The sequence below is a fragment of the Hemiscyllium ocellatum genome, chromosome 4 (assembly GCF_020745735.1).
Source record: "Hemiscyllium ocellatum isolate sHemOce1 chromosome 4, sHemOce1.pat.X.cur, whole genome shotgun sequence".
In the NCBI taxonomy this organism is placed as follows: Eukaryota; Metazoa; Chordata; class Chondrichthyes; order Orectolobiformes; family Hemiscylliidae; genus Hemiscyllium; species Hemiscyllium ocellatum.
In genome coordinates, this window is record NC_083404.1 from 22,079,264 (window position 1) to 22,151,352 (window position 72,089).

The following is a 72,089-nucleotide window of genomic DNA, read 5'->3' on the forward strand; positions in this document are numbered from 1 at the left end:
AAATACCTCAGCCTTGAAAACACCTCATGAACCAGCCTTCAAAGTTCTCCACAGTAAAGAATTCCACATTAAGCACACTTTAAGAAGAAATTCATCTTCTCTCTGATCCTGGACTTTCCCAGATGCGGAAGAAATCTTTCTGTCAAACTACAAAAAACATAGTGTTCGAATAAGATCAATCTACCAAATAAGCTCATTCTACTAAACTTCAGTGAGTACAAACACAACCTAGTCAACCCATTCTTATAAGAAAATCCATCCATACCGAGGATCAATCTAGTGAAACTATTATGTATTGCTTCCATTGCTTTTGTATCTTTCCTTAGTCAAGGGGCCCAAAATTGGTGACAGTTTTCCAGCTGTGGTCTGACTAGTACCTTGTATAGTTTTACTAAAACCTCCCCACTCTTCTCCATTCCCTTTGAAATAAAGGTCAACAGTCTTCCTATTAGCTGTTAAAGATGAATGCTTGCATTTTTTTATTCATGCACCAGGAACCCTAAATCTCTCTGTGCTGAAGGTTTTGCAATCTTTCCCCATTTTAATAATCATCATTCTTATATTATTCTTGTCAAAGTGAATAACCACTCATTTTCCTACTTTATATTCTGAGTGCTAAGTTTTTGTCCACTCACTTAACAGGTCTATATTTCTGTGTGAACTTGCTTGATCCCGATGGTTTTCTCCTAATTATAGGTTGCCATCCTGAAAACACTTGCCTTAGCCCAACTTTCAGTGTTCTATCAATGAGAATATATTACAACTCTATGACTTTATGACCTCCAACACCATGCAGTCTTATATTATTAAGAAGTCTTATCTTTAATACCTTGTCAAAAGCCTTTTGGAGATATATGTTACATTTATTGATGCTCCTTTATCAATCTAGCTGGTACCTCCTCAAAAAGTCATTGTGTACTTAATGCACAACTACCTCTTCATGTTTGTTTGAGGAACGCTGACTCAGAGTTGAGTTGAAGTCTGAGCTTTGAACATTGTAACACATCAGAGAGGGGAGAGTTACCTGGATGTTGGGTTTCAGGAGACAGTCTCACCTCTTAGGTTGACTACGTCCAATGTAGTCAGTGGTCAGAGACAAGAGGATGTAACTACCAGCAAGGAAGGTTGCGGGATCCATTTTAACAGGGTGAATAATACCAGAGCAGGAAGTTACTGCTGAAGCTGCATAAGGCTCCGTCTAGACCACGTTTGGGATATTGTGAGCAGTTTTGGCCCTGTATCTAAAGAAGATATGTTGGTGTTGGACGGGTTTCAGAGGAGGTTTACATGAATGATCCAGGGGTGAAGGACTTGTTATCTGAGGAATCTGGGTTTGTACTTGATGGAGTTTAGAAAGATGAGTAAGTTCTGATTGGAATCTACAGAATACTAAGAGGTTTGAATAGAGTGGACATAGAAAAGATGTTTCCTTTCATAGGAAAGATTAGGACCAGACAGCACAGCCCCAAAATGAAGGGATGACCTCTTAAAACTAAGACGAGGAGGAATTTCTTCAGCCATAGAGTCTTTAATCCGTGGAAATTACTAGCACAGAGTGCTGTGGAGGCCAACTCATTATGTTTACTTAAGACAGAAGGTTTTGCCTGGTAAAGGGATCAAGGGTTATGGGGAGAAGGCAGACAAAAGGGGCTGAGAGACATATCAGCCATGGTCAAGTGCAGAGTCGATGGGCCGAATGTTCTAATTCTGCTCCTTTGTCTTGTGGTCAAAGCCATTTGATTATATAATGAATTTCTAAATACTCTGCTATTTCTTTCATAAAATAAATTCTAATGGCTGCCAAACAACAGGTTTCAAGCTAACTGGCCTCTAACCTGTATGTCACTTCTGTCCCTTTTGAATAGTCTGTAAGACTGACCTTTTTCCAAGCCTCTCAGACTTTTCGAAAACCTAAGGAACCTTGGAAGATTAGTACCCATGCCTTCAGTTGGTCTGCAGCTACCACCTTTAAATTCCTGGACTGCCGCCGAGCAAGCCTATGGGGCCTGTCACACTTTTAACTGGATTAGCTTTCCTAGCCATTTCCCTCCGGTGATAGTCATTCTATTTATTTAATTACCCACCTTTAGCCCCTTAGTTTAGTATATTTGGATTGTGATTAGTGCCTTCTGCATTGAGATTGATGCAAAGTATTTATTCAACTCTGCCAATTACTGGCTTCCCATGAGGCTCATTCTCAAAGGGCCTATCTTCACTGTTACCTCACTTTCATAAACTCCAACTATCCATCTTTATGTGACTTGCTAATTTTCCCTCACTGTTTATTTTCTCTGTTTTTATTTTGTTTTGGTTATCTTTTGTGGGATTTTAGAAGTTTCCAACATCTCTGTTTTGCAACCAAACTTTGCCACATTACATGTTCCTGACACAAACTGGTTTGAAATTGTTATATTGAAAATACTGGCACGGTTAATTTCTAAACCCCTTCACTTAATTGACCAATACTCCTGTGTCAGTAGTTTAAAAGCCAAATTCTGAAAAAAAATGGCTGTTATATATATATAAGTCTTTCCATCATGTTCTGGGTTAAGTATGTAACATTTGGCATGCGCAGTTCTTCTGGAACAATTGCATTCAGTAGCAGAAGACCATGAAAGTAAACTGATTATCTTATTAAGTCATTTTGTCATAAAGCAAATGTAATCTGCCAGCCTATTGAAAAGTACTGATATTGTTAGCTTCACAACTACAGTGAGCAAAAGGTCAGAATGGTTCAGAGATAATTTTGTTTTCAAAGCAAGACAATTTAGGAAGGCATAACAGCATTTACATGTTTATTATGGTCATTATATCTAATAGTAGAATACAGTTAACAGCACCTCAAAGGATCCATGGCATTAATGTATTGTGTACTGCACCTTGTCTGGTTGCTGGAAGACATTCTCAATTAACTACACTTATTTCCTTTCCATCATGAAACAAGCTCATTTTTTTTTTCTGAGGATAAATTATGCCTACAATTTCTAATCCCCCTACACGTATTCAGCATAGGCACAGAGTTCATTGTGCTCTTTAAAGGAATCAAACAGTGTAATATTTCAAAGAAAGGTCTTAGGGCTTATCAGAATCACTGACAGGTCAATCATTTAGCTTGCACGCCACTATCTATAATGGCCTCTATGTATTTCTGTACGCATTCACGTTGTTATCCAATTCAGGTTTGCCACAGTCACTTATTAAGAATCAGTGTGGTCAGCCATTCTGTTAAGCAATGCAATTGCCTACAGTTTCCTGAGGTTGACTTCTGTGGTCAGCACAATGCCAGTGCTGTGGCAGGAAAGGAGATTGTAACAATACAATTTCCCTGTGAATTCAACTATCATCCTGTTTCTTAAGACCATGCATTAATTTCTTAAACCAACCAACAGCCAGACATTTTGTTAAAATTTGAATCATTATCTATTTAATTGTGAATTAGGTCAACAAGTAAAAGCATTACAATCTCTCAAATTTGTGTCTGTTGTAGGGCTGGGGTGCTCTGTTAGTGCAGGAGAATGAGTTTGATTGGTGATTTGTTCTGCTGAACTTGCAGTGCCCATTAGTAAACTGAAATTTCCCTATTAAGTCTTCCCAGATCTCTGCCACTGGTGCCAAAGCCACTGAAAAATTTTCTTGCAGGATATAAGAAGGCATGTGAAAATTGCAACTTGAATAAGAAAGGTTGCTCTATTCACTGGGCTCTTCTCTGTAAATGGAGTTATCTGACATGAGAGAGGGCTATTGCCTCAGCAGTGTCAGGATTTCTGTTGGAATTGTCCATAACAATACAGAAGAACAGTCGACCTCACAGAAAAAAAAGCAGGCTGCCCTTTATGCCAATTCTCTGGGCCAAAACTCACTAAAGATAGAATGGAAATTTAAAACTGTCAACAGAAATTTAGGGGTAGAGATTACAACTGAAATATGTAGACTTATCTGAATATACGTCTAGGCAGCTAATTAAATTATATACCACTACTAGAGAAAGACGGTCACCAATAATCCAAACTTATACTCTATTGTGATCCTTAAGTCTGCAGTACTACAATGAAGGTAAGAAAGCTTGTATAACTTCTTGAAGGTATAACCATAGTAAATGTGATCTCTGTACGAATTCTAGACGATAAGTGAAAAAATGCAAAATGCTAACAAGCATCATTGAAAAAAAAATCAGGGTGCTTATGCAACACCTGAGATATCAGAACTGATGGTCTGGAAGAAGAAGAGCTGAAAACTACGGTGCTGGAAATTCACAGCAGATCTGGCAGCATCCAAAGAGCAGGAGAGTCGATGTTTCAGGCATAAGCTCTTCATGACCATTCCTAATGACAGTCTTATGCCCGAAACATCAACTGTCCTGCTCCTCGGATGATGCCTGACTTTCTGTGCTTTTTCAGCACCACACTTTTCAACTCTGACTCTCCAGCATCTGCAGTCCTCACTTTCTTCTGGAAGAAGAGTACAGTATTTGCCAAGTATGAAACACGATCAAAACAGTAGTTACTGCAAGTTTCAATGACTTACATTCTTTTTTGCTTCTGTTAACTTGGATTAATATTCTCTCTCCTATCATCTTGTTCTTCCTTAAATCATAAGATACCTATTCTTGACTTTATGAAATGTCATTTTAATGGGTGCATATTAATCGAAGAAAAGTCAGCAATAATGGTGTTTCTTTTTCAGTGATTGCCTTGTCTTTAAACTATTAAGCCAGTAGATCCTTCAGTACCTGTAGATGGCCCTCTGGAATGAGTTAACTAGCAGCAGGGAGTTTTCCACTGCAAAAAAGCTGAATACCTTGTTCTGTCCCAATGGTGTTCAGCCATGATTTCCAGTAAATACACATTTCACTGTTCCTTTACTGAAGTTGAAGTTGACAGGGTTTCCATTGGCTTTTGTAACATCCTGCTGCTTGTGAGGTGTGAAAGAATAATTTCTACAGGTGCACCATGAGTGGCTGTACATGCTCATTTTCATAACAGGTCCATCTTTTTTCTGGAATTGTAAGCATAGAGTGTGTTGCTGTGCAGTATTTTCATAGAATTATAAAGAAACTAACAGCAGGTAGCAGGGCACTTTGGCCAATCAGTCAGCATGGGTGGGGTTTAACTTCCACTCAAATAGTAGTCTTAGTCATTTATGTTAGTCCTATCCCTTATCCATTAGTTCCTGTTTGATTAAGTCATTTATTTCACATTAAAATATGTTTGGCCTGTATCGCAAATTATGGTAATGCATTCTACAGCTCCGTAATCTTCAGTGAAAAAATGTTTGTTACTTTTTGTTTTGTGTCTCTAACATGTAATATTATTTCTCTGCCTTCTCATTGTAAACACCTGAACAATCAGTTTTAATCAACTTCACTTATCCCATCCTTTTATAATGTTAAATATCTCCAGCAAATAACCCCCATGTTTCATCTTGTTTTCAAAAATGTTCACAAATTTTCACGTCAATTCTTCTCATTTGCATTGCTGTAGTCCTGGAAGCATTCCAATATACTTACACTGTACACCCTATCAAACAGCATGCAGACCAGAATTGTACCTTTTTGTTGAGTCCACCTCTTCCTTCACCCATCATTGGCAAGCACACTCTCAGCTAACTAGGCTGCACATTCTGAAATTTCCCGACTTGGCACCTTTTCCGTTAATTTGTTTCTCTTCTTAAATTCACATTTTTGATCATGTAAAAAGTACTAAATGACTGTAGCTTTTTTTAAAAAAATCTTTGTTTTTGCATACTTGCTTTCCAGACACCCCAGTATACAGAGATCTCCCTTCAGTCAGCTGTCCCATATGCATGAATAATATAACCCAAGGACTGCAGATGCTAGACGTCAAAGTCAATGGACGTAAAGCTGGAAAAGCACATCAGGTCAGACAGTATCTGAGGAGCAGGAATGTCAATGTTTTTTGGTGTGAAATGTTGACTTTCCTGCTCCTTGCATGCTGTCTGACCTGCTGTGTTGTTCCAGTTTCACATTGAGGGCTACTGCAGGCTGCAGCTCGACATAGACAGGATGCAGAGCTGGGCTGAGAAATAGCAGATGGAGTTCAACCTGGATAAATGCGAAGTGATACATTTTAGAAGTTCAAATTCAAATGCTGAATATAGGATTAAAAACAGGATTCTTGGCAGTGTGGAGGAACAGAGGGATCTGGGTGTGTAAGTACATAGATCCCTCAAAGTTGCCACCCAAATGGATAGGGTTGTTAAGAAAGCATATGGTGTTTTGGCTTTCATTAACAGGGCGATCAAGTTTAAGAGCCGCAAGGCTTTCCTACAGCTCTACAAGTCCCTGGTGATACCACACTTGGAATATTGTATCCAGTTCTAATCGCCCTCCTATAGGAAAAATACAGACGCTTTGGAGAAGGTTTAGCAGGATGCTGCCTGGACTAGAGGGCTTGCCTTATGAAGAAAGATTGAATAAGCTCGGACTTTTCTCTCTGGAGAGAAGGAGGAAGAGAGGAGACCTGACCAAGGTATACAGGATAATGAGTCATGATTTGGAGATGCCGGTGTTGGACTGGGGTCTACAAAGTTAAAAATCACACAACACAAGGTTTAATTGGAAACACACTAGCTTTCGGAGCAACGTTCCTTCATCAGGTGATTGTCACTCAAGATAATGAGTGGAATAGATAGAGCCAATAGCCAGAGACTTTTCCCCAGGCCAGCATAGACTGGCGCGAGGAGTCATAGTTTGAAGATATTAGGAGGAAGGTATAACAGAGATGTCAGAGATAGGTTCTTTACACAGAGAGTTGTGAATGCATGGAATTCATTGCCTGCTGGGGTAGTAGAAGCAGAGTCATTAGGGACATTTAAGCAACTGCTGGATATGCACATGGATAGCAGTGAGTTGAGGGGTGCATAGGTTAATTTATTATATTTTACATTAGAATTAAAACTTGGCACAACATCGTGGGCCAAAGGGCCTGTTTTGTGCTGTACTTTTCTATGTTCTATTGTCTATGTTGCTATGTCTTTAAAATATCTTTTGCGATTCCCATCTCAATCTCTCTTTATTTTCCTGTCCCTTGTTTTAGCTCACTTCCTACTTTCTCTTCATTTAAAAACAATGTTTTGTCAAAACTATTTCATTATCCTTTTGTAATTAGAGAAAAAATAAAACCTCTCTCAAAATGATCAGTACAAATGAATTTTGGGTATCATTTGCACAAATCTACTTACATCATGTGGAAGAAAAATGGTCAGTTTATTCCTCCCACTAGATGGCAGAAGAATACCAATAATGTGATTAAACAGCTATTATTTCCCTTCTGACTTATTGGTGCTAAGGAAATTAATATTGTTTCTGATATAATTGGTGCAGACATCAGGTACTTACTTTATATTTCTCATAGAATCAAACAATTCAATGAATCCAAAATATCTGAGGTTTAGAGCGACTGAACATTCATATGTTGTTAATAAAGCATTTCTATGTATTTAATGTTGATAATTATTAGATAAACAATGCATCAGAATGCAATATAAAACTGGCAATGCATTGGTCTGGTGTTGGTTCACATGTTGCTCTGGAATTGGTGATTTAAGTATCCACTTCCATTGCTGTATAACACTCGATACAAGGTGGCTCTTCACGGTGCTTTGGTTTCTTCACACAGTCTAAAGATTTGCAGGTTAGGTGAATTGCCCATGCCGAAATTGCCCAGGGATGTGTTGGTTAAGGTGCACTAGTTCAGAGTAAATGTAGAGTAATGGGGTGGGGGAATGGGGTCTGGATTGGGTACTCTTCAGAGGGATGGTGTGGACTTTGTTGGGCCAACTGGCCTGTTTCCTTCCTGTAGAGATTCTAAAGCTACACAAACCTAAATATAATGAATTCAACATAGCATGATTGATTTAGACAAATAAAGAGACAAGAAAATCAGTGTTAGATTTGCCAATTTTTTGATGATATTTCATTATCAAAGTCATTTGCCAAATGTTTGAGAATACACAACGTGAATAACTTTCCTACTCCATGTTCACTCCACAACTTATCATATTACTGAAGTGTTCTGCTAATATTATTAAAGAAAATTTCAATGGTATTTCAAGGAAATATTTCAGGGAAAGAGCCTGAGATATGGTAATGGATTTATACCTAACATTGTTGTTCAATGATGCTTTTCAAAGCAAATTACATAAAAAAAATGTTTCTTGAATACTGCAAGACAGAATTGGGAAGTTGCATCTGAAAGCAAAATTTAAAGTAAGATTAAGAACAAATGAATTGCTGGATAATATTTAATGTTTAAACAAATAATCTAGTCTTGCTTAATTTTATTCATACTAGTTTTATAATGAACCACTTAAAATGACAACACTTCTGAAGTTCAGAACAGAACAGCCTTTCACTATCCATAATGTTAATGTCATTATTTGGAGATGCTGGTGTTGGACTGGGGTGTACAAAGTTAAAAATCACACACCAGGTTATAGTTCAACAGGTTTAATTGGAAGCACTAGCCTTCAGAGCGCCGCTCCTTCATCAACCACCTGATGAAGGATCAACGCTCCGTATGCTAGTGCTTCCAATTAAACCTGTTGGACTATAACTTAGTGTTGTGTGAATGTTATCATTGACAATGTAATTCTTTCTCAACTTTGCCAAATATAGTTGGTATATGTGAATACCTCCAGTGCTACTGACATAGAGATTAATCAAAGCATATAAAAGGAATGAGACAAAGGAAACAAGATATATCCCATAGTGTGAATGATCAACGAAGGCTGAATCAATTTGTTCATTCTTTTAGTGAATTTGTTTTACATTCAGTGAGCTTCATAAATCTTAATGGATGCTCAATTTTCAAATTAGATGGTTTTCTGCTTGTAAGGTAGACTCCTGAATGCAAGACCCAAATTCAGTTGGCCTTACAAGATAACATCAAAACGCAAAGGGGGTGAAATTCCTCAAAGATTCCAGTGTTTCTTGCCATAATTCCAGGCTGACCTTAGCACAAGCTGCAAATATGTGTTTGTGGCACTGCTCAAAATTGCACCCATACGGTTTTGCCTTTATTGTGAACCCACATCAGATTGTAGTGAACCAAGGGTGATACTGAGGACAGGGAGTCTGAAGTGAAGCATCACCATTTGCGTAGCTAGTAAAAGTCCTCGTTTAATTTTGAAGGCAATCAGTGAAAAGGCATAATTTGGCTGTAATCTTAATGTATATTTGACACACTCAGGGGTGGGCTAGGTCCAGTACTCCCAAAGATTTTCTTTTCTTTAGTAAGAGAATTGCAAGAACTAGGATGACATGGTGGCTCAGTGGTTAGCACTGCTGCCTCACATTACCAGGTCCCAGGTTTGATTCTAGCCTCTGGTGACTGTCTGTGTAGAGTTTGCGCATTCTCCCCGTGTCTGAGTGGGTTTCCTCCAGATGCACCAGTTTCCTCCCACAGTCCAAAGATGTGCAGATCAGGTGAATTGGCCATGCTAAGTTGCCCATAGTGTTAGGTGCATTAGTCAGAGGAAAATGGGTCTGGGTGGGTTATTCTTCGGAGGGTCAGTGTGGACTTTTGGGGCCAAAGGGCCTGTTTCCACACTGTAGAGAATTTAATCTAAAATGTAAATAGTGCAGATTTTATTGCAAGAGTAAAAGACATGCATAAGTAGCCCCCACTTTTGGAATTTCCAGTTGATTTCCCAAGGCTGTCAGCTTGGTGATGAGGAGAAAGTGAGGACTGCAGATGCTGGCGAGTCAGAGTCGAAACGTGTGGTCCTGGAAAAAGCACAGCAGGTCAGGCAGCATCCGAGGGGCACAAGAGGCAGATGTTCCTGATGAAGGGCTTATGTCTGAAACGTCAACTCTGCTGCCCCTCGGATGCTGCCTGACCTGCTGTGCATTTTCCAGGGCCACACGTTTTGACTCTGTCACTTTGTTGAGGAGATCATCTTTAACAGTTTCTGTTCCTCAACTGTGTGCCCAGAAAAAAAACAAAGCAGAGGAAAATAGTTTTAATTATTTTCTTCCACAGCTATTCAAGGGAAGCGGTCCCAACTTCCAATAACTATGGAAAAGTAATTATTCAAATTCCTGCTTTTATTCTTTTAATCTTTGTGTCTGAATCTCAGCTGAAAAAAACCAGGCTAAACCTCCAAATTGATCTATGGGTTGGAAGCATCTTCGTATTCTCCTCAGCCTGTTCTAACTTTATAGCATACTTCATTTAAACTCTATTCTGTTAAGCTTAACAGACAATCAATTTTTCAATGTATAATTTCAGTTACAACACACTGCAAATTTTTGCTATAAATTCTGTGTTACGCTCGAGCCCTCTACAATCACCTGATGAAGGAGCGTCGCTCCGAAAGCTAGTGTGCTTCCAATTAAACCTGTTGGACTATAACCTGGTATTGTGGGATTTTTAACTTTGTGCACCCCAGTCCAACACCAGCATCTCCAAATCATTCAGAATAGTCTTCTCATGTGATCAGTGGTCACGGACAGAAAGGTGTGACAACGAATGAAGCAGATGGACTGAGCCAGAGGAGAGTCAACCTCTGGAATTTCGAACAAGTCATACCAGATTTGGGTGAGAGTAAAGGTTGTTAGATAGGTGAGCAACCTGACTATGGCACTGGGAGACATTCAAGTATGATGAGGCTACAAGAAACATTGTTCATAGTGGTAAGATCAGTGCTAGTAGTAGATAGCATATTGAGAGGGATTGACATCAATTTCTGTGACAATGAATGAGTATACAGACAGCTGTGGGCTGCACGGTGGTTAGCACTGCTGCCTCACAGCGCCACAGACCCGTGTTCAATTCCTGCCTCAGGCAACTCTCTGTGTGGAGTTTGCACATTCTCCCCGTGTCTGCGGGGGTTTCCTCCGGGTGCTCTGGTTTCCTCCCACAATACAAAAACGTGTAGGTTAGGTGAATTGGCCATGCTAAATTGCCTGTAGTGTTAGGTGAAGGGGTAAATGTAGGGGTATGGGTCTGGGTGGGTTGCGCTTTGGCGGGTTGGTGTGGACTTGTTGGGCCGAAGGGCCTGTTTCCACACTGTGAGTAATGTAATCAAGCTGTGTTGTCTGCCTAGCACCAGGGTTCAAGTCATTTGTTCAGGTCTAAGAAAGGAACCTGTAGTGGGATGTAGAAGATCCAGTGATCATAATCCATGTAAGTATGAACAATATATGTTGAACTAGGAAAGAAGTCATGCACAGTGACTGAGGATCTATGCTCTAATTAAAAAGGCAGAACCTCAGAAGGTTACAGTTCCTGGATTAATCCCTAAAACATGTGTTATTTGGAATAGTGTCTATAAAATCAGAGAGATGAATATGTGGCTCAAGACCATAATAAGGCAGGTTGTACTATTGGGTCTTACTGCACCTCAATTGTGTTTATGTTCTCATGAGCTGCCTGACTAGAGAAATAGAGAAGCTCTTAAAACAAATTATCAGAGCAAGGGATCAAATGTGGAAAGATGTGGTGTCTGAAAGGGTAGAGAGCAGGTAGAAAGTGAAAGATAATATGGGAAATGAAGGTCAGTGAATGGCAGAAAGAGATAGAACAAAATACATATAGGAATACATCAGGGAGAAAGTGAGGACTGCAGATGCTGGAGATCAGAGTCAAGAGTGTGATGCTGGAAAAGCACAGCAGGTCAGGCAGCATCCTCATTCTTCTGCTCCTCAGGTACTGCCTGACCTGCTGTGCTTTTCCAGCATCACAGTCTTGATAGGACTGCATCAATCAAGACTAGATGTAACAAGGACAAATGTCATGGCTCTGTATATGAATGATGTACATTGTATCCATAAAGTAAACAAAATGATAGCAAGCACTGAAGTAGGTAAATATGATCTAATAGTCATTCCAGCGACATTGTTGCAGGATTGAGAGTGCAGTGCTGGAAAAGCATAGCAGGTCAGGCAGCATCCAAGGAGCAGGAGAATTGGCGTTTCGGGCATAAGCCCTTCATCAGGAACACAAGAATTGGATTCTGAATTATCAGATCACAATGACATTCAAAAAGAATGGAATGCACAGGAGAGGCAGAGACGTAGCACTCTTAATCAAAGATTACATTTGTGTAATAGAGATGATTTTGTTTCATGAGATCAGGATATGAATCGTTTTGGAAGGAGCTAAAGAACAGGAGGGGAAAGGAGTCACTATTGGCAATGGTCTAAAGTTCCCTCAAAAGTAAGCACAACATAGCACAAAATGTGTAAGAATATTGGTGCTGGTGATAAAAGAACAGCAATAATCACAGTGGTGAGTGGTGACTTTAATTATACATAGACTGGAAAGGTTAGTTGGACAGCTTGGATGGAGTGTTCATAGAATATATCTTGCAAGCATTCCTAAAGGAGTACATTTTTCAGCAGACCAGACAGTGGATTATGACTAGTTGTACATTGAGTAAGGTGACAGAGTTGATTAATGACCCGAGAATAAAGGCACTTTTAAAAAGCAGCAGCCACAATGGTGGAATTTGAAATCCCATTTGAAAGATAGAAGATTGGGTCAAAGATGAGTATTTTAGAGTTTATAAAGGACAAGCATGTGGGTATGACAGCAGTTAGCTGGAGTGAACTGGTACAAAGCTAAAGGATAGATCAATAGAGTACAGTTGTAGATATTAAAGGAGATATTACTGATTGCTATGATAAGTATGTTCCAGCTAGAGAAAAATATCAAATGGAGAATATAATGTGTGATTAAATAGGAAAATTATGAAAATCATTAAACTTAACCATTTACCAAACGTAAATAACTGTGCAAACAAGAGTAAATGGTTAAAGGATAGGTCAGAATATAAAGAATAAGATTGAACCAATGAAATATTAAATCAGTTTTAATAAATTAAAAGATAAGAAGATATTAGCTATCAATGTAAAACAGATAAGAAGCTTTCCTACAGGCATTTTAAAAGGAAAACAAAAAGTGAATATGGGTCCTTAAGGGAATGAGAATGGGGCGTTAATAATGGTGGGTATCAGTGGAGGTATTGGATGCATTTGCGGTAATTTTTCAAAATTCTAGATTCAGAAAAGTTACCAATCAGATTGCAAAACATCAAATGCAACCTTTCCATTCAAGAAGGGAGGGAGTCTGAAAGTAAAAAACCGAAGGTCAGTTAGCTTGAATCTGTTATTAGGGACAGGATAGTTGTTATCGCTCTGTAGTTACAAAAACCACTGTCCAAGCAGTGTATTTCAAATTCGAACAACTCTCTGAGTAAAGAATTTTCTTTTCATCTCACTACTAGCTCTCTTGCTGTTAATCTTGAAACTGTGATCCCTAGTTAGTGCCAGACCCAACTAATGGAAACAGAATATCTTTCTGTATCCAATCAAAATTGTTCATAATTTTGAGCTACTTATAAATGTCTCTCTGAAGTTACTCCACATTATCCTCACAATTCACTATTTTCCCTAGCTGAGTTTCATCTGCTAAATTCGGGATTTTTGTCCTCAACACCAATCTGCAAAACATTTATATAAATCAGAAAAAGTAAGGGTCCCAACACTGATCTTTCGAGAGTACCAATTTCTGCTCATCTCCTATCAGAGAAATGTTCTATAGATACCCTCTGTTCCTATCTTTTCGCCAACTTCTAACCCCAGCCTGCCAAAGATCCATCAATCCCCATTTCTAATTTGCTAACCAACCTGCCATGTAGTACTGTATCAAATGTCTAGATTAGAGTGGTGTTGGAAAAGCACAGCAGGTCAGGCAGCATCCGAGGAGCAGGAAAATCAACTTTTCAGGCAAAAGCCCTTCATCAGGAATAGAAGCAGGGTGCCTGCAGAGTGGAGAGATAAATGAGAGGGGCACTTCACTCTGCAGGCACCCTGCCTCTATTCTTGATGAAGGGCTTTTGCCTGAAACGTTGATTTTCCTGCTCCTCGGATGCTGCCTGACCTGCTGTGCTTTTCCAACACCACTCTAATCTAGACTCTAATTTCCAGCATCTGCAGTCCTTGTTTTTACCGCACTGTATCAAATGCTTTCTGAAAATCCAAATATACAGCATCCACAGTCTTCTCCCCAGCCACTGCTTGTGTCTCCTCATCAAATAACTCAATTAACTTTGTCAGACAAAGTCATGTGGACTGTGTAGTGTTACCTTAATTTTCTTTCAGTGTATTATTACCTTATCCCATATTATGGCCTCCATTCATTTTCCCACTATTGATAACACTCCTTAAGAATTCTCTCCCAGCTTGATAGATCCTTTTTACTGCCTTTTTGACAACCTACCATTCTTGAACGTGTGCTAAACAGATCTGAAACCAGCACAAAGTGCAATATCCAACATCACAACAGGATGAGCTTTGATCTGAACCTCCCACATATGCTAACAGGTCAGTCGCTTCTTGGGTTATCTTTGCTCCTTCCTTGAACAACAGCTTTACATTTGCATTCCTCCAATCCTCTGAAACTAATCTTCTCTTCAGGGAAGCCTTGGAAATTTCTGTCAACGGCTCTATAATTTGCTCCCTTACTTCTTTCAACTATCTAGAATGCATCCTATCAAGGGCTGGTGACTTCTCTACCTGAGTGCTGGCAGCCTTTTTTAGCACATCTTTTTCATCCATCACTATACTGCATAGTTCCTCAAAGTCCACATTTTCAACTGGGCCATTGTCACCATCTTCTAACTTGGTGAAGACAGAAGTGAAGTATTCATTTAATACCTCTGCATCAGTGAGCAGTTATCCCTGTTTGTACCAAATGGGTTCCACTCTATTCTTCATTATTCTTTTACTGTCATTATGTTTGAAGCATATTTCACAAATTGTTTCAGTGCCACCTGCTATCCTTTCCTCATGCTTCCTCTTATCATTCCTTATTCCAGCCTCAGCCTCTCTCCTATATGTGAGATACTCTTCCTGATTTCTTTGTTATTAATATTCCAACATGCCGCCTTTTCCTTACTTATTTTCTCACCAATATCATTCGTCATTCAGCTATACTCTAGCTTTGGAAACCTCATATTTATTCCTCATATGCACATACCTATCTTGTACCTTATTCATCTCTCTTTTGAAAGTCTCCCATTTTTCATCTACTGTTTTATCTACAAAGATGCATATCCAATCAACCTACTCCAGTACAACCTTAGGTCTTTAAAATCTGTCCTTTCCAATCTGAAATTTTAATCCTTGAATGATGTTGATCCTTTTCCAACTTAATATTGAACTTTACATTAGGAGCACTATCTCACAAATTGTCCCCCACTCTCTGACCTGGATGGATTAAGTGAGTGGGCAAAAATATGGCAGATAAAGCATAATGTGGGAAAATGTGAAATTATTCACTTTAGGAGGGAGAATAAAATAAAACAGAGTATTACTTAAACAAAGAATGATGGTAGAATTCAGGGTGTAGAGTGATTTAGATCTTCAGTGCATAAGTTACAGAAGTTAGGAAGCAGGTATAACTTCAGGAAGGCTGGGGGAATTGCACATAAAAACAAAAACATTATGCTTCAGTTATAGAAGGGCATGGGTGAGACCACATCCAGAATATGCTGTGCAGTTTTGGTCTCCTTATTTAAGGAACAAGGTAAATGCATTGAAAACAATTCAGAGGATTTTTACTAGATTGAAACCTGGAATCAGTGAGTTGTCTTACAAGAATAGGTTGGACAGACTGCTGGAGTTTAGAAGATTGAGGGGTGTGATCTAGTTGAAGTGTATAAGATGCTGGATGATCTTGACAATGTGGAATGGAATGGAAAATTCCTTTATTGGGCAAGTCCAGAACCTTGTGGATACAGTTTAAAAATAAGTAGCAGACCTTCTAGGATAGAAATGAAGAGAATTATTTGAGTGTGAAGCAACTTTAATTCTGCCTCAGAGACTGTGGAGGTCAGGTTAGGGAATTGTTAGGACAAAAGTTGATTGATTCCCATGTCTTACAATAACTTGAAGGTAAACATCAGGGGTAAAAATCCCTCAGCATGAGAAGTGGCAAAGTTTTCCCATGTTTCACTGGCCACTAGTAAAATTTATAAACATCTTGGACTTGGAGAAAGTGAGATGAGTTAAAGTAAACATTTTTCAAAGTCAGAACAACTGATTGTTGACATGTCATTCACCAGAGAGGACCCATTTTCTCCTTTTCACACTTCAATTTATACTCATTTTACATCTCCATTTTTCTTTCACTACACTTAACAACCCCTTTATCTTTTTCACTGCACCTCCACTTCATCTGTTTCCCCCTCTCCCCTCCATCTCTGTCGAAGGTATAAAAATCACCACCTTCCAGCAGCTTTCAACTCAGAAATATTATATTGGACTTCAAGCATTATCTGTAGCTGACAGACCTGATGAGTTTCTTCAGTATGTTTTGTTTTGTTTCAGATTTCCAACATCCACAGTATTTTGCTTATAATTTGCTTGAACAACTTGCCTTGACACCCATTAGTTCCGCAGTACCAGTCATCATGGAATATTGTCATCATCAGTCATCTTTGCCGTATCTAATGGCTTCAGCAATGTCTTGCTGTCACATGGAATGTATTTATTTGGTTAAAGCTTTGTATTTATGATGCTGGGGACATCTAGAGGAAACAGAGATGGATCATCCAACTGGCACTTCAGCCAGAAATTTATAGTGATTGCATCAACCTTATCTTTTGCACTGGTGTGCTGGGCTCTCCATCATAGAGTATGGGGTTAATTGCGCAGTCTCCTTCTCCAGTGAATTGTTTAATCATAACTGGATGTGGCAGGACTGCAAAGCTTAAATCTCATCTGTTTTTAGTAGAATTTCTTAGCTTTTTCTATCACTTGCTGTAGTCCTTTTTTTATAAGTTCACGAAATGGGCACCTAATCTTTAGGTATGCCTGGTGCTGCTCCTGGCATTCCTCCCTGCACTCTTCAATGAGGACTAGGGAGTGTTGCTAAACAAAGAGACCTTGGAGTGCAGGTTCATAGTTCCTTGAATGTGGAGTCGAAGGTAGATAGGATAGTGAAGAAGTAGTACGCTTTCCTTTATTGGTCAGAACATTGAGTACAGGAGTTGGAAGGTCATGTTATGGCTGTACACGACATTGGTTGGACCACTTCTGGAATATTGCATGCAATTCTGGTATCCCTCCTATCAGAAGGATGTTGTGAAACTTGAAAGAGTTCAGAAAAAATTTTCAAGGATGTTGCCAGGGTTGGAGGATTTGAGCTACAGGGAGAGGTGGAATATGCTGGGGCTGTTTTCCCTGGAATGTCAGAGGCTGAGGGGTGACCTTATAGAGGTTTACAAAATCATATGGGGCATGAATAGGGTAAATAGATAAAGTCTTTTCCTGGGGTGTGAGAGTTCCAGCACTAGAGGGCATAGGTTTAGGGTGAGAAGGGAAAGATATAAAAATGACTGAAGGGGCAGCTTTACCATGCAGTATAACCTGCCAGAGAAAGTGGTGGAGGCTGGGACAATTGCAGTATTTAAAAGGCATCTGGATGGTAGATGAATAGGAAGGGTTGAGAGGGATGTGGGCCAAGTGCTGGCAAATGGGACTAGATTATGATTTGGAGATGCCGGTGTTGGACTGGGGTGTACAAAGTTAAAAATCACGCAACACCGGGTTATAGTCCAACAGGTTTAATCGGAAGTTTTTGGAGCAACGCTCCTTCATCAGGTGATAGTGGAGGGCTCGATCATAACACAGAATTTATAGCAAACATTTACAGTGTGATGTAACTGAAATTATACATTGAAAAATTGATTGTCTGTTAAGCCTTTCATCTGTTAGAATACAGTGATAGTTTCACTTCTTTCATGTGTAAATCACAAAACCCTTTTTTTAAAGTTGCATTCTTGAGTTAGCTGCTAACAATGGTGATAGCCAGACAATATGTTGAAGGTGTTGGCCCCCTGTGTTCTCTGTCTATGCCATGATGTTTAGACTGATTCTAATCTAAAAAGTGAGATAACAGAGTTTTACATAAATTCATGCAGTTCTTGAGCTCAGAGTTCTACATGAATGTATGCAGTTTTTGAGCAAAGTACAATGTAACTCTGCAAGTACAAATTCACCCCACAAAATATATGTGTGCATGTGGATCTTTGTCTCTGTGTGTGTCTGTCTGGGGTGGGGGTTGTGAGTGTGAGAAAGTGTGTGCGTGTGTGTGTGTGAGTGTGTGTAGTGAGTGCAGAGTGTCTTAAGTCTGTGAGGGGGTGCATGTGTGAGTGTGGGAGTGTGTGTGTCTATAAGGGTGTGTGTTGGTGTCTGTGTGTGTGACCGTGTGTACCTGGGTCCGTGTGTATGTGAGAAAGTGTGTGTGTAGGAGTGTGTGTGTGTGTGTGTGTAGTGCAATGGTGATCACCTGTAATGTGATATGAACCCAAGGTCTCGGTTGAGGCCCTCCTTGTGAGTACCGAACTTAGCTATCAGCCTCTGCTCGGCCACTTTCCTCTGCTGCCTGTCCCGACTAGATTAGGTTAGGATATCTGGTCGGCACGGATGAGTTGGACTGAAGGGTCTGTTTCTATGCTGTAAGTTCTATGACTCAATGTTATCTTTTGGGTTGATAGTTAATGATATGTCAGGCCGGAGGTCAGAGAGTTTTCAATTTCTCTGATATTTCACAGCATCTCACGAATGCCCAGTTTTAAGTTGCTGGTTCTGTTCAAACTCTAACCCATTTATCAGCGTTTGTAGCACTCAATATAATAGAGGGTATTCATTGAAGCTGGGGCTATCTCCACAAAAACTGTGCCATGTTCACTCCTACCTACACTGTCATGACATACTACTGCAACAGATAGATTCTTGAAGACAAGGTCAAACAGGTGTTTACTTCTTGTCAATTTTTTCACTAACTTCTGAAAACCCAACCTATGCCTCTTGGACACAAATTGGCTTTTAATAAATTATAAATGCGGTTCAAACTGTTGAATGATTTCACTAAATAAAATCACAGTCCTGCTTTACTTTGAATTTTGAGTGCTACATTTTGTGTTGCATCCTGTTCACATTTGAAAATAGCAACCACACACGTAAAGTTCATGTACACCAAGAACAAAATGAGTTGACCAACACATCTGTAAGGATTTGCAAAAGCTGCAACCATTGACTGAGACGCCACAATGTATAGTATGTGATGATTAGCCCTCATGCAGCATTGATAAAATAATTATTTCCATTTTCATTGGACTGTTTCAAACAACTGGTGAGCTTTGTTTCTGGTGGTTTAGGAACAAGACCGCACAGCCGCGCATATATGAGCCAGTCAGATAAATAGACCTCTGTAGGTTTCTGTTTAGTTAGCTGATCTCAGTGGGAGACCTTTAATTACATTTACTGGGCTACAAAAGAGTTAAATAAAGAAACCTTGCTAAATGGTAGCCACACAAATCTTATTTCCATTCTGCCAACCCCACCTCATCATCCCCCTCCAAGAATCTCAAGTCTGAAGGATTCCATGCTTCAGGTTTTATTGCTTCCCAATCTAACTAGAGTAATCAGAAATCCCGTCTTCACCCACCCTCAAACATACATTTAAAGTAACCTTCAGTTACATTTAAAGTAACATTCAAAGTTGTGAGGAAGGGTCACCGGACCTGAAACGTTAACTTTGATTTCTCTTCACAGGTGCTACCAGACCTGCTGAGCTTTTCCAGCAACTTCTGTTTTTTATTTAACATAACTTATTGGGACTTACTTGTTATCCCTGCTAACTTCAGATGTTCAAGATTGGAATATTTTAATGAGACCTTGAAATAAAAGTAGCCCGAGACTCACGTTTGCTCTGTTGTCGGTGCTTTTGTTGAACTCTGACTCCTACAAACTGCGCTTCCTTCCCAAACTAATAGTAGCTATTTTTTGACAAAGATGTATGTTGACACTACCCCATAATTTGATTACAATCAAGTCTGCTTAGACTATGCTTCATGTTTTTTTAAAGCTTTTAAATTATTAATTGAAAACAACTTTGTATTAGTGTATTAATTCCTTGCAGGTTAAAATGTTCTATTATCTCTTTGCTGTTTTAAATAAAACAAGATGCTCTCAACTGATATGGCAAAGACTGTTCACCAGATTTTGACATGCATAATCTGTCAAGTCTCTTTGTGCTTCATTTCACAGGAGAGATTATTAACTATTAGCAGTGTATTCAATTGACTGCACCTAAAGGTAACTATTTATACTGTACACCAATTGATGCATAGTTTTTATGACATGTTGAAGCTTCCACAGCTTTCAATAACAGTTGAGCACTTGGGTCTTGGTTTGGATGATCGGCCATGATCCTATTGACTGGAAGAGCAGGTTCAAAGGGTCAAATGGCCTACTCCTCCAATTTTCTATTTTAGTTTTCAGAATTTTGTTGTTGTCATGACTCTTCCTCCCTATTTTGCTATGTGTCAATAGTGGAATTAAAGTGGACTGGTACAACGCGTTGCTATAGCGATCATGTTCATCTGCTAATGTAGAAAAATAATTTAAGACTTAAAGCATAAAAGCAGCAACAAAGTAAATATATGTATACTCAATGGAGGCATAAATACAGTCACAATAACCATCATAGAACTCATTGCCAAAATTATAACTATGAACAGAGTTTCCTCTGTGTCTGCACAACGTGGGCAATGATGTAAAGCTATGGAGAATATTGTGAAAATTAATAAAAAATTGACTTCTAGATAAAGGTTTGATTTTCCTCTTAAAGTTTTATTTGTTAGGTGAGAACCTTGATTATAAGCAGTGAGGCCCTATTTCAAGATATTTGAATTCTACTATGGTTAAATTTCAACTAATTTCTATGCAGTTTGCTATTCTCCCAAGTACTAGTATGAACGTAGACGGTGGATTTTCCTAACTAATGTCTGACTGGGTATCTAATGGCCATATCTTGGCAGCTTCTTCTCTCGGCCTCCCCATTGGTCATTCCTTAAATCCCCGATGTGTTCTATGGGTAGCAACTGCTTCCATTCTCCAGAAGCTGGCACTGGTAAAGCACCAGCTTTAGAACATAAACGTGGCACATTTTGGATAAACTCAAACTGTCATTACTGCAATGTTTCTGCCAGCCGTTTTGTGTGCAGGGACACACAGCCATCTCCTGCACTGAAACAGGGTGCATCTCAAGGGCTCTTAATTTGCTTTCACAGCAGTCACTCACTTTGCATTTATTTTCACTATTTCAGCATCTCTGCCTAGTCTTTTTGCAGATTGCTGCTTCTTACAGGCTCACAGGAAGTCAGTCTTGTGTTGCCTCTGCATGCAGACAGAAAGACAACAGACAGCTTGTCATGCTTGCCAGCAATGAACAGTAAAGAGACAGATATAGTTCTGTATGACACCATCAAATGTCAATGTCATATCTCTGCCATGTGACAGCAGGAAACACACTGCAGGGACTGCAACATCTAAATGGCCAAGTCTCAATATTGAGGGGAAGTAATCTTCTCTCAAATCAAGGGAGACAATCTTCCGTCATGGGATCTTGCCAAAGTAAATCAAGGGCAGTCTCTCATATCAGTTTGGACCTTGGATACAGTCAGTCAGCTGCTTGGGATAATCAGTGAGTCTGGGAAGGGAAATACAGGGTTATTTAATTTTGACTGAAAATGTGTTGCTGGTTAAAGCACAGCAGGTCAGGCAGCATCCAAGGAATAGGGAATTCGACGTTTCGGGCATAAGCCCTTCATCAGGAATGAGGAGAGTGTGCCAAGCAGGCTAAGATAAAAGGTAGGGAGGAGGCACTTGGGGGAGGGGCGATGGAGATGTGATAGGTGGAAGGAGGTCAAGGTGAGGGTGATAGGCCGGAGTGGGGTGGGGGCGGAGAGATCAGGAAGAAGATTGCAGGTTAGGAGGGCGGTGCTGAGTTGAGGGAACCGACTGAGACAAGGTGGGGGGAGGGGAAATGAGGAAACTGGAGAAATCTGAGTTCATACCTTGTGGTTGGAGGGTTCCCAGGCGGAAGATGAGGCACTCCTCCTCCAGCCGTTGTGTTGTTATGTTCTGCCGGTGGAGGAGTCCAAAGACCTGCATGTCCTCGGTGGAGTGGGAGGGAGAGTTAAAGTGTTGAGCTACGGGGTGGTTGGGTTGGTTGGTCTGGGCGTCCCTGAGGTGTTCTCTGAAGCATTCCGCAAGTAAGCGGCCCGTCTCCCCAATATAGAGGAGGCCACATCGGGTGCAGCGGATGCAATAGATGATGTGTGTGGAGGTACAGGTGAACTTGTGGTAGATATGGAATGATCCCTTGGGGCCTTGGAGGGAAGTGAGGGAGGAGGTGTGGGCGCAAGTTTTACATTTCCTGGGGTTGCAGGGGAAGGTGCCGGGAGTGGAGGTTGGGTTGGTGGGGGGGGGGAACCTGACGAGGGAGTCACGAAGGGAGTGGTCTTTGCGGAACGCTGATAGGGGAGGGGAGGGAAATATATCCCTGGTGGTGGGGTCCGTTTGGAGGTGACAGAAATGACGGCGGATGATACGTTGTATACGGAGGTTGGTGGGGTGGTAGGTGAGAACCAGTGGGGTTCTGTCTTGGTGGCGGTTGGAGGAGCGGGGCTCAAGGGCAGAGGAGCGGGAAGTGGAGGAGATGCGGTGGAGGGCATCGTCGATCACGTCTGGGGGGAATCTGCGGTCCTTGAAGAAGGAGGCCATCTGGGCTGTGCGGTGTTGGAACTGGTCCTCCTGGGAGCAGATGCGGCGGAGACGAAGGAATTGGGAATATGGGATGGAGTTTTGACATAATTTTGAATTTTGACATAAGATTTTGAATGAATTATATGAAATGTCAGAAACAGCGAATTGGCAGAGACCTTTTGACTGAAACCATAAAGGACAAAAAGCAGTGCAAACCCATATTACAATATCAGTTTGCATTTCATTTCACCTTGATTTCCAATGGAGCTCCATCTCTAATTGCTTAGTGACTCCTTTTCATTCTTCCAAGACTGTTCGTTTTTCATTTGTTATCCTGTGCTTCTAGGCATTAACATCAAATGTACATATGTTAGCAGATTTAGAAACTCAAGGAAATCAATCTTATAATTTATTCTTTGATAAGCAACTTTGAAGTACCAAGGTCTTACCACCATACACCCTCCCCTCCCCCCACCAACCACTCCAGTTTGATCATCTAAAGATCACAAACTAAACACCCTAATTTGAGAAGACCAGGTTGGAGCATGAACTAATTCCTCTCTTTTTAAACCCCTTTCAGTCAACTGATCGGGACCTGATTTGGTGTATTCCACAGTTTTATGGAAAGCTAGGGAACTGATTGGTGGGCCCCTTGCTGAGATATTTCTATCAACGGTAGCCATGAGTGAGGTGCAAGAAGATTAGAGGTTGGCTAATGTGGTGCCATTATTTAAGAAAGGTGGTAAGAAAAGCTAAGGACCAATAGACCAGTGGTCAGTGGTGGGTAAGCTGTTGAAGGGATTCTGAGGGAGATGATTTACATGTATGTGGAAAGATAAAGTCAATATGACTTTGTGTATGGGAAATCATGTCTCACGAACTTGACTGAACTTCTTGAAGAGGTGACAAAGAATATTGATGAAGGTAGAGCAGTGGGCATTCGCTATGTGGATTTTAACAAAATGTTTGATGAGTTCCACATGGTAGACTGGTTATCAAGGTTAAGTCACATCAAATCCAGGAAGAGCAAGCCATTTGGATACAAAATGTGTTTGAACGTAAAAGTCAGACGGTGGTGGTGGCGGGTTGTTTTTGGTTTGGAGGCTTGTGACCAGTGGTGTGCTGCAAGGATCAGTGTCATTTATATAATTCATTTGGATGAGAATATAGGAGGAATGGTCAGTAAGTTTGCAGATGACACCAGAATTAGTAGTGTAGCAGACCGAGAAGAAAGTTTGCTCAGAGTACAATGGGATCTTGATCAAATGGGCCTATGGGCCCAGGAATGGCATATAGAGTTTAATTTGGATAAATGTGAGGTGTTGAATTTTTGATAAAGCAAATTGGGCAGGACATGTACACTTAGTGGCCGGGTTGTAGGGATTGTTGCCAAATAAAGAGACCATAGGGTACAGTTCCATTGTCCTTGAAAATGGAGTCATAGGTAGACAGGATAGTGAGGAAGGTGATGGGTATACATGCCTTTATTGGATAGTTCTTTGAATATAAGAGTAGAGATCTCATGTTACAGCTGTACAGGACATTGCTTAGGCCACTTTTGGAATATTTATGCAATTTCTGGTTGTTAAGATTGAAGTAGTTCAGAAAGTTTTTGCAAGAATGTTGCCAGGGCTGAAGGGTTTGAGCTATAGGGAGAAGCTGAAGAGACAGGTTATATTCTCTGGAGCATTGAATGCTGAGGAGTGACCTTGTAGATGTTTATAAAATCATGAGGGGCATGGATAGGGTAAATAGCCAGGGTAGGGAAGTCCAAAATTATAGGGTTTAGGGTGAGAGGGGAACAAAAAGGTTTTCAACAAGGGGCAACTTTTTTTACTCAGAGTTTTGTGTGTATGGAATGGACTGCCAGAGGTGGGGGAGGAAACTGGTACAATTAAACATTTAAAAGCCATCTGGATGGGTACGTAAATAGGAAGGGTTTGGAGGGATAGGGGCCAAGTGCTGGGAAATGGGACTAGATTAATTCAGGATATCTGATCGGCATGAGCAAATTAGACTGAAGGATCGACGTCCATGCCGTACAGCTCTATGACTTTATAACTGCAATGAATATATTTATTTTCATTTTTAATGACACTTCATGTAAAATATAATTAACTGGATAAGAACGAAGATGCCAAATTATAAGGGTTTCTTTAATGAAAGAGAAAGGCAAGTTAAAAAAAAGCCAACAAACATAAATACAAGTTATGTATTTCAAAGAGAAGCCTAGAACAAATAGGAAGGTAAAGTCAACTGCACTTTACAGGGCTTAGAATCCCTCTATTGTAAGAATGACCTGGGTCCCAAATGTTTTGCTAGTGTTTTATCCCTTCATCAATGGCAAAACTTGCAGACTTCTCAAAAAAAGTTTGTTGTTTCAAGTTATCACCAGGTATTGACTTCAAAGTTGAGAGAGAGAGGGAGAGACTTGCAGCTTCTCATTGTTATCAGTTCATGTTTCTCTTTCTTTCAATACTTAGCTGCTCTAAGGCAGCTGTGGATGTAGATCCATTTATGTATGCCTGAGTCTACTCATCTTTTGCAGGCAGTCCAATATGTGGAACTTATCAAAGCAGTAAGAATCAATTTATTGAAGTTAATTTTTTTTGGTTCAATTTAGAAAATTGATAATGCTGTAATCTCAGTGCAAACTGGTTTATTGTAATGGTTTTCCTGATCCTGTCTCAAACTGTGGTTACAGCTGAAAATGTGTTGCTGGTTAAAGCACAGCAGGCCAGGCAGCATCTCAGGAATAGAGAATTTGACGTTTCGAGCATAAGTCCTTCATCAGGAATGAGAGAGAGTAGCCAAGCAGGCTAAGATAAAAGGTCGGGAGGAGGGACTTGGGGGAGGGGCGATGGAGGTGGGATAGGTGGAAGGAGGTCAAGGTGAGGGTGATAGGCCGGAGTGGGGTGGGGGCGGAGAGGTCAGGAAGAAGACCTACCACCTACCACCTACCACCTACCTCTCACCTACCACCCCACCAATCTCCGCATACAACGTATCATCCGCCGTCATTTCCGCCACCTCCAAACGGACCCCACCACCAAGGATATATTTCCCTCCCCTCCCCTATCAGAGTTCCGCAAGGGCCACTCCCTTCGTGACTCCCTTGTCAGATCCACACCCCCCACCAACCCAACCTCCACCCCCGGCACCTTCCCCTGCAACCGCAGGAAATGTAAAACTTGCGCCCACACCTCCACACTCACTTCCCTCCAAGGCCCCAAGGGATCCTTCCATATCCGCCACAAGTTCACCTGTACCTCCTCACACATCATCTATTGCATCCGCTGCACCCGATGTGGCCTCCTCTATATTGGGGAGACAGGCCGCTTACTTGCGGAACGCTTCAGAGAACACCTCTGGGCCACCCGGACCAACCAACCCAACCACCCCGTGGCTCAACACTTTAACTCTCCCTCCCACTCCACCGAGGACATGCAGGTCCTTGGACTTCTCCACCGGCAGAACACAACAACACGACGGCTGGAGGAGGAGAGCCTCATCTTCCGCCTGGGAACCCTCCAACCACAAGGTATGAATTCAGATTTCTCCAGTTTCCACATTTCCCCTCCCCCCACCTTGTCTCAGTCGGTTCCCTCAACTCAGCACCGTCCTCCTAAACTGCAATCTTCTTCCTGACCTCTCCGCCCCCACCCCACTCCGGCCTATCACCCTCACCTTGACCTCCTTCCACCTATCCCACCTCCATCGCCCCTCCCCCAAGTCCCTCCTCCCTACCTTTTATCTTAGCCTGCTTGGCTACTCTCTCTCATTCCTGATAAAGGGCTTATGCTCGAAACGTTGAATTCTCTATTCCTGAGATGCTGCCTGGCCTGCTGTGCTTTAACCAGCAACACATTTTCAGCTGTGATCTCCAGCATCTGCAGACCTCATTTTTTACTCAAACTGTGGTTAGGTAACTATTGCAGATATTTCATGTCAATGTTTGACTTTTGAAAAAAAAGATTTTTATTTGAGGAATCAGATGATGGAACTTGAATAATAATAGTCCATGTTTACAATTATAGTAAAACTAATAGCAACTCCAAGGCATTCACAATCCTGACTTAGAAATATATCACCATTCCTTAACTGTTGCTGGACGAAAATCCTGAAATTCCCTCCGAACAGCATTGTAGTCCACACCACATGGACTACAACGGTTCAAGAAGACAACTCATCACCACCTTCTCAGGGCAACTAGGGACTGGCAATCAAATGCTGGCCAGCCAACAATGCTCATGTTTCACAAGTGAATTTTTTAAAAAACTGGTGACAAAGGATCTGTAACATAGAAGAAGGGATGCAAAATACAAGAGGAGTATTCAAGAGTAAAAACTGAATGTTGTGAGTGTCCTTTACCTGAGTATGTGGTAATCAAGCATTCATGAAATCACGGCTTTGAATACAATCACATCTGGGTTTTTATGCCTTACTCAATTTTTTTTTGTTTATTTCACAAATACGTGGAAGGAACAAGTACAAAAGTGATGTGTCATCTGCACGTAACATTTTGCATAAATCCCAACAATGAAAATCTAATTATGCAGTAATACCTGAATATTTTCTGTAATCAGTTATCCCCGCCTGTATAACCTCATTAGTGTGCACTGCAGCAGATGTTTTCTACCTTGTGTGAGCATGAGCAGACTTGCAGCTTGAATCCAGACAATATGTGGATTGCTGAATGCAGTTCCAGATTTAAGTAATCAGTTTGTACCACCTTATACTTTTGACTTCATGTTTTCTTCGACTGAGCTTCAAAAAAATTAATATGGTTAAAAGGGTAAGGTTGACATTTTCTTGCCACTAACTTCAGGTTACCACCGTGTAGAAAATGAATCAAGATATTAGAGTAGAATTTATGATATGCAAAGTTGCTGAACCCATGCTATATTACCTTGCACAGAATGTTTAATAGCTGATCATCTGCATAAAGTAATACACAGAAGCACGCAATACATGAACGTTATACTTTCATATATTAACATTACCATTCAGGAGTTCCATCTTTTACGTCACAGGGTCATTCTTATATTTATTCAGGCAATTCTCAATTGTATTTGATACATTGATAAATAATCCAAAATTGTGAAAGTTAAAGAAACCATTCAGTTAATTTAAAAAAATTTGAAAACCAATTAACTTGAGTAAATTTTAAATTTGGTTAGTTACAGAGAGCGTTCAATCAGAATAAATCACACTTGGATCAAGCTTTGATCTATGATAATCAGGGAAAGTTCATTCAATAGAATTAAAGGTTCACAAAATTGTTGTGGAAAGAAAAGAGAGTGTTTCCATCATTATTGACATTATGCATTAAGACTGATGATGTTCATTAAATTGCTGCCACTGCAGTATTGAATCCTTACATTTCATTGCTCTGAATTTCCAAAATCAGGATTTGAAGCAAACAATTGAAACCCTGAGCATGCTTCATCATTCAATTAAATGATGGCTGATCTGATTGTGTTTCAACTTACACATTCTGATCAACTTCTGATAGCATTAGATTTTATGTTAGACAAGGTTTATTAGTCTAGCTTTGTCTTAAAATTATCCAAAGACCTCACTTTCATCATCTTCTAAGCCAGAAAGCTTCAAATGTGCACAACTTTCTGAGAGAAAAAGATTCTTATCGTCTCTGTCCAAAGAGCATCTCCTAATTTTAAGTAGTGCCCTCCCCCCATCTCCACCTTGCTTCGAAACTCACTCAAATCCTTTCCATATGCACCTTGCCATGATGATTCAGCATCTTGAATGCTTCAATCAAGTCAGCCCTTACTCTTCTAAACTCCAATGGAAATAAATGTTTTCTTGCTCTTTGTAAATCAACCCATTCTGTCGAGGTATCAATGGAATGAACCTCCTCCAGTGAGTTTGCTTCCTTCCTTGATAAAGGGACCAACATTGCATTCAATATTTGAAATATGTCTCACCAGTGACCTATTTAACTAAAGCATAACATCTCTATTTCTATGTTCAATTCCTCTTGCAGTAAAGGATATCATTCTGTTGGTCATTCTTCATTAATTTGATGTACCTGTGTGCAAACGTTTCTCTGCTCATGCACTATAGTGATAGAATCATAGATATTTTTAGCACAGATAAAAGGCATTCAGTCCATTCAGTCTATGCTGGACAAAACCAACCACCTGACAATTCCAATCCTATTTTCCAGTACTTTGTATGTCTAAACATTATAACAACTTTACAATTTGGAATTCCACAGTCGCTCTCCATTTAAGCAGTACTTTGTTTTTTAATTGTTCTTACGAAGGGGACAATGTCACATTATGCTCCATCTGCCCGATTTTTCCCACTCTCTCAAACAATGCATACTTACATATAGCTGTCTGCTTCCTCCTAATGTGCTGTTCACAACATATCTCAGTACCTGTTCTTGTCTTACCTTCAAATTTAGCTACCATAACTCACCCTCTTCAGCTAGTCATTGGTACAAATTGTAAAAAGCTGAGACCTTAGCACAAACTATTATGAGTCAACAGACAACATGGCCTCATGCCTGATGAAGGGCTTTTGCCCAAAACGTCAATTTTCCTGCTCCTTGGATGCTGCCTGACCTGCTGTGCCTTTCCAACACCACACTCTCGACTCTGATCTCCAGCATCTGCAGTCCTCACTTTCACCTACTCAACACACCCTGCCAATCAGAACAATCATTGATGTATACTATCTGTTTTCTGCCAGCTAGCCAAAATTCTATTCTTAGAAATATGTTTCCCCTCACCATGAGCTCTTACTTTACACAATAATCCTTTACGTGGCATCTTGTCAATGTCTTCTGGAAATCCAAGCATAGTTTGTCCACAAGCTCCTTTTTATCCCCAGCATACACTCCTCCTTCAAAGAACTGTGATAGATTGGGTAAACATAATTTCTATTTCACAAAACCATGCTGGCTCTTCCTGATTACCTTGACCTTTCTAAGTGGCTAACTATAATTTCCTTAATGTTCAATTCTAACAACTTCCTGCAGTAGATGTCAAGCTAACTGACATTCTGAAGAAAGGTACTGAACCTGAAACATTAACTCTGCTTTCTCTCCACAGATGCAGCCAGACCTGCTGAGTTTGTCCAGATTTCTCTTCTTTTTCTGATTTCCAGCATCTATAGCTCTTACAGCTTTTTTCTTTAGCTAACTGACTTATTTTTGTATATTTTCTTCCTCCTTCCTTTCTTGAATGGATAAATAACATTTAATACTTAATAATCAGCTAGAAAATTTCCAGAATCTAACAGATTTTGGAAAACTAACATGACCACATCTATTGTTGAGTTAGCCACCTCTTAAGACCCTCAGATGAAATCCATCAGGACAGACAGACTTTTCAGCCCTAGCTCCATCAGTTTGCTCAGAATCGCTTCTTGTTATGTATGTATCATGCTGTTAGCACCATATTTTCTTTCCAATTGTATATCAGATCAAATGCTGCAAGGCAGGAATAGTCATTCACAATTCCAGTGTGGAAAGTCTTCCAAGGAATTTGGAGTACAGAGGTAAATCAGCACCCTGGTATGCGCAGGGATTAAGAGGTCCAGGCAGATGGAGCAGTGCTAAAGAGAAATGTCCTCTTTCTCAAGGACAGCCAGAGGTGACAACTCTTAGGCTTGTCCAAAGTTGCCACGTTGGTCAATGCTGTGTCCATGATCGCAGTGTGTAGGTAGAAGGTTCTGAGTTCTGCAGGGATAAATTATCTTCCGTCTGCCACCTCCCACTCAAACTCTGCTAGTCCACACACATTGCACAAAGATTCATAATCAATATTGTAAGCAGCATATTTCCACACTAGCTCTCATCCAGCTCTCTGTCCTTGCCCCATTAAAATAGGCATAATTTTAAGGTTTTGCTTGAAGGTCTACAAACAGGGAGAAGGTGGCAAACCTTCCCCCACTCTCCTCTCTGACCTATCACCTCCATCCCCACCTCGATTCACCTACTGTACTCTTTGTTACCTTCTCACCAGCACCCCCCGCCCCCCATTTATCTCTCCACCCTGGAGGTTTTCGGTCTCTATTCCTGATGAAAGGCTTTTGCCTGCACATCAATTTTCCTGCTCCTTGGATGCTGCCTGACCTGCTGTGCTTTTCCAGCACCACTCTGATCTAAACTCTGGTTTCCAGCATCTACAGTCTTCACTTTTGCCTCCCAACTCCTATACTCAATGCTCTGACTAATAAAGGGTTGCATATCAAACACCTTCTTCACTACTGCTCCTTGGATGCTGCCTGACCTGCTGTGCTCTGCCAGCACCACTAATCCAGAACCTTCTTCACTATCCTATCTACCTGTGACTCTACTTTCAAGGAGATATGAACCTGCACTCCAACGTCTCTTTGTTCAGCAACACTCTTCAAGACGTTACCATTAAATGTATAAGTCATGTCAAGATTTGTTTCCCTAAATGCAGCAGCTCACATTTATCTAAATTAAACTCTATCTGCCACTCCTCAGCCCAACTCTATCTGCCACTCCTCTGCCGTCCCTGTTAGGCCTCTTATATTGAAATAAAAGCAGTTTAATTTATCAGTCCTACCTTGTTCTCTGCTTTGTCTTTGCCTATCCTGACTGTTCGACTTGCATTTTTTCTCAACTGTACCAGTCTCAGATTGATCTCTTTCCTCAGTATCTCCCAGGGTCTCACCGCTCCCCCTCCCAATTATCTGCTCTATCCTCTCATTCTTACCCTCATAGCACAGCGAGTAATCCAGATATTACTATCCTCGAAGACCTCCTTTTTAAATTCCTGCCTAACTTTCAATATTCTCCCTTCAGAATTTCATCCTTTTCTCTTCCTATGTCATTTGTAGCAATGTGTACAATGACTTCCTGCTGGTCCTTCTCCCTTTCGCGAATGTTCTGCACCCACTCTGAGACATCCTTGATCCTGGCACCAGGGAGGCAACACATTCTGATTTTTCACTGCTGGCTGCAGAAATGTCTGTCTGTGCCCCTGACTAGAGAGTCCCCTAACACAAACGATCGCTTGGAACCCGATATACCCCTCATTACATTAGAACCACTCTTTAACCAGAAATTTGGCTATTCATGTTCCAGTCCCATGAAAGTCCACCATCCCACACATTTCCCAAAACAGCATGCTTGTTTGAAATGGGGATAGCCACAGAAGACTCCTGTACTACCTGCCTACCTCTCCTATCTTTCTTGAAGTTAATCCAGCTACCTGACTATATCTGTAGCTTTTGTCTCTTCCCATAAATGCCATTTATCACATCCCCTTGCTTCTTTAAATTCCTTACTACCTCTAACTGTCACTCCAACTGATCCATTCGATCTGACAAAATTTACAACTAACAACATTTATTGCGGATATAATCCTCAGTAACCCTTAAACTCTCATGAAACTCCCACATTTGATAAGAAGATCATATCACTGTACTAATGCCATTTTGCTCCTTCCAATCTACAGACCCAGAAAATAGCACCATCTTATTGCTCTACAAAACTTAATATTTAATATTTTTAAAATTTAATCAAGAGTCAGATCGCAATAAAAACATAAAATCAAGAAAGAACCCACTCTACTCACTATCGTAGATTTACGGCAAGGCTATACTTAAAACTATTTACTTATCATTTTCTGTGCTTTGACCTCTAAACAGTTCCTCCAAGATCAGTTGTGAATTTCGCTGTTTGTTAAGTTTACATAGACACATTCTGATATCCAGCAATACATGAATTCAAACAACAAAGGCAGTAACTGTGCAGATTCACTGCTGTGTCAGTTCACAGTGTGTGTCTTTCTCTCTCTCCCTTACAGACCATGTGCTTGCTACCTTTGTCTGTTTTTTTCCCTTTTAAAACTGATGCTGTTTTGACTTTTCTTTTTCAAAGTTCCAAAACAATGCAACAGCATACAAAATAGTAATTGCTGCTCCTGAAATTTGAGGAAATCACCTCCAAAACCTAAAATACCTCAAAAAAGGAGCAGCCTGTTACAGCCAGAAATTTTTCCAATCCTCCATCCTGGACTACCCAGAATCCCATATGTTTTAAAGTGATGTATAAATTTGTGGAAATTTTATTTGTGGTGTTCATAATTTGCTCATGAGTTTCTGTGACTTTATATGTTGATGTGCCCAATTCTTTTGGTAAATCTCTTTGATGAATCATCATAAACAGGCTAATGGTCTTGTTCAATACATTTTCCCATTGTTTTTCTTTGCCACCTAATCACTGCCCAACAGTCTTCTTGAAGAACCAATGTGCGGCACTCCAAGTTATAAACATCTCAACAGGGCCTGTTAATATTGCTTCTTGTTTAATGGTAATGGGCAAGTAACTGGACCCCTAAGTAAATTTATCCTCTTTCCCCTTCTTGCACAATGCAACCAGCCTTTACTGTCTTATACATTAAAAGTTCAATTGTGGATAAGGGCTGAATTTGGAATTTAATTTTCATGCCTAATTGATCCTATGTTTTTATAGCTGTGCAGCTGCTTCTTTGTGCAACCTTCCTCCTGAATAGATTCCAATGTTTTGAGGCTGCATTTAGCTTTCATTTTAATACATTTTTTTCCCTGTCATAATGCCTGTACACTGAACTTTATAATGTCACAATATGTAATATGAGATAACTTTTAATTGAGATAACCAGCACCAGTAGTAAAGGTTATCTCACAAATAGTCTTACTTGAAATGTTGATCTATTCTTAACTTCATGAGGTAACCAAAGGAATGTCTCTCAGCCAAATAATTTCATGGATATTGGATTATTAACATCCGTGACACTCATACTGACGGGCAAAATTATTCACAGGATTAGTAACATAATCAGTGACTGTAAATGGTGCCCTCTGACAGATTATATTCCAAGTACTCAGGTCTGGGATCTTTTTATATATTTCCAATGTGTTATAGAAATGGAATCTCCAGCTTCTGCTAACAGTCTGATGGATATAACCTGGAACATCCAGAAATTCAACAGGCATGTTATTAGCTTAAAAAAAAACCTACTTATTTATCAATTCTTATTATGTCCAGAATTGAATCTCTGCTGTGTTACAGAGCTCAAACAGGGGTAAAGGCTGACTCAGTAAAGTGTTGCTTATGTACGACTGATGAGGTCACAGGACAAGGACGATTTGCTAAATTGTGAACTTTAGTCATACAAATTAAATGCCTTCTTACTTGATCTTGAGTGTTTAACCCTCTCCTTTCTGTTGAAAAATAAACTAAAGTCCTTTTCAGTAGTTTTGTAAACATGTGAACCACTTCAGCAATGCCTTGGATTGGGCCCATTTTCAGACATGGGAATCCTGATACGTGATTACAACACATCCAATAAATTTGAAGTAGGCAGCATACAAACATCACACTGTCTACTCATCAACATGTTTGCAGTGTGCACCCTGGTGTTCACTGGTAGCATGAACAACAGGAAGTTCAGGAGTGTGTATGGATAACGCAATGAACAATTAACATGTATTATATGATAGGTCTTACTGAGAAAGGCAGAAAGGAGGAGAGAAGGGGTGTTTTCAAAAGAGTAAGGTGATCCTCAAGGCATAACATGAAGAGAATGGAATCAAGTAGCCAGGGTGGTCAGTTTTCACAGTCTGGTCCTACTGACCTCACTGTAGTGATGGGAAATGTTCAATGAAATCCCATACAAAGTAAAACTCAGTGTTAGTATCACATATGATACATGCCATCTCTTGAACAACCAGGCTTCTTGCTGATCAATTTGCTACAGCCCCATTCCTCGTGCATCAACAATCAAGACATATGCCTCAACTTCAGTTGCTCCATTCTACTCTCACAACTGCCCAATGTTCCCAACCTCAAACCATCTCTTGCAGCTTTCACAGATTTCCAGCAATTGAACATTGTCAAGGAAGTCATGAAAATTCAATGCAATTCCTGAAATTCTTCTCTGCTTTTTCACAGAACAAGTCTGCACAAAACAACAGAGAATGGAGTGTTCAGGAATAGGCAGGGGGAGGTTTGAAGGCTGAATGAGGGGTTAGGCTTGCCTGCCCATTCCAAATGTTTCTGATACAAAAGTGTTCAGTATTTTATTGTGATAGTATTTATAGGTCTTGCATATAACATCTTCAACAGACATTCATAATGTCAGAATATACTTAGATACCATCTTCAAACCCTCTTGAGCCTCTTTCAACTTTGTAGCAGGAAGTGCAAGCTGCATATAGACCTCTGATGTTGCACTACTTCCTTTGTGTTATTCGCTTTCAAATACTGAAACCTGTAACTCCATCACAAGGGGCATGAGCAACCATGGACCTCTAATGAAGAAAGAGTGTCATTTCATCTACCACTGCCAGCCTCCAGCTCTGATATTTGTATTGTGCATATCTTTGGGCTAGGATTGAACGAAGCAGAATGTAATATACCACTAAGCTCCATGATTCTCTTAACACAAAACGTCATGCTTGGTAACTCGGAAGAGTCACCTGATGATGTGGTATTTAATCCCAGTCTTCTGTTCAACCTCGATTTGCTTCACTAATAAATGGATCTTCTAATATGAATAAGTGATGTGGAACTTTGGAAAAGAAACATGTGAATGTTTCAATGAAATGCCAACCATCGAGCATGAAGCTGGACAGCTCCTCATAGTGGGGGAGAAAGATACAGCAGCTGCAAGCTGAATTTGGAATGGTTGGATGGGAGGAGCCTTGAGAATAGTGAGGACTTTGGCTCAATTGGATCTGCTAATTACACAACAGCAATCTCTCTGTGCTGTGTAGAGTTGTTGGCATGGTGATTTCCAACAGGGAGGTGTGTAGTGGGGCCTCCAGAAGCAGGTTACATTAGTGAGGGAGGGAACCAAGTAGGGAAACTCAAGCAGAGGAGCGGACTCTCTCTGGAAACTGGTGCCTTTGTCAGAAAGAGGCTTTATGGAACAGGAGGACATAAACATAAAATTTCCAAACTAGATGTGAAGTTTGTGTTTCGTTTCATGTAAATAGACAGTTTTCCTCATTTAATCTTGATTTGTCTTCATGTTTGCAAAGGCTTGATCTCAGTAGATTAAAGAATGATAGTTCTCGAGCCTTAAATCTAGCTTTATAGCTTTTCTTTGTTTCCTCTTTTTCTAAGAATTTGGACAACAGATTGTTGTGATGCTCTCGAAGATGGCGCTAGAAAAGCTGACAGTTTTGGAACCTGGAGTTGAGATTTCAGTGGAAACGGAGTCTGGGTAGCTGTAAGGGAACAGCCCATCCCGATGAAGGACTTCCATAATCCTATTCCATTCCTCATACTGATAAAGACAGAAGAATGATGGAAAATAAAGCTTAGAAACATGTGGAAATCCTGATGTAGGAAGAGTCCAGGAAGTTCAAAATGTGATGGACAATTCCTCTCTGCCTATAACCTTGTATAAATATCTGTAACTTTGAGCTAGAGTCAGAAACTTTGGACAAATCTGTGTCACTTACATCGATAGATACTCAGGAAGTGTTAGACAATTTAAAATCCTAGTATCATCCTTGCCCATTCCCAACCAGTAGATTAAAGCTCCATCGAATTTAACTTCCCCAAGCATTGGACTAAAATTCTGTTTGAACCAACTATGGCCCCAATAAACTGACCTTAGTCTATAATTGTTTGACTTTTGTTCAACTGGATGAATGTATACCCTGATCATCTGACTACCCCACAACTTGTTTGCCAATGATTCCCGATTGCTCAGTAACCAATTCACCCACCTCATCAACTTACCAATTCATATATTCACCTATTCACCAAGCAACCACACTGCCCCATGGCCCAACATTTCAACTCCCCCTCCCACTCTGTCGAGGACATGGAGGACCTGGGCCTCCTTCACCACCGTTCCCTCACCACCAGACGCCTGGAAGAAGAACGCCTCATCTTCCGCCTCGGAACACTTCAACCCCAGGGCATCAATGTGGACTTCAACAGTTTCCTCATTTCCCCTTCCCCCATCTCACCCTAGTTTCAAACTTCCTGCTCAGCACTGTCCCCATGACTTGTCTGGACTTGCCATACCTGCCTAGCTCCTTTTCCACCTATCCACTCCACCCTCTCCTCCCTGACCTATCACCTTCATCCCCTCCCCCACTCACCCATTGTACTCTATGCTACTTTCTCCCCACCCCCACCCTCTTCTAGCTTATCTCTCCATGCTTCAGGCTCACTGCCTTTATTCCTGATGAAGGGCTTTTGCCCGAAACGTCGATTTCACTGCACTTTGGATGCTGTCTGAACTGCTGTGCTCTTCCAGCACCACTAATCCAGAATCTGGTTTCCAGCATCTGTAGTCATTGTTTTTACTTATTCGTATATTCATCCATTGACTTATTCGCTCATCAACTCACAGATCCATTCTAAAGCCTTTAAACTTATCTGACTACGATAACTAGTGATACCAAAAGAATATCTGTTCTTCTTTCTCAACTGTGATGCAATCAAGTTCTCCAGGAAACACTGTGAATCCCGTTTCGGCTGCACCCAGGACTGGAAGAAATAGGGTGTAACACTGTGTCGGTAAATTCTTGGCGAGTGGGAGAAATGCACACAGCATTGCCACTGACTAGAAGATTCCTGAAGAAGGGCTCATACCTGAAACGTCAATTCTCCTGCTCCTTGGATGCTGCCTGACCTGCTGCATTTTTCCAGCAACACATTTTCAGCACTGACGAGAAGATTCAAGCTCATTAAATGCTGTTGACATGATATGCCCATTCTGCACATCTGCAGCATACTGAAGGCACGTTGACCCTTGCAATCAAGGCTTATAATGGGGGACACACCAGAATTAATCAGAAATAATCCTGCCAATCTATTGAGTTTACAGTTTCTCTAAACCTGGCAACATTGGAGCTATAGAGTTGAATATTTATCCCTTGTGTTGTGCTTGGCAATTCTAATTCGCAGACCTCATTTTTTACTCGAAAATTCTAATTGAAGATCAGCATAACAATTTGAGAATGCAAAAGGCACTGGTTAACTGAGGCATTACATCTGATTACCATTCTATTTGTTGTATGGAGGTTTCACTGTTTGAAAAGGGCTGAACTAAACCCAGCTTCAATCATCTGTTTGGATCATTTATTTGTATTCCTTATAAGCACTTTTGTATGAATTAACATGGAATTTCTCTACTATGGAAGAAAGTACACTTGATTTTGGGACAATTCTACAGAAGTATTCTCCAATTTTGAGATTCAAATGAAAAAAACTCCATGCTGAATTAAGAATCCTCAAATCAATTTGTGATTATATACCAACCAGTAATTTTGTATGTAGTGCAAAAGTAGTTCTACTCAAAATGCGGTCTAATGATACTGATATGATAGCCACTGTTTAAATGCAACATAAAATAACCAAACAAGTTGTAAAAACAGAATACTTACAAATTTGAATTTGTGCAAAGATTTTGAAATGTGACATGTTTTTTTTATTTCAAAAATATACTTTATTCATAAAATAATTAGATGGTCTGTATAGTTGGTCATGCCATACATATGTAAACATTTACATACAGAGATCAGAATTTATCATTTTTATATACAGGTCTGTACATTTTTCAATCATATGCCCATATATTTAGCTGAGGCGTCAGCAGAGCCCAAATGACTGCATGGGCCCCCTGTTCTTCTTTAGGCAGGCAGATGTTACACAGTGGTCTTTCCCCACCGCGCCTTGGCGGCAGTTGCCCCAAGCTTCAGTGCATCCCACAACACGTTGTCCTGGACGTTGGAATGTGCCAGTCCGCAACACTCAGTCGGGGTCAACTCCTTCAGCTGGAAGATCAACAGGTTTCGGACCGCCCAGAGAGCATCCTTCACCGAGTTGATGATCCTCCAGGTGCAGTTGATGTTTGTCTCGGTGTGTGTCCCGGAGAACATGTTATTGTGTTTGTATGTGACGAATTCTTGCCTTTTCTGTAAACTGTAAATTTAATTTATCCATGTTAAACGGACCTACAGCAATCACATTACAGTGCTATAGACAATAAGCTTTTATGCGTATAAGTTATGAAAGCTAAGTAAAAGTTTTATCCAATGTAATTTATTGAGCATTTATTTTATTAATTTGCATTTGGCTGAATTATTTTATCATAAATTTAGAACTGGAAGTATGAGATTAGCTGCATGATTTTCATACGTACTCAGCAGAGTTAAATTTTTTCTCATGCCTATTGTTAAAAAACACCGCATTGTACTGAAAGGTGAGTTAAATGGTTTATGGAAATGAAAGATGAACATTAAGTAATTAAAATACTGTGGATGTTCGAACTCTGAAATAAAAGCACAAAAGGGATAGAAATAATCCACAGTTCTGGTAGTATCTGTGATGAGATAAACAGGGTTAACACATTACATCATGTCTGCGACTTGGCATTCGAGTTCTGATATGGGTAAAGGTAGAAAAAAGATTGCGTGAAGAGATTTGTGAGTGTGTCTATTTTGAGCCATTCTGTTGCTCTCCCTTTGCCTGAGAAATGCTCACTTGTCCTTATGGGGCGATTGGCTGGCCAACCATCAAATTGACCCTCCTGCTATGTGTGCAGCCCACAATCTCTAATTGGACAGCAAATGCAGACTCGCTCTGTTAATTGTCCATCTCAGTCAAGATTGGGCAGGTCGATCACACTTTTGGAGTCCTGACACCTATGAGTATTGTAAGTGTGGATGATTCCAGTCACATATCTCTTGGCAGCAAAGGTACAATTTGATATCCTGTCATACTTCAGCTTTTGCATTCATCTTTGGTTTTAATTGACAAAACATTGCAGGCTCGTGGAGCCCAAAGCATAATTAATGGCATGCAATAGTATCTGATTATTCATTTTAACATTGTTGTCATTGATACAAAGGACATTCTTAAATTAATAAAAATAATACAACCCTGACACCTCTCAGGGATTCCAACAGCTACTCTGACAGAAAATATAGGAAAATAGCTATCTCAGGTTCCTGCCCTTGCCAGGAGATTTCTGGTTATCTTGTAATTAGTGAATTCTCCTTGCAAACTTTATGAGGCAAGCAATGGCTGCAGGAAGATCCAGATTACATTCACAATGTGAAAGCTGTTTGGTGAATGCTTGTGGAAATAGGCCATTTTACTATAACATGATAGTTGTGTTCTCCTGCAACCTCACGCTATAGAAAATCACACTATGGTAAACCACTATAAACAATCACACTGTAAAAGATCACAAATAGAAAATTGCTATACACGTTCAGTAGAAGGTTCATGTTATCCAAATAATGTCCACAATTTGTCAATCGTGTTATAATCAATTTGCGCTAACGAAACATGATTAATAGCAGAATGATCTATACTCATATTTTTGCTGTTGCTACATTTAATGCTCTATCAGTGAGGAAACATGCCATTGCCATCATGCCACTCAAGTTTGAGATTGATTCCTGTAATTTGTCTCCAATAGTGGACAGTGTAGATTGAACATTTGCCAGTGGATCACATATTCTCTCCGGCTGTTCAAGAAGTATACACCTCAATGTGCCCAGATCTCTATCCAGTTGAGAAGAATTTGGAGAGTCAGACTGTGGGAGATAAAGACTTAAATGAGATTAAAAATATTTGAAAAAGTAGAATTATGGAAGCAGTTATCAACAGTGCTATCGAGTAATACTGGCTGAACAAATAACATAGGTAAAAAGGATTACACCTCTTCTAACCATACCTCCTGCAAAAATGCTATCCTGTATTCCCAATTTCTCCGCCTCCGCCGTATCTGCTCCCAGGAGGACCAGTTCCACCACAGAACACACCAGATGGCCTCCTTCTTTAGAAACCGCAATTTCCCTTCCCACGTGGTTAAAGATGCCCTCCAATGCATCTCGTGCCCTCCAACGCATCTCGTACACACTGCACCTCCGCCCTCAGACCCCACCCCTCCAACCGTAACAAGGACAGAACGCCCCTGGTGCTCACCTTCCACCCTACCAACCTTCGCATAAACCAAATCATCTGCTGACATTTCCGCCACCTCCAAAAGGACCCCACCCCTAGGAATATATTTCCCTCCCCACCCCTTTCCACGTTCCGCAAAGACCGTTCCCTCCGTGACTACCTGGTCAGGTCCACGCCCCCCTACAACCCACCCTCCCATCCTGGCACCTTCCCCTGCCACTGCAGGAACTGCAAACCTGCACCCACACCTCCTCCCTCACCGCCATCCAAGGCCCTAAAGGAGCCTTCCACATCCATCAACGTTTTACCTGCACAGCCACCAATATCATTCATTGTATCTGTTGCTCCCGATGCGTTTCCTCTACATTGGGGAGACTGGACGCCTCCTAGCAGAGCACTTGAGGGAACATCCCCAGGACACCTGCACCAATCAACCACACCACCCTGTGGCCCAACATTTCAACTCCACCTCCAACTCTGCCGAGGACACGGAGGTCCTGGGCCTCCTTCACTGCCGCTCCCTCACCACCAGACACCTGGAGGAAGAACGCCTCATCTTCTGCCTCAGAACACTTCAACCCCAGGGCATCAATGTGGACTTCAACAATTTCCTCATTTCCCCTTCCCCCACCTCATCCTAGTTCCAAACTTCCAGCTCAGCACTGTCCCCATGACTTGTCCTACCTGCCTATCTTCTTTTCCACCTATCCACTCCACCTTCCTCCCTGACCTATCACCTTCATCCCCTCCCCCACTCACCTATTGTATGCTCTGCTACTTTCTCCCCACCCCCACCCCCACCCCCAGCCTCCTCACATATCGCTCCACTCTTCAGGCTCTCTGCTTGTATTCCTGATGAAGGGCTTTTGCCTGAAACATCAATTTTATTAGATTAGATTAGATTAGATTACTTACAGTGTGGAAACAGGCCCTTCGGCCCAACAGGTCCACACTGACCCGCCGAAGCGCAATCCACCCATACCCCTACATTTACCCCTTACCTAACACTACGGGCAATTTTTCGTGGCCAATTCACCTGACCCGCACATCTTTGGACTGTGAGAGGAAACCGGAGCATCCAGAGGAAACCCACGCAGACACTGGGAGAACGTGCAAACTCCACACAGTCAGTCGCCTGAGTCGGGAATTGAACTCGGGTCTCAGGTGCTGTGAGACAGCAGTGCTAACCACTGTGTCACCGTGCCGCCCACATTGCTCCTCGGATGGTCCGAAACCTGTTGATCTTCCAGCTGAAGGAGTTGACCCCGACTGAGTGTTGCAGACTGGCACATTCCAAGGTCCAGGGCTACGTGTTGGGGGATGCGCTGAAGCTTGGGGCAGCTGTCGCCAAGGCGCGGTGGGGAAAGACCACTGTGTAACATCTGCCTGCCTAAGAAGAACAGGGGACCCATGCAGTCATTTGGGCTCTGCTGATGCCTCAGCTAATTATATGGGCATATGATTGAAAAATGTACAGACCTGTATAAAAATGATAAATTCTGAGCTCTGTATGTAAATGGTTACAGATGTATGGTATGACCAACTGTACAGACCATCAAATTATTTTATGAATAAAGTATATTTTTGAAATTAAAAAATCAATTTTATTGCTCCTCGGATGCTGCCTGACCTCTTTACTTTTCCAGCACCACTCTAATCTAGACTCTGAACAAATAACATATTCGCTGATGGTCGGTTTGAGTTCCATTAGGTCCACTCAGCTAGCAATGTCATTACAGCCTTGGTTTTAAATTGATCGGAAAAGGTGAACATCAGAGATGAGGTGCAAATGTCTGCCCTTGAATTCAAAGCCACATTTCACAGACTGTGGCATCAAAGTGCCTGAGCAAAAGCAGAGTTTAAGAGAAACGAGAGGCAACTCTTTACTGGTTAGAATCGTACAGAATAAAGGAAAATGTTTAAGGTTATTGGAGGGCAGTCCCCTCAACAGTAGTTCTTCGTGTTAGATATGATTAATCAACCTGTTCAGAGCTGTTATTTCATACCTCTGGATCTAGGCTTCCTGGCTCAGATATAGGGACACAATCACATTGCCAATTCATTCTAGGGAACTTCAATCGGGTAGATATTTTCTAATCAACCTGTTTAGTGGTAGAATGCCATACCTCTGGATTAGGTGGGACTTGAAATCAGGCCTCCTGGTTAAGAGATAGGAATGCTACCACTGTGTTCCAAGAGCACTTTGACACTGCCTCAGTTTAGCATCCTAGGCCCAATTATCTTTAGCTGCTTCATCCATGACCTTCCCTCCATCATTCAGGAGTCAGGATGCTTGCTGATGGTTCCACACTGTTGTTTGTCATGGTTTAGTTGAAGATGTGCTATCTCAAGAGCCAGGGTGGGAAGGTTATCCTTCTAAGAATCCTTCTCCTCCTTCTCCTCACTGTCCAGCAGCTTCTCTTGCTCTTTCACTGGACATGCTGCAACCCAAAGAGATGCATTCTGCTGCACCTGTGTTTGGATGCATGTGGTTAGGATGGAATCCAAGAATCTGAGCCACATAACTCTGTTTGGTTTAGCAACTTTAAACTTGCCAGCCCACCACCAAACACTTTTCTCGGTATTTTCTTACCACCCTGATCAGAGAGGTTATTATGTACATAGGCCCCCTAACATTTCCACAACCACAGCAACAGCTGGTATAACTCAATCAGTAACTGAGTGGGTGAAGATGTCTTTGAATTCAGCTAGTAGGGCTTGGATGGGTATTGGTGAATGACTGGTCGGGAGAGGATTCTTTCTCCTGTGCAACATATTTTTAGCTCTATGATATGAAGAAAAGAGCATTAGCTGGAACACTCAATACCAAAAATGAGTCAAAGAAGCATACTGCTGTGATTGACATCACAATCTTTCAATTGTGCGCTCTTTTGGTTGATATTCTGTGTGTGTGTGTTCTAATATCATCACTAACATGACATTTGGCTCAGTGGCTAGCACCTGAAAAGTACATCAATATGTTCTTTGTTTCCTGCATCACCTGCTGCAGACCCATTCTTTAGGATCTGGCTGGGTTGTGATGCTACCATATCACTTTTGGTGATGGACTTTGAAATTCTCCACCAGAGTAAACTCTACACCTTTGCCACTCTCAGTGTTCATCCAAATGGAATTCAGCATAGAGGAGTAGAGAGTCACACAGGGTGGAGTGAGGTGGGTCATAGGTTGTAAATAGCATGAGGTCTCATTGCTTATATTTAATTTCATTTCATGAGGCTTCATGGATTCAAAGTCAAGGATGAGGACTTGTGGGAAAAGATTTGCTCATCCACGATAGGCCCACAAAAGCAAATTGGCCAAATTGTACCAGGACACCCAGAATTCCCGAGCACCTCACGACCTGGATCAGACGGCACACAGACAATGGAATACCCTTTAAAGCTCCCATGGACATGACAAGAGGCTCAAAGCCCTAAGGGCAGTTTCACAACCTAGGAACACCAAAGTCACACAAAGAGCAGGACAGACAAACAGGCACCACAGAACAATGGGAGCACCTGACCACTCCAGAAAAGACTTTAACACCTACCCTGTGAAGATGACTGGATACATGATACTGTCAGGATGTTGCACTGTGTGAAGGAACAGCACATTCATCCGACAAACTGTTTTCCAATTAGCAACTAAATTACTCCATTTTCAGAAACATTGTATTTTCCCATTTGTTAATCAGTGTCATTGTGCAGCATTATTATAAAACTGGTCTCATCCTCAGCTCTGGGAGGAGAAATCAAATTCTCTGTGCAGACTGTCAGTTCTCTGTCAGCTAGTCTGTTTTCTCCTCCAGTAATATCACTTGCAGTTAACTGTTAATTTCATTGTGAGCTGTGTTTTGCGATATCTAACCTACTGGGCAAGTTTCTCCGACAGTTTGGTGTTAGTTGGCAGGCCCTTTTTCAACAGGGTAAGCAAACCTTACATTTTAAATTTTACCCGATGGTACCTGGCGGCCAGCCCTGCCCAGCGGGTCAGACCAGAGAAAGGCTGGACGACTGCGGAGGGTAGGCATAATTCTGATCTGCGGCGAATTTGGCTTTGCCCACTGTAATTCGGAAATTGAATAATGACCCTGGCCTGGGGAAGTGGGCATTTTGCTCCTAAATTGCTGCCAGAACTTGGCCTGAGGAGGTAGTCTAGTAAACGGTTAAATTAATTTTCAAATTTAACCAATTGGCAGCCGGCTGCTGCTGTAATTTGGAATGTGAGTAATGATGCTGACCTGTGGAGGTGAGCATTTGGCTCCTAAATTGTTAACTGACTTTTAAGCTGCCACGTCTGGGCCCGAGGAGGGCATCTGGTGGGAAAGTAAGTCAACTGGCAGCGGTAATTTGGTAGTAAACAGCGCTGTCTGGGCTTGTGGAAGGTGTCACCTGTTCTAAAGTAATTAACTGAAATTTTACAACAAACATTAATTTGGACCACACGTGATTCACCTCGAGTCAGAACTGTTGCCACCATCCTGTTCTAGCCAGGAGAAAGACGGTCGGGCAGAGAAAGCTAGGCACAATGTATGGAGAGACTGCTCATCAAATTCTCGCTTTACTACTGATAGATCGGCAGCTCGAGCAAAATTGACTTGGGCCCAGCTGTGTTGCCCTGTCCTGTGGTTTCTAAGTGTTTGTTTTGGGTGCGTCTGCTTGTTCTGTGCTTACTGAGTGCTGCTTTATCAATGTCAGGTGTCCCACCTGGCTGTGTTTGTTTAGCGCTGAAGTGTTTGTTTACTTTGTGGTCAGCGATGACACGCTTGAGTAACTTTTATTGCCTAGCCTGTCAATCACTCACTGCCTGTGTTCTGTTAGCTCTCTTATCTCTGTTTATTTTCCCTCAAAACCTAATACAGCACTTTGAAATCATCCCAAGATGTCCAGTACACCATGGGGGCACGGACATCTACCGTCTGCCAGACGATACCAGCTGTGGGAGTTGGGCAACACCAATCACGTGGTGAGAACGGCCCAGGGCCGAAAATGAACAAGAGTCCCCTGAAAAGGCATAGTAAATACGTTGACTGCAAGAACAAAGTAAGAGATGCTCTTGTTCCACCTGGGTCACCATCAGACACCATGCAGAAAGACAGGGATCAGCCGTTATGTTATCTCCTTCACAAGGTTTCCTTTACACTTGGTCCCATGGGAACTGACCATATGGGGGGGGGGGGGGGGGGGGGGTCCTTCAAAATTGATAAAATTGATTACTGGACCACTGCCCTTACATGGGGGGGCATGGGGATCCCTCATGGGACACTGTCTACACGTTGCAATGTCTTGCAAAATTTCGGGACATTCCCAAACACCACCAGCCCCTAAAGTTAAAGACCGCAACAATAAAACCCCAACAGCAGAGACCTCTACCACACCTGATTCTGCCCCACCACCCCTACACATGCTCTTCTTGAACCCCTCCTTTCCCTATTATCAACAGCCCCTTTATCCCCCACTTTGTTTTTCCTCTGCTGGGTGATACAGACAGGCTGTTTGGTCTGTCAGTTCCACGGTCCAGCTTCTAGCCCGCAGGAACCGGCATCAGCATATGATGCACTTGCAGACCCCCCCCATCTCGCTCTCCCCTCCCTGCTAGCACTCACTGGCCTGTACTTTGTGGGACCACAGGGAGTGGCAGCAGAGATACAGCTTGGCAAGCAACAGGCTGCACTGTTCTGCAATGGCCTGATGGCTGTTCTATACATTCCCCTCATTGTTAAGAGCCCGGGGGTTCCTATGATTTAGACCATATGATGGTGCACCTAAAGGGGCGCCCCCTCCACTTCACCCCCCCTCAGTCAAGCCCCCACCCCTCTAGTAGAGATTGCCCAACTTGAGCAGAAAGTGTTCTGTGTGCGCTGTGCTCCTGCAACACTCCAGGCCACTTTCACCAAGCTAGCCTCAGACACTGCCCCCTCCTACGAGAACCCCCTATTGCTAGCAGATCTCCCGACCTCACCATGGGCGCCACACCCTAACCACGCAGACCAAATGAAGTCCGCCCCACCACACATTGTCAGACTCAAACAAGGAGCCATACTGCCACCTATCTGGTAATATCCACTGTCCCCGGCAGCAGTAGAAGATCTCAAGCCGGTGATTGACTCCCTCCTCCAGCAGGGTGTCCTAGTTCCAATCACCGGCTCCTGCAATACACCTATCCTTCCCATCCCGAAACACCGAAGGCCAAGAAAGTGGCGCTTTGTCCAAGACCTCAGAGCCGCAAGTGCAATTGTAATTCCCTGCCCCCCAGTGGTCCTGGACACTAATGCCATCCTCACCAGTATCCCTGCTTCCACCACCTGTTTCTCTGTAATTGACCTCTGCTCAGCCTTTTTCTCCATCAAATTGTCCCCTGAGAGTCAGTACCTTTTCGCTTTTACATATGGCGGCTGCCAGTACACATGGACCAGACTTCCCCAGGGTTACATGGAGAGCCCCACAGTCTATGCTGCTACAGTACACCGTACCCTCTCTACTTGTCACCTGCCATGCAACAGCACCCTCCTGCAATATGCAGGTGATTTATTACGGGACTCTACCTCCGCGGAATCATGCATGCAGGACACTGTCACATTGCTCTGCTGTCTGGCAGTGGACGGACACAGAGTCTCCATAGAAAAGATGCAACTCTGCCAGCACACAGTTCAGTATTTGGGGTATGAACTCTCACATGGCCTCAGGGCCCTATCCAAAGAATGAGCCACAGCTCTCCCCTCCAGCTACAAGAACTCAGCTACAGGCTTTCAGAGGGATGGTGAATTAATGCAGGCATTGGATCCCAGACCACCGTGCCATTGACCAGCCCCTACGTGAGGCAGCCTCACCAAAGAAGCCTGCAGAAAGTAACCTGGACACAACAGATGGAACGGGCATTCACTGAATTAAAACATCGACTCGTGTCTACTCTTACCCTGGGGGTTCCAGACTACACTCAGCTCTTCTACCTATATGTTAATGAATCCGAGAAGTTTGCATCCGGCATCCTAACGTAGCTCCATGGGGATCTCCAGCGCCCTGTTTTTTACTCTGTAAACTTCCCGCCTGTTGTAAGGGGACTGCTGGCATGTTTGAGAGCTGTGGCAGCAGCCATGGTAACAGCAGAGAAGGCCATCCCCATCGTGTTGGATCACCCATGCACTGTTTTGGTTCTCCATTCGGTCTCTCCGCTGCTCAATTCAGCAGCAACCCAACATTCCACTGCCACCCAGAGAACTGGTTGTGAGGTCTCTTTATTGTCCAAAGTCAACCTGTCCCGAAAACGTGCCCCTGCACTGAACCTCGTCACCCTGCTCCCACTCACTCAGAACGCCATGACTGTTCAGACCTTGTTCAGCAGGTTATCACTCCACACCCTGACCTCTCTGAAACACCTCTAGACAACCATGACCTCATACTCTATACAGATGGCTCATCCTTCAGGCCCTCAGACCACTGTACACAGGCAGGGTATGCCGTCTGCTCCCCTTTCACAGTCCTAGAGTCAGCTGTGCTGTCAAATGGCACATCCGCACAGGCTGTGGAGCTGTTTGCGCTCACTCGATTTTGGCCCACACTGGAAACAGAGAGGCTTCATCACGTCAGCGGGGAGGCCACTACAACATGCTGCACTGATTTCTAATCTCCTGGAAGCAGTCCTGCTACCCTCAGCGCAAGCAATTATTAAATGCACAGCCCACACCTCTGCCACTGAGCCGGTCACCCTCGGGAATGCCTCAGCTGACACAGCAGCCCAGGAAGCCGCACTGCAACAACCACCTACATCCTGGCCATCATAGACATGTTCTCCAAAAGGGGAGAGGCATTTCCCACGAGAAAGGATGATGCACGTACTGCAGTTAAATGTCGCTTAAAGGATGGCATCCCCAGATTTGGAGTCCCCGGTACCATAGGGACAGATAGGGGGACTCACTTATGACTGGGATTGGCAAGGCTATAGGGATACCATGGCGACACCACATTCCCTACCAACCCCAGTCGTCAGGCATGGTTTAGTGGATGAATGGCACCCTGAAGACCATACTGATCAAAAAATCACTCAAGAAGCAGGACTGACCTGGCCAGACGCTTTGTCACTTGCCCTCTATATTATACGTACGCAGTCAAACCGCACGACTGGGCTCACCCCTTTTGAAGTACTTATGGGGCGGCCTATGCCCACTGCGACCAGACCCCCGAAACTCACCACAGACACAGCCCTTCTTCTGACACAAGAGGCCCTCCTAGATTATGCCCAGGTCCTTAGCAGGGGCATTAGTGCAACATACGACCAGGTCAGGGCCGCAAAGCCCATACCCCAAGCAGTGCCCATTCATCCGTTCTGACCCGGGGACTATGTCATGATCAAATCACGAGAAAAAGATTCTCTCTCCCCTCGGTTGAAAGACCCATACCTCATCCTAATGACGACCTGGACTACTGTAAAACTGGAAGGACGGCCCAAATGGACACATGCCACCCATTGCAAGAGGGCTCCACAACCAATGACTAGGGACCACACAGAGGAAGACACCACTGCAACCACCAAGGATGGATTCAACTGCTCACGACAGCCATCACTATCAGCCACCCTAGGCCTGATCTATCTGACCAACACACTGTGGCTTGCTGGTAAAAAGGGACAAGGGGCAACACATTTCATAACCCGCCATGACCTACGGGCCAACACCTTCTTACCCTCTGCCCCCTCACCACTCAGCTAGCACAGATTCACAGGGAGAACATCCCTGCCCCTGCCTCTGCTGGGCCAGACTCGGACACTGAGACCTGTCTGTCTGATATGGAGCCCTCGCACCTGCCAATCCCCCTGGCTCTGGCCACATTGCCCCCTTCTCGACCCTCGAGGAAAAAGTGAGGTCTGCAGATGCTGGAGATCAGGGCTGAAAATGTGTTGCTGGAAAAGCGCAGCAGGTCAGGCAGCATCCAAGGAGCAGGAGAATGGACGTTTCGGGTACAAGTCCTTCATCAGGAAGGGCTTGTGCCCGAAACGTCGATTCTCCTGCTCCTTGGATGCTGCCTGACCTGCTGCGCTTTTCCAGCAACACATTTTCAGCCCTTCTCGTCCCTTCCCTAAGCAAAACAAAAAAAAATGAGGACTTGTGGGAAAAGATTTGCTAACCCACGATAGGCCCACAAAAGCAAATTGGCCCAATTGTACCAGGACACCCAGAATTCCCGAGCACCTCACGAACTAGATCAGATGGCACACAGACAATGGAATACCCTTTAAAGCTCCCATGGACATGACAAGAGGCTCAAAGCCCTAAGGGCAGTTTCACAACCTAGGAACAGCAAAGCTACACAAAGAGTAGGACAGACAGACAGGCACCACAGAACAATGGGAGCACCTGACCACTCCAGAAAAGACTTTAACACCTACCCTGTGAAGATGACTGGATACACAATACTGTCAGGATGTTGCACTGTGTGAAGGAACAGCACATTCATCCAATAAACTGTTTTCCAATTAGCGCCCTTGCAACTAAATTACCCCATTTTTAGAAACATTGTATTTTCCCATTTGTTAATCAGTGTCATTGTGCAGCATTACTATAAAAACTGGTCTCATCCCCAGCTCTGGGAGGAGAAATCAAATTCTCTGTGCAGACTGTCAGTTCTCTGTCTGCTAGTCTGCAGCTACAGGAGATGGTCGAGCTTGTGGGCCCATGGGCAGTCAGTTTGGTCGGGGGGCAACGATAGCCGCGCCTCCGGCCTGGGTATCCTGTTGCGAGGAAGCAACTTCACCATCTCCGAGGTTAAGGAGGTGGTGGGCGGGCGCCTCCTCGTCGCCGACGTTATGTACAGGAATGCTCCCCTGAGACTGATCAATGTGTACGCCCCAGTGGGTAAGAGTGAACGGTTGGCCGTCCTGCAGCAGCTTCCACTGTTGCTGGCTACGTCCAGGCCGGTCATTCTGGCCGGAGACTTCAACTGTATCATTGATGCAGATGGACGATCCGGCGGGGGGGACAGTAAACTGGACGCCACGTCCAGAGCCCTGATGGACGCGGTAAAAGATGCCAAGCTGCACGACGTCTTCAGCACCCCTGCAGACGGAGCGCAGCGTAGATACACCTGGTCACGGGCAGACGGGTCTACCCGCTCAAGGATAGATTACCTGTTTGTGTCCCGAACGCTCTCGGTCAGATCCACCGACGTCAAGCCGGTGTTCTTCTCTGACCACTGCCTCCTGCTGGCCGACTGTCACCTACAGGACGAGCAGCGGGCGGGTAAGGGAACGTGGAAGCTGAACACTAAGCTGTTGACCCCGGGAAACATTGAGGAGCTCAAGAGGGACTACGCAGGTTGGAGAACCGTGAAGCCCCTCTTTGAGTCTCCAGCAGACTGGTGGGAAACAGTTAAAGGGAACATCAAGAGGTTCTTCATCCTCAAAGGTGTTCAGGAGGCGAGAGAGAGGCGGGGAAAACTGTCCCAGCTCCAGGAAAGTATGCAGAACCTGCTCCTGCTGCAGACGATGGGGGTCGATGTCACGGAGGACCTCAAGGAGGTGAAGGGCCAGCAAGCCTCGCTCTTTGCCTCAGAGGCCTCCAAGATAATCTTCCGGTCCAGGGTCCGCTCGGTGGAGCAGGACGAGACGTGCTCACGTTTCTTCTTCCAGAAGGTGCACAAAGAGAGCTCTGTGCTCAGCAGCCTGAAGGAAGAAGACGGCTCGACAACGTCATCTCAGGCTGACGTCATGAGGATCAGTAAATCCTTCTATGCCAGTCTGTATGACGCGAAGCCGACCGACAGCGCGGCCTCCCAGTCGTTCCTGTCGTCTATCACGGAGGTCTTAGATGACAGAACACGCGAGAGGCTGGACCAGCCGCTATCTCTGGACGAGCTGACCAAGGCCCTCGAGTCCTTCGAAAAGAATAAAACTCCTGGAAGCGATGGCTTACCGGTCGAGCTCTATTCCGCTCTGTGGGACTTGATTGGCCAGGACCTGCTGGAGGTGTATGTCAGTATGCTTCGGGCAGGTACCATGAGCGAATCCATGAGGAAAGGCATCATCACCCTCATCTATAAGCGGAAGGGGGAGAGGGAGGAACTCAAAAATTGGAGACCGATCACACTGTTGAATGCAGATTACAAAATCCTGTCAAAGGTAATTGCCAACCGGGTCAGGTCTGCTCTGGGGTCGGTGATTCACCCTGACCAAACCTGTGCTGTGCCAGGCAGGAAGATCGCTGAGAGTCTCGCACTCCTCAGGGATACGATCGCCTACGTGCAGGACAGAGGGTTGGACGCCTGCCTGATCAGCCTGGACCAGGAGAAAGCCTTTGACAGGATATCACACATGTATATGAGAGATGTTCTCTCCAAAATGGGCTTTGGGGAGGGAATCTGCAATTGGATCAGACTGCTCTACACCAACATCGTCAGTGCAGTCTCAATCAATGGGTGGGAATCAGATAGCTTCCCAGTCAGATCTGGAGTCAGGCAGGGCTGCCCTCTCTCTCCTGCCTTGTTTGTGTGCTGCATAGAGCCATTTGCCGAGTCCATCAGGAAGGATGCGAGCCTGAGAGGGGTGACTATTCCGGGCAGCGGGGGCCTGCAGGTTAAGGCCTCCCTGTACATGGATGACGTCGCCGTTTTCTGCTCGGATCCGCTGTCCGTGCGCAGACTCATGTGCATTTGTGACCAGTTCGAACGGGCCTCGGGGGCCAAGGTAAACCGAGGCAAGAGCGAGGCCATGCTCTTCGGGAACTGGGCCGACCAATCCTCGATCCCCTTCACCGTCAGGACCGACCACCTGAAGGTGCTGGGTATTTGGTTCGGGGGGGCTGGGGCGTGCGCCAAGTCTTGGGAGGAGCGTATCAGTAAAGTGAGGCAGAAACTGGGCAGATGGAGGCTACGGTCGCTCTCCATCACGGGAAAAAACCTGGTCATCAGGTGTGAGGCACTGTCATTGCTGTTGTACGTGGCACAGGTCTGGCCTATTCCCAGAACCTGCGCCGCTGCAGTCGTCCGGGCCATCTTCCAGTTCATATGGAGTTCAAAGATGGACCGGGTCCGAAGGGACTCACTGTACAAAGATCTGGGCAACGGGGGAAAAAATACACCCAATGCCACCCTCACCCTGATGGCCACCTTTGTGTGTGGCTGCATCAAGCTGTGCGTGGATCCCCGGTACGCAAACACCAAGTGTCACTACGTACTGAGGTTCTACCTGTCCCCGGTGTTGCGAAGGATGGGCCTGGCCTCGCTGCCGCGGAACGCTCCGAGTAGTTGGACCGTTCCGTACCACCTGTCCTTCGTGGAGAAATTTCTGAAGAAAAACACCTTTGACCACAAGTCCATCAGGAAGTGGTCAGCACGTAGCGTCCTCGAGACCCTTCGGGAAAAGGAGAGGGCGGATCCTGTTGAGTGGTTCCCTGAGCAGACTGTCAAAGCAATTTGGCAGAATGCCTCATCGCCAGAACTTTCCAACAAGCACCAAGACATGGCTTGGCTGGTGGTGAGAAGGGCTCTACCTGTGAGATCATTTATGCACGCCCGGACTCTCAGCCGCACCGCACGCTGCCCTCGAAGCGGCTGCGGGGGGGACGAGACTGTCACACACCTCCTTCTGGAATGTGCCTATGCAGAGGAAGTCTGGAGAGGAATGCAGTGGTATTTGTCGAGGTTCGTCCCGAGCAGCACCGTGACGCGGGACTCGGTGCTCTACGGCCTGTTCCCCAGGACGCACACCGAGACGAACATCAACTGCGCCTGGAGGATCATCAACTCGGTGAAGGACGCTCTCTGGGTGGTCCGAAACCTGTTGATCTTCCAGCTGAAGGAGTTGACCCCGACTGAGTGTTGCAGACTGGCACATTCCAAGGTCCAGGACTACGTGTTGAGGGACGCGCTGAAGCTTGGGGCAGCTGCCGCCAAGGCGCGGTGGGGAAAGACCACCGTTTAACATCTGCCTGTCGAAAGAAAAGCAGGGGGCCCATGCAGTCATTTGGGCTCTGCTGACGCCTTAGCTCAATATGTGAGTGAGAGATGCACAGATCTGTATGGAATAATGATAATTTGGAGCTGTGTATGTAAATGTGGAAATATGAATGGCATTACCTAATGTACAGTGTATCAAATTATTCTATGCATATTTTATGAATAAAGTATATTTTTGAAATAAAAAAAAAGTCAGCTAGTCTGTTTTCTCCCCCAGCGATATCACTTGCAATAAACAGTTTGTTAATTTCACTTCGAGCTGTGTTTTGTGATCTTTAACATACTGGGCAAGTTTCTCTGACAGCACTCCCCCCTGATTGGATACGACTGCAGCACCACATGGTCATAGAGATGTACAGCAAGGAAACAGACCCTTCGGTCCAACCCGTCCATGCCGACCAGATATCCCGATCAGATATGCCAACCCAATCCAGTCCAACCTGCTGGAACCCAGTCCATATCCCTCCAAACCCTTCCTATTCATATACCAATCCAAATGCCACTTAAATGTTGCAATTCTACCACCTCCATCACTTCCTTCGGCAGCTCATTCATACCATCCTCTGTGTAAAAAAGTTGTCCCTTAGGTCTCTTTAACATCTTTCCCCTCTCACCTTATTCCTATGCCCTCTAGTTCTGGATTTCCCGACCCTGGGGAAAAGACTTTGTCTATTTATCCTATCCATAACCCTTATAATTTTGTAAACCTCCATAAGGTCACCCCTCAGCCTCTGACGCTCCAGGGAAAACAGCCCCAGCCTGTTCAGCCTCTCCCTATAGCACAAATCCTCCAAGCCTGGCAACATCCTTGTAAATCTTTTCTGAACCTTTTAAAGATTCACAAGTTCATTCCAATAGGAAGGAGATCAGAATTGCACGCAATATTCCAACAGTGGCCTAACCAATGTCCTGTACAGCTGCAACATGACCTCCAACTTCTGCATTCATTACTCTGACGATAAAGGAAAGGATACCAAATGCTGCCTTCACTATCCTATCTACTTGTGACTCCACTTTCAAGGAGCTATGAGCCTGCACTCCCAGGTCTCTTTGTTCAGCAACACTCCGTAGGACCTTACCATTAAGTGTATAAGTCCTGCTAAGAGTTGCTTTCCCAAAATGCAGCACCTCGCATTTATCTGAATTAAACTCCATCTGCCATTTCTCAGCTCATTGTTCCACCTGGTCAAGTTCCTGTTGTAATCTGAGGTAACCTTCTTCGCTGTCCACTACACCTCCTATTTTGGTGTCATCTGCAAACTTACTAATTATATCTCTTATGCTCGCATCCAAATCATTTACGTAAATTACGAAAAGTAGAGGACCCAGCATCGATCCTTGTGGTACTCCACTGGTCACAGACCTCCAGTCTGAAAAACAACCTCCACCATCACTGTGTGTCTTCTACCTTTGAGCCAGTTCTGTATCCAAATGGCTAGATTTCCCAGTATTCCATGAGATCTAACCTTGCTAACCAGTTTCCCATGGGGAACCTTGTCGAACGCCTTACTGAAGTCCCTATAGACCACATCTACTGCTCTGCCCTCATCAATCCTCTTTGTTACTTCTTCAAAAGCCTCAATCAAATTTGTGAGACATGATTTCCCATGCACAAAATCATGTTGACTATCCCTAATCTGTCATTGACTTTATAAATACACTTACATCCTGTCCCTCAGGATTCCATCCAACAACTTGCCCACCATCAATGTCAGACTCACTGGTCTATAGTTCCCTGGCTTCTGTCCTGCAGGTAGGGTGAGAAAAACCCAGCAAGGTATTGGTGGTGTCTGGTTCAATATCTGTAAGGTATGATTTCTTCTGTCTGATTATATCTGGCTATAGCCTGATTTGTCAATTTTAGATTAGACTTACAGTGTGGAAACAGGCCCTTCGGCCCAACAAGTCCACACCGACCCGCCGAAGCGCATCCCACCCATACCCCTACATTTACCCCTTACCTAACACTACGGGCAATTTAGCTTGGCCAATTCACCTGACCCGCACATCTTTGTGACTGTGGGAGGAAACCGGAGCACCCGGAGGAAACCCACGCAGACACGGGGAGAACGTGCAAACTCCACACAGTCAGTCGCCTGAGTCGGGAATTGAACCCGGGTCGACAGGCGCTGTGAGGCAGCAGTGCTAACCACTGTGCCACCGTGCCGCCCAATGGGACAGATCATCCAATTTTGACACCACCGTGGGTAAGGATGACTTTACAGTATTCTCATCTTATAAAATGTACATTCATAGCAATGTTAAATAGGGACTTACAATTCTTTATAAAACACTCACCAACAGGACAAAGTAAACACTCTCAAATATTATTTCAGTGGCTAAATCCATGATTTATTGTTCTATTAAAATCTGTGGAAATGTATACTTTTAATATTATTTAAATTGTGTAAAACCAATATTGCCCATACTTCTGCCTGAGAGAGGGAGAGAGAGAGAGAGAGAGAGACTGTAGAATAATAGAAGTTTTATTTTATGCTGACAGGTTTGAAGTCCTTAGAAAGACTCAGTCAATTCTGACTGCAACATGGTTTTAGAAGTCCCTCAACAACACAGAATAACTACTTATATGAACACTGGAAAAGAAAGTACCTAAACTGGAAATGCCATACTGATCACTTTAAATAGTGCTGAAAATGTGATGCTGGAAAAGCGCAGCAGGTCAGGCAGCATCCAAGGAGCAGGAGAAACAATGTTTCGGGCATGAGCCCTTCTTCAGGAATGAGGAGAGTGTGCCAAGAAGGGCTTATACCCGAAATGTCGATTCTCCTGCTCCTTGGATGCTGCCTGACCTGCTGCGCTTTTCCAGCAACATATTTTCAGCTCTGATCTCCAGCATCTGCAGTCCTCACTTTCCACTTTAAATAGTGCTCATGGGTGGAAATGGTCCTTTGTGCAGCTGGATACTTGTTTTGCTTTGAGTGTTTAAAATGGTGCATTAATATGATCAGTGAGGCTCAAAACCACATCACTGTCTGTCCACTCTGCATGCTTCCATTGCTCACAAATGATGGGTGTCCATACTAAACAGAAGAAAAGCTTTTAAGTCTTTTTTTTAACTCTTTGGGATTACATTTCCAACATCATTGGCACTACTGAGTCAAATGTTGCAACCAAAATTTCTAGTTTGATTACGAGTTAATTTTATTAGAACAAGCTCAGATTATCCTACAAATTAGTTTACATTATCTGATAAATTAGTCAGATTATCCTAATAATTAGTTATATTACCCCATCAGTTAGATAGATTATAAGCATATCCCTCCTACATTGAGGATTTTTTTTCCAGCTGTACTCTTAGCAACACGTTCCTCCTGTTGCAGTGAGGATAAAAGGTTTCTCACTTCTATTCCACATCTTCCAACAAGATATCCAGCACAATGTCTGTTAGTCTGTGTTGGTATTCTCCCATTGTCAGCCAATATACTGTTAGGGAGCGCTGGTTAGAATTAGAATTAGGTTTTATTATCATGTGTATACAAGAACAGGGATACAGGAGTACAGTGAAAAATTTACAATGTCACCATTTATGTCACCTACAAAATCTTAGCTAAAAAGTAGGAAAAAAGTAATCAGTGAAAAGTTCCAAATTACAGCCTTTCTTTAGCCATGGGCCTGTAGTTGCTCCACACTGGGCTTTTCCCATGAGGGCTTGATCTCTTTCCCATGCTGAGCTCAATCTCTCTATCCCTGTGCGCCCCCCCCCAACCCCGTGCTGCTGTCTCCCTGCCAATGGCCTCCATCCCACTCCCACACTGGGATCCATTTCTCTATCCCTGTGCCTCCCATCCTGCTGTCTCCCAGCCAATGGTCTCCCTCCCACTCCCACACAGGGATCCATTTCTCTATCCCTGTGCCTCCCATCCTGCTGTCTCCCAGCCAATGGCCTCCCTCCCACTCCCACACAGGGATCCATTTCTCTATCCCTGTGCCCCCCGTGCTGCTGTCTCCCAGCCAATGGCCTCCCTCCCACTCCCACACTGGGATCCATTTCTCTATCCCTGTGCCCCCCCGTGCTGCTGTCTCCCAGCCAATGGCCTCCCTCCCTCTTCCACACTGGGATCAATCTCTCTATCCCTGTGCCTCCCGTCCTGCTGTCTCCCAGCCAATGGCCTCCATCCCACTCCCATGCTGGGATCAATCTCTCGATGCCTGCGCTTCCGTGCTACCACTTTGCTGCTGAGCATTGTCCAGGCTCACCAGCTGCCACACCACAGGCCACTGGAGCCTTGCTCTGGTGCTGCTCCAGCCCCCAGCCACTTCCACAAAGCCGCCTACTGCCGGAGCTCTCCCGGCACACCGAAAAACTTGTGGCCAACAGCCAAAGTCCCCACTCTTGGGTCCTGAGCCACTACTGTCACTACCTCAGCAACCGAGCTCACTCCAGAAGGTACATAGGTAAAAAATACTAAAATTTAAGCTGCACAGGTGGAAATGGACAGGCATGAAAAGTTTGATTGCATTGCTTGCATGGCTGGTTGTCATGCATCATGAAACTTGCTCCCAATTTTTGAGTTTGCAGTTTAACCACCCACCCCTCCCCCACCAAAATGTTCAGCATCCAGAATGACTTCACAGACATGAGGGAAGATTTAACTTTGTTCCATACATAAGGTGATAACAAATTGGCAAATCATTTCTCGACTCTCCCAATTTTTATGTTAACTTAAGTCAGACACAGCATGGTATAAAAAAACAGCACATTTCTTGAGGTGGCATGTGGCTTAGTGGTTAGCACTGCTGCCTCACAGCACCAGGGACCTGGGTTTGATTCCCACCTCGGGTGACTGTCTATGGGGAGTTTGCACATTCTCCCCGTATCTGCGTGGGTCTCCTCCCACAGTCAAAAGAAGTGCGGCTCAGGCCATGTTAAATTGCCCATAGTGTTAGGTGCATTAGTAAGGGGCAAATATAAGGTAGGGGAATGGATCTGGTTGGGCTACTCTTTGGAGGGTCAGTGTGGATTTGTTGGGCCAAAGAGCCTGTTTCAATGCTGTAGGACACCTTCAGGAAGTTCCAGAGAATTTCAATGTCAATGGGCAGGATTTTTCAGTTGCTGGACTTTCCAGGTATCCACCAAAAAAAAGGGGATAGGCCACAAAGTCCACCAAATGTTCCCTAGAATGCTAACTGGCTGGAGATAGGAATTACACCCTTCACTCAGGAGGGGGCCTCATCTCAAAGGGGGAAGGCTGGAACTATAGGTCAACTCCAAATTCTAATTGCTGTGTTTGAAGGACCGGCTAAGTTCAGCGGGTCTCATGAAGGGAACTTGTGAAAAAGACCAGTTTGTGAGCTGGGCTGCATAACGCAAGAGGAGAGTTTTGATTGGAAAGGCCAAGAGAGGAGGCAGAACCTTAGGGTGGAAGGATGATAAAGGATTCTCACTGGGATATGCTCAAGATGCACCCCTCTTACCCACCCCAGTCCTCAACAAGGTAACCTTAGGGCGGCACGGTGGCACAGTGGTTAGCACTGCTGCCTCACAGCGCCAGGGACCTGCGTTCAATTCCCGCCTCAGGTGACTGACTGTGTGGAGTTTGCACGTTCTCCCCGTGTCTGCGTGGGTTTCCTCCGGGTGCTCCGGTTTCCTCCCACAGTCACAAAGATGTGCGGGTCAGGTGAATTGGCCATGCTAAATTGCCCGTAGTGTTAAGTAAGGGGTAAATGTAGGGGTATGGGTGGGTGGCGCTTCGGCGGGTCGGTGTGGACTTGTTGGGTCGAAGGGCCTGTTTCCACACTGTAAGTAATCTAATCTAACCTGCTAGGTGTACACCCCATTCAGGGTGTGCCTCATTCACTAGTCTCAATATTGAAGATGGTTAGGAAACAGACCTGGTGTGATTATTAATTGGTCACTTAAGGAATTCAGTTTTGGCAAGAGCAGGTAAATGGCCTTCAGACTCCCCAACACTACTGAAAATTTTAGATATGTAGACGACTATTGTGGAGGCAGTAGAGACTGGGAATTTTATTGTTCTCACTCTAACCGCACCTGAAAACCAGCTGCACTATGAATTGTTTTTAAATTGTTGTTACTCTTGTGGCAAATTACAACACAGCAAGCATTGAGGTAAAAGACTGTGTAATCTTTTTTGTAGGTGTCTCGATTTAATTTGATTACACATGCAGTTAAACCTCAGTCATGAAAATAAAGTGAATTATCTTTTGTCTTAAAGCTGAATGTGATGTTGCTGTAACGTAGGAAGAAGGGGGCAATACTTTCCCACTTGTATTTTCAAACTGACCTGGATTGACTGTGCTCTGTCAATGACTCAATTTTAACTGCTGGGAGAACAATTCTGTCCATTTGTGACAAAATAGTCTCAAGCAAGCTGTTAAATAGGACATGCTGAAACAAAGCAACATTGCAGTTGTAAATCCTAGCATTGCATTTTCAAACTGGAGCCTTCCTAAATCTGTGTAGTGTATATTATCACTTAAAGGATAGAAATTATCTTCACAATATCAAAGTTTGAAAGAGAGTTTGTACAAGGTGTTCAAAGATGTAGAATTCCATATTGTCTTGGTTTCCTGCGGTTTTTGATAGGTTATTAGAACCTTTTCTCCAGGCAGTTCCACTCTGCCTCCTCCTGTTCTGAATTACTTTGTGAGGAAGGTGAAGAGCTTAGAATGTTCAGTACGAGGGACAAGTGGCTTGACTAAGGTCCAGTAGCAGTGGGATCAAGCACCGGAGAATGCTAATCTGCCAGATGTTCCTATTTCCAATGAGATCTGTTCCACTCATTGATCACAACATTCTAAGCAGATACCAGGATGACACTTGGGAGAAGGAAGATCCAAATGCAAAAGTTGAGAAAATGGATTTAAGTTTCTTGGGCAAATTTATGTAAGAAGTGAGGACGAATTGGAGGTTTTGATAGGTTTAAAAATGGACAAACATCCAGGTCTGAATGAGCTGTATCCCAGAATATTGTGGGCGGCCATGACACAAATTTTAAATTGTCTTTGGCTGCAGGATAGGTGTTACAGGACTGGAGACCAGCTGATGTGGTTCCACTAGACAAGGAAAATGATATAGATGGACCAAGAAACTAAAAATCAGTGAATCTAATGTCAGTAGTGGGGAAATTATTCAAGAAATTAGAGAGAGAAAAAAAATTAATCTGCATTTAGATTAGATTTCCTACAGTGTGGAAACAGGCTTTTCAGCACAACAAGTCCACACCGACCCTCCAAAGAGTAACCTACCCAGATTCATTTCCCTCTGACTAATGCACCGAACACTTGGGCAAGTTAGCACGGCCTATTCACTTGACCTGTACATCTTTGGATTGTGGGAGGAAACTGGAGCACCCGAAGGAAACCCACGCAGACACTGGGAGAATGTACAAACTCCACACAGACAGTCACCCGGGGCTCAAATCAAACCTGTGTCCCGGGCGCTGTGCAGTAGCAGTGTTAACCCACTGAGGCACTCTGCCACCCCCCCCCAATTTAGAGAAGTAAGATTATGCTCAAAACGTCGAATCTCCTGCTCCTTGGATGCTGCCTGACCTGCTGCGCTTTTCCAGCAACACATTTTCAGCTTTGATCAAGGACAGTCAGCCTCGCATTTTTAAAAGAGTGTCATGCCTAACAAACCTGGTTGAATTTTTCAAGGCAGTGACAATGTTTTTGGATCACGGTTGGACAGTTGATGAAGTTTGAATGGATTTCAGCAAGGCCTTTGACAAGGTCCCTCATGAGGATCTGTCAAAGAAGACAAAAACTCATGAAATCCATGGTAATTTGGCAAGTTGGATCCAAAATTGACTAAGTGACAAAAGTTAAAGGATGGTGACTGCAGTGGCATACCACAGGAATCAATACTGAGTCCCTTATTGTTTGTTCATAAATTATGTAGTTGAAAATGAGAGGGATGATAAGTAAATATGTGGATAACACAAAGATTGGCCAGATGGCTGACAGGAAAGAAGAAGATGCTAGGTTACAGGATGATATAAGCAGATTGGTCAGATGGGCAGAACAATGGCAGATGGAATTTAACCATTACAAATATGAGCCGTTTTCATTTTGGAAGAAACAGTAAATCAATGAATGGCAGAACACTAGGAAGCTCAGAGGGACAGTGAGATCTTGGATGCTGGTCTACCAATCTTTGAAAGTGACAGGGCAGGTTAATAAGTAGAAGGCATATGGGATGTTACCTCTATCAGTCATGGCATAGATAATCAGAGCAGGGAAGTTATATGTTGGAGCTGTACAGAAACTTTGTTTCAGCAACAGCTTGGGTACTGTGTGCACTTCTGGTTGCCACAGCATAGCAAGGATTTGATTGCATTGGAGGGGATGCAAAGGAGCTTCATCAGGATTTTATCTGGGATGAAACATTTCAGCTTTGAAGAGATGCTGGACAAGTTAAGGTCATTTTCTTTGGATAGAAAATCTTAAGAGTGGACCTGATAGAGCTGTGTAAGATTGAGGGGAATGTACAAGATAAGTAGAAAGCAGCTGTCCCTCTTGGTTGGAAGGTCAATAACAAAGGTTCATAATTTTAAAGTGAAGGTGAGAGGTTTAAAGGATATTTTAAGAAAAACACCTTCACTCAGAGAGTTATAGGGGTCTGGAAAACACTGCCTGAGGCAGGAAACCTCACAATCTTCACTGAAAACAAAATTGAATATAAAGATAAGGGTGTCTTGAATACACTACATGTTAGACTACACCTGGAGCAGACCAAACGTCCTCAAATATAGCAAGGAGATAACCGAGATCCTAACTTTTATCTTATTTAAAAACAAGTGTAAGACTGTGTTTGAGGTCTGATTTATATTGGTCAAACTAGTAGGCCTTAAGCAAAACGCATTATTCTTATACTATGGTTAAAAAAAATTAACATAACTTTAATTCTATTGAAACGCTTAACAAAATAACATATTATTAACTATGACTCAATAGACAATAGACAATAGGTGCAGGCGTAGGCTATTTGGTCCTTCAAGCCAGCACCACCATTCATTATGATCATGGCTGATCATCCACAATCAGTATCTTGTTCCTGCCTTTTCCCCATAACCCTTGATTCACTATCTTTAAGAGCTCTATCCATTTTTTTCTTGAAAGTATCCAGAGACTTGGCCTCCACTGCCTTCTGGGGGAGAGCATTCCATATATTCACCACTCTCTGAGTGAAGAAGTTTCTCCTCAACTCTGTTCTAAATGGCCTACCCCTTATTTTTAAACTATGTCCTCTGGTTTTGGACTTACCCATCAGCGGAAACATGCTACCTGCCTTCAGAGTGTCTAATCCTTTAATAATCTTATACATCTCAATCAGATCCTCTCTCATCCTTCTAAACTGTATACAAGTCCAGTCACTCCAAGCTTTCAACATATGATAGTCCTGCCATTCCAGGAATTGACTTCCTGAACCTACGCTGCATTCCCTCAATAGCCAGAATGTCTTTCCTCAAATTTGGAGACCAAGACTGCACAGAGTACTCCAGCTGTGATCTCACCAGGGCCCTGTATAGCTGCAGAAGGATCCCTTTACTCCGATACTCAATTCCTCTTGTTATGAAGGCCAGCATGCTATTAGCTTTCTTCACTGCCTGCTGTACCTGCATGCTTGCTTTCATTGACTGATGCACAAGAACACCTAGATCTCATTGTACTGCCCCTTTACCTAACTTGACTCCATTTAGATAGTAATTTGCCTTCCTGTTCTTGCCACCAAAGTGGATAACCACACATTTATCCACATTAAACTGTATCTGCCACGCATCCGTCCACTCACCCAGCCTGTTCAGGCCATCCTATATTCTCATAACATCCTCCTCACATTTCACCCTGCCACCTAGCTTTGTGTCTTGAGCAAATTTGCTAATATTATTTTTAATACCTTCATCTATATCATTAATGTACATTGTAAAAAGCTGCAGTCCCAGCAACAAACCTTGTTTACTCTATTGGTCACCACCTGCCATTCTGAATTGGACCCATTTATCACTACTTTTTGCTTCCTGTCAGCCAGCCAATTTTCAATCCAAGAGTAAAAAGTGAGGTCTGCAGATGTTGGAGATCAGAGCTGAAAATGTGTTGCTGGTTAAAGCACAGCAGGTCAGGCAGCATCCAAGGAACAGGAAATTCGACGTTTCGGGCCAGAGCCCTTCATCGAGATGTGATGAAGGGCTCTGGCCCGAAACGTCGAATTTCCTGTTCCTTGGATGCTGCCTGACCTGCTGTGCTTTAACCAGCAACACATTTTCAGCAATTTTCAATCCAAGTCAGTATTGTGCCTCCAATACCATGTGCCCTAAGTTTGCTCATTAATCTCCCATGTGGGACTTTATCAAAGGTTTTCTGAAAGTCCAAGAACACTACATCCACCAGCTCGTCCTTGTCCATCTTCATAGTTACATCCTCAATAAATTCCAGAAGATTAGTCAAGCATGATTTCCACTTCATAAATCCATGCTGACTCTGGCCTATCCTGTTACTGCTGTCCAAATGAGTTGTAATTTCATCTTTTATAATTGACTCCAGCATCTTTCCCACCACTGATGTTAGGCTAACCGGTCTATAATTCCCTGTTTTCTCTCTCCCTCCCTTCTTGAAAAGTGGGACAACATTAGCCACCCTGCAATCCGCAGAAGCTGATCCTGAATCTATAGAACATTGGAAAATGATTACCAATGCATCCAAGATTTCTACAGCCACCTTCTTAAGTACTCTGGGATGCAGACCATCAGGTCCCAGGGACTTATCAGCCTTCAAACCTAACAGTCTATCCAATACCATTTCCTGTCTAACATAAATTCCCTTCAGTTCATCCATTACCTTAGGCCCTTTAGCCATTATTACATCTAGGAGATTGCTTGTGTCTTCCCCAAATCTTCTGCCATTTCCTTGTTCTGCATAATAAATTCACCTGTTTTCAAGTTCAAGGGCCCAATTTTAGTCTTAACCACTTTTTTTCTTTTCACATACCTAAAAATGCTTTTACTATCCTCTTCTACATTATTGGCCAGTTTGCCTTCGTACCTCATTTTTTTCTCCACGTATTGCCTTTTTAGTTTCCTCTGTTGCACTTTAAATGTTTCCCAGTCCTTCGGCTTCCCGCTCATCTTTGCTATGTTATACTTCTTTTTTATCTTTATACAGTTCTTATCTTCGCTCGTCAGCCATGGCCGCTCTTGACTATAAACTGTTCCAATGTGGGAGCATTCCACAAACACATTCTTGGCAAAGACAAACATAGCCAAACAGATTTGCTCACATTTTATCTCTTCCAGGAGCAAGTAAAATCTAAAAGAATGAAGGTAGCAACAGAGACAGAACTCAAACTTTTCGCAGCAGCAGTTAAAGAGCTGTATCTAGCAGCTTCAACTCCAAAACACTGACTTCAACAACTGAAAGCAAAACCTGAAACTCTGGGTCTGTGTAGGCCTCAGCTATTTACTCTGCTCTCCATGGTGCAGATACCTCAGCACCAGGCTTACTATACCCCTCTTGAAGAGAAACTGGACAGACAAATCCTTCTTAAAGGCATATATTATCACAGCTGTGAATAGTTTTGGACTCTTTATGTAAGGGAAGATGTACTGAGGCAGTCCAGAGAAGGTTCATGAGGTTGATTCCAGGTGTGGAGGGACTGATTATGAGGAGATGTTGAGTGGGGTTGGGCTTTTACTCATTGGCATTTAGAATAATGAGAGACATCTTATTGAAACATAAAGAATTCTTAGGAAGCTTGACAGACTAGTTGCTGAGAAGTTGATTCCCCTTTTAAGAGAATGTCGGACCAAAGGGCATAATGCCAGTATATGACGTCACTCATTAATGACAGAGACAGCAATAATTTTTCTTTCTATCCAAGTGTAGTGAATCTTAGGAATTATTTTCAGATTATCAGATGAGCCATGATCTCATTGAAAGGTAGAGTGGGCTCAATGGGCTAATGGCTTACTTTGGCTCCTATGTCTTATGAAAGCAGAATGACATACATTCACTATAGCTAATTATATACCAGTATTTTTCAGGCAGTTCAAGAGTACTGTTCCACCTTTTTTTGCTTTCTATACAGCGACTGAGCGCTTTAAGCATTAGCTAATAATTCCTTGAATTTTTAAAAGTAGTAAAGCTGTAATATATCAAAGAAACAACCAGTCTTTTAATGAAACTTGGAGCATACATTTATCAAAAAAAAGGTTTGGATAGTTCATGAAAGAAATACATCAAATCTTGACTTTAACATTTTAAAGTTTAATAATGCAGGTAATGTACCAGACATTTTGGAATAAAACTTTTGAAATAAATTAATGGCAAGGTAAATCATGGATTTCAAAAGGTTAGAACGAACCTTCTCTCGGGTAAACCATAATTAGCTGTATTTCAACTTGGTGCTTAAGTGGACCGTCCATATTAAAATTATTCAGCTATTTCTTTCAAAAGTGCTCTTATTTCTGATATCCTTGATAAAATCTATTTTATCAGAACTCTGTGATTTGCACCATGTCTCACTCATGCATCTCCTTCATTCTACTGGCCTACTTGATCCATCACACCATCCATTGGCAAAGCAGATGGTTGTAGTATGTAATACATACAAGAGTTACTCTTCAAAGAAGCATTTTACAAATATGTGATCTCTACTACTTAGAAGGATGAAAGTAATAGATAATTGGAAACATGGCCACTTGAACATTCTCCTCCAAGCCCATAACATTGTGACTTAAAACCATCTCCTTGCTCCTTGTTAGATCAAAACCATGGAACATCCTAGCTAACATATAACCTTACGCTGTGGTTTACTGCGTACATTTACACTTTTATCTGCTGTAACCATCCAACATATGTGGAGTTTGAGTGCATGGTACGTCATCACTTTCAACTGTAAAAGTGTGATCTGTGCCAATTAATCTCAAAAGATGCATTCTAATAGTTTCCCCATCACCGCTAATAAGCTTGCCTGGGCCTTTCCACTTTTACTGTCTTCTCTTTAATAATATACCATGTTACCGGACTTATATTCATTATTACATAATGTTGTAAGGCTTGTTGAATTTTCTATGAATCCTCAGTCTTTATGAATGCCCTTCTTCTTGCATATACTGTTTAGGTGCTCAAAAAAAGTGGAACTAATTGTAGTCCCGTTTCAAGATTATGGGTGAGCACTCATTACCATGGGGATTTTTGTGCTTCAGCCAAAAAAAAACATTGTTATGGACTCTTTCTCTCAACTATTTGTAATGTAAAGAGTTCTTTACATGGGCTATCCACTCCAGTGCACACCTTAGTTTAAAATGCCAGCAAAGATTTCATGAAGCAGGCTATTTATTATTACTTGATTGCTTTCAAAACATGCATTAATAAAGGGACTTGCTACTGTTGTGTTCATTACTATAATGTTAATGTTTTCATTAATAGCTTTAAATTCATCTTTAATGAAACTCCCACATTGTCAGTTAGGAATATAGACAGTGCCCTTCCCACCCAGTTCCTTTTATCCATTACCTTGTCCCTGATCAGTTTTTTTCCTCCCATTAGTATACATTATTGAAGATTGGCTAAATTTAGTAATCATGTATATGAAGTATTTCATTGATAGGAGACTCACTACAGGAAATGGTGTCCATTTATTTAACATGTATCATGTATATCACTGATCTCTCCCATGAGTTCAAGTGAATATTGTCCCTTGCTCCCGTAGCCATTAATAAGATTTTTAACCAGTGAGAATAAACTTGGAGGCACAGTAGACAGTGAAGAAGATTCTCTAAGATTAATAAGGGATGGGTAAATGGGCTCTGGTAGATGATATTCAATCTGGGTAAATGTAAGGTTTGTACAACAAACAGAATTAGAACTTAAATGGTTAATGGTAGGACCTTGGGTAGTATTGTAGAATAGAGAGACTTAGGGCTTCAGGTATATAATTCTTTGCATTTTGTGTCACATGTGGACATGGTGGTTAAATAGGTATTTAGAACACTTGCCTTCATAGCTCAGTCCTTTGTGTGTGGGAGTTGGGATTCATGTTGAGGTTGTACAGAATACTGATGAGGTCTCTTCTCGAATACTGTGTCCAATTCTGGTTTCCTCATCATGCGAAAAATGTTATTAAGCTGGAGAGGATTCTGAGGAGATTTAGCAGATGTTGCTGGGTATGTAAGGTTTGAATTTTCTCACTGAAGCATGGGATATTGAGAGGCGACCTTATAGAAGTTAATAAAATAAAATAGGTAGGGTTAATGGTAGTTGTCTTTTCCCAAAGATGGGGAATTTCAAAATCGGGGCAAATTTTTAAAATGAGAACAGAGAAATTTTTTGAAAAGGCACTGGGGCAAATGTTTTACACAGAGGGCCATTCACATGTGGAATGAATTTCCTGAAGAAGTGATGAATGTGGGTACAATTACAACATTTAAAAGATATTTGGATGAGTACATGAATAGGAAAGGTTTGAAGGGACATGGGCCAGGAGCAGGCAGATGCGACTAGTTTGGGATTTTTTTCAGCATGGACTGGTTAGACTGAAGGGTCTGTTTCCATGCTGCATGACTCATTGACTATGACATGGCAAGCTGCCAATGTAAATAATTCCCTTTGAGTCCCTCAGCCTGTTGGTCATTACTATTTCTTTAAACTTAGAAAGGGCAACTGTGAGGGCATGAAAGCTGAGATGGCTGAAGTGAACTCACATACTAGGGCAGGAGAAAAAAATAATAACGGAACAGTGGTAGATATTGAAGGCGATATTTCGGAATTATCGGCATAAAGTTTTTAAAAATCTAAAACCAGGACCTTCCATCCATTGTCAACTGAGAAGATGTGGAGAGCATCAAATTTAAGGGAAAAAGAAAGTAATTGCACAAAAGTGAATGGTAGGTCAGGAAACATTTCAGAAAAATTAACAGAAAATGACTAAAAGATTAAACACTCAATCCAAACACCCGATGCCTGGAGGAAGAATGCCTCATCTTCCACCTGGGAACTCTCCAACCCCATGGCATCAATGTGGATTTCACCTGTTTCCTCATTTCCCATCACCTCACCTTACCCCAGTTCCAATTTTCTACCTCAGCATTGCCCTCATGACCTGTCCTGCCAGTCCATCTTCCTTCCTACCTATCCACTCCAATCTCCCTCTGACCCCTCACCATTACTCCACTTCCATCCACCTACAACAGTCTCAGCTACCTTCCCCCCAGCCCCACCCCCTCCCATTTATCTCTCACCCCCAAGGCTCCGAGCCTCATTCCTGATGAAGAGCTTTTGCTCAAAATATCGATTTCCCTGGTCCTCTGATGTTGGCTGACCTGCTTGTGCTTTTCCAGTGCTGCACTCTTGACTCTAATCTCCAGCATCTGTAGTCCTCACTTTCGCCTAAAAGGTTAATTAGTGCAAACAAGTTAGAACCTCAGAAGAAGTTAGCTAGAAAGTTAATAATAGATAACAAGAGTTTCTAAAGATAGCTAGAAAGGAATGGAGTAAGCCAAGTCAGTGTTGGTACCTCAAAGAATGAGAATGGGGAGTAAGTAACAAATGTGATGAAAAACATTTTGTTTCTGGATTAATTATAGAGGATATAAAAACAAAAATCCAGTAATTAATCAGGGAATTGAAGGAAGAGAGGAATTTGGTGAAATTATAATCAGCAGAGAATCAACTTATGGAGCTATGAGTTGATAAATCCTCAGATCCTGATTAACTTCATCCTTGAATCCAAAAATACATGGCCAATGAGATAGCAAATGGGCTGGCATTAATTTTCCAACATTTACTAGATTCAGGAAAGGTTTTATTAGACCCAAACGTAGAAAATATAACTCATCTATTCAAGAACAGATCATTAGGGAAGTTAAAGCTAGGCACTTGAATAAATTCAAGGTAATTGGGAGAAGTCAACAAGGTTTTATGAATGACATTTTAAAAAGCTATTGATCTTTCCTCAGTTATTCCCAGGGTTCATTGTTTTGTTATAGTTACCCAATCACTGTTAAATGGCATAACTGACAAACTGTCAAGTCCTTCTTCATTTCGATGTTTCTATGTTATATCTATAGAGTTTCAAAGTACCATAACCATTCAATCCTCCATTTTCAGATACTGCTGAATGTCCAACCTGTGCCAGCAAACTTGCCTGAAATGAATACTTTTCCAGGATTTTCTTTTAAATTCATCTAGCTTTTCTGAAAGTGTGTTTCTTTTGAAAATCTATCTCCACCTGGTACTCAGAATCTATCCACATTTGACATCATAGAATTATCCAACATTTTAAATATAAGGATTGAAATAGAAATTTCCAAATAAAGAGTTTTGCAATATTGCATATAGTCAACTAAATTCCAACATATATTTATTAACTGAATATTCTTCAATGATTGGGCTTTCAAAGTTTTTTTAATAGCCTGACTATGCTGTAGATATATTTAATAGGCATACTTTCTTTTAACTATTGTCGTGAAGTATTAGTAGATCATTAAAACTATCCTCGGTGTCTAATTTATGAGCCTCCCACTCTGAAAATACTCTGTACCTTATCTTGCTTTTGTTAAGAAGTGACATTGTCTTGACCATACTTTGATATTTCTTTCAAGTTGCAACTCAGGCTCTTACATCTAATTAATTTTTCCATTAATCATAAGATTTACTGAAATCATATCTATCAATTTTATACTTGGTTTCAGCTTATCATTTCCAAATCAACTCCAATTTGAATCTTTGCTCAAATAAATCTTAGTTTCCAATCTCCACATTAAGGTAATAATCATCAGTTACAAATGTTATTTGAATACAAACCATTGATGGGTTTGAAACCAAATACGAGCAATGCTTTCATTATCTCTGCAACCATCACTTTCAATGCTCTAGATGAAAGCTATTGGTAGCCAGGCATTTCTCAACTTCCAGTCCCATTAATTTCTCCAATGCAATCTTTTTCCCTGATATTAATTTTTTTCAGTTCTATATTCTAATTGGACCTTTGATTTTAATTATTTCATGGAGTCTTGGTCTGTCTTCCTTTGTGACGATAGGCATAAATTACTGATATAGTTTTTCTACCAACTGTTTATTTCCTATTATAATTTCTCCAGTCCCTGTCTATGATGTAGCCCCATTTGTCTTTGCTAATCATTTACTTTTCACAAATCTTTAGATGCTGTTACAATGGGCGGCGCGGTGGCTCAGTAGTTAGCACTGTTGCCTCACAGCACCAGGGTCCCAGGTTTGATCTTCGAGGAGAAAGTAAGGACTGCAGATGCTGGAGATCAGAGCTGAAAATGTGTTGCTGGAAAAGCGCAGCAGGTCAGGCAGCATCCAAGGAACAGGAAATTCGACGTTTCGGGCATAAGCCCTTCTTCAGGAATGAAGAAGGGCTTATGCCTGAAATGTCGAATTTCCTGTTCCTTGGATGCTGCCTGACCTGCTGCGCTTTTCCAGCAACACATTTTCATCCCAGGTTTGATGCCAGCCTTGGGTGACTGTCTATGTGTAGTTTTCATATTTGTCCCGTATCTGTGTGGGTTTCGTCCCGCATTCCAAAGATGTGCAGGTCAGGTGAACTGGCTGTGCTAAATTGTACCTAGTTGTTAGGTGCATTAGTCAGAGGAGTGGGTACTCTTCGGAGGGTCAGTGTGAACTTGTTGGGCTGAAGGGCCTGTTTCCACACTGTAGGGAATCTAATCTATATAAAACCTGGATTTTATTTTCCTTGCTATTTTATATTTATTTGTATTTTCTCTTTCCTTATCAACTTCTTGGCCCTACATTGTTGCAAACTAATATACAATTCTCAAGTTTATGAGACTTTGGCAACTTTATAAGCTTTCGCCTGTAATGTAATTCTCACTTCAACTTCTCTTTTTGCTATGGGTCTCACTTAGATTAATTTCCCTACAGTTGGAAACAGACACTTCAGCCCTTACTGACCCTTCGAAGAGTAACCCACCCAGACCCATTTCTCTCTGAATAATCCACCTAATACTATGGGCAATTTAGCATGGCCAATTCACCTAACCTGTACATCTTTGGATTGTGGGAGGAAACCGGAGCACCTGGAGGAAACCTATGGAGACACAGAGAGGATGTGCAAACTCCATATAGACAGTCACCCAAGGCTGGAATCGAACCTGGGATCCTGGTGTTGTGAGGCAGCAATGCTGGCCACTGAGCCACTGTGCCACCCATAAAATCCAGGATTGAACCAGAAATCTTTGGATCTTCAGTCAAGTATGGTCCCAGCTGAGCTATTACTTGTCTTATTGGTTATTTTTGCAATAAAGGCAAATGTTTTTTTTTATTGTTGGTGACTTATTAACTCTAGTATTGGTGGGGTTAAGGAGTTGAAAAATGTGGTGCTGGAAAAACACAGCAGGCCAGGCAGCATCCGAGGAGCAGAAGAATCGACGTTTCGGGCATAAACCCTTCTTCAGGAATGAGGCTGATATGCCAAGCGGGCTGAGATAAAAGGTAGGGGGGAGGAAATTTGGGGGAGGGGCGAAAGGTGTTAGTAAAGTGGATGAACTGTTCAACCTCCTCGTGGGAGCACGAGGTAGCGCCGATACAGTCATCGATGTAGCGGAGGAAAAGGTGGGGGGTGGTGCCAGTGGAGCTGCGGAAGATGGACTGTTCCACATACCCAAAGAAG